This window comes from Lolium rigidum, chromosome 5, assembly GCF_022539505.1.
Source record: "Lolium rigidum isolate FL_2022 chromosome 5, APGP_CSIRO_Lrig_0.1, whole genome shotgun sequence".
In the NCBI taxonomy this organism is placed as follows: Eukaryota; Viridiplantae; Streptophyta; class Magnoliopsida; order Poales; family Poaceae; genus Lolium; species Lolium rigidum.
The window spans coordinates 41,143,244-41,215,332 of NC_061512.1; positions in this window are offsets into that span (position 1 = coordinate 41,143,244).

The window sequence follows — 72,089 nt, forward strand, 5'->3', positions numbered from 1 at the left end:
ACAAAAAGGTTAGATGGGTGAAATAGTTTCGCCGGAGGGTTAGTCTGTGCTTTTCTTTTACTTTTAGGTTATTTTTGTGCAAATCGCCACATTAACCACGTACGCGTACAGAAGAGAGAGCTTTCACCATGCTGGGAGAGCGCTGGGGAGGCTCGATGCGCACAAGCCCCACGCGCGCGGTGCAGAATCTCAAGTCTCAACCTGTTCCTCCCATACTAGGAACTAGCCTGTAGCCTACCTATCCCAGCACCATCTGCAGCCGCGTGCGTTGAAAAAAGCCATAGCGGAACAGCGTGCTATGAAAAGCCAAACTCTGTAGTACGCACGTCCCGCTCCGTCAGCTGCGCGATCTTCTCCGTCGCGTCGGCGCCAGAAAGATGTTCCTGGTCTGACCATGCGCTTTGATATATATCATGTTAATATAAAGTTTTGAGAGAAACATTAGTGACGGCTCGTACACACGCAAATGTTTTGGATCTTACGTACGGACGGTATATATACATGCAATACGCCGCAATACACAGGGGGCGCCGCAGAAGATCATCGAACGAACGAACCAGACGTCGCTAGCCATCGGATGCCGCCGAGACCCGCCACGGCGACTTGGACTTGACAGCAACAAGCCGAGGGCTCATCCGGCACGGCAACACTGCACGTACGTAGCGTCCCTGCCTGGCTTGCCTTCTCCAGCAGTCGTCAATCCATGGCGGGCCGGTGCGCGCGTACCCCGTACGTACATACAGTAGAGGACTGCGTCTGCGGCGCGCGTGTCCCTGACCTGACCGCAGTGCCTTGGGTTTGGGCGCGCACGCCACCCCTACCCGTAGGCCACGCATGGCATGGATGCGTCGACACACGAATGGCATGGCATGGCATGGACTTGCAGCTTTGCGCAGAGGCAGACTGGCAGAGCCTTGACCCCAAACTTGGTGAACCCAGTTGCCTCGATCGGCTCCCGCTGCCATGCCAGGCACCGTAGCAGCAGAGGAAACCCGTGATTCTCGCTCGCATCAGCGGCCAGTACATTGAGCTGTACCTGTTTCTACATCCACAAGCTGCGCCGCTCTGCGTGTTTGCTCATATAATTAATAATCTCTCTCATAAACCACATACCACGGTACATGATATACGCGCCCTGCCTGTTTTACAGCATCTTCAGTAGAAAAAAACAGGAAAGGTTTCCCCAAAGAAGAAACCTAAAAACATATATCCATACAAGGAGTGCAAGACGTCGTTGGACGTCCACCACCGCCATCGCTCGGTGCTAGCTTCTCCGCCGTAGCTTGGCATATCCTGAGAACTGCTTTACGCGTCGGTGTCGGATGAGTTCGAGCTTGTTCAAGCGAGGAAATAGCAGATCACACCATTCGTTGGTGCTACTTTTGCAAAGAACCATAACAATGGTTTGTTGTTTGTTGCAAGGAATACCATATTTTGCTTTAATTGTTTGCACAGAACACATAAAAGTAATTAAGCAGCTTGATGACCAATTCGTTAGCCAGGCTTACTATTACGCGGATACTTCCTCTCGGTCTACCGCATCGTCAGTTTGAACCAGCCCAACTGCCGTTTTTTTGTTTTGTTTTGTTTCCTATTTTCCTTTTTTATGTTTATTTTTTCTAATTTTCAAAATCAGAATATTTTTAAAAATTACATATTTTTAAAATCTAACCATTTTTAAACATAAATTTTGTAATAGTCAACTATTTTATAAAACACTATGAACTACACATGCATTTTATCAACACATACTACCTCCATCTCAAGTCTTATGCCACCCTTTCTCATTAGATGCATGGCGACAAAGTACCTCGGAGATTCCTCGGGGTCATCGGTGCCGACGATGAGGCCGTCATCCAAGGTACTCCAATACCTTCGCGGCCTCCTCAGCGTCCTCCTCCTCCTCCTTCACCTCCAGCTTCGGGACCATGAGGGTCCTGTCGCCGGAACCCGCGCGTCTCTGTTGCTGCCGCGCCAGTTCGCGGATTGTGATTGTGCCGTCGCCGCGTCTCCATTTTGGGGGCGGTGTCGTGTACTCCTTCACCTCGCGCTTCGGCACGGTTTAAACTTCCGTGTCAATGCAATGGGACTTACTAAGTGGCGGAATCATAATCCGCGAACCAGCGCGGCAGCAGTAGAGACGCGCGAGTTCCGGTGGCAGGACCCTCCTCGTCCCGAAGCCGGAGGTGGAGGAGGATGAGGACGACGAGGAGGAGGCCACGAAGGCCGTGAAGGTAGCGGAGTACCTTGGACAGCAGCGCCTTATTGACAGCAGCGACGATCCCGATGACTGCCCGAGGTACTTTGTCACCATCTAATGAGAAAGGGTGGCATAAGCCTTGGGATGGAGGTAGTATGTGTTGATAATATGCATGGGTAGTTCATAGTGTTTTATAAAATAGTTTACTATTAAAAAAATGTTTAAAATTTGGTTGGCTTTTAAAAATATGCAATTTTAAAAAATACTCTGACTTTGAAAATTATAAAAATATACATAAAAAAGGAAAATCGGAAACGAAATAAAACAAAACGGCAGTTGGGCCGGTCCAAACTGACGATACGGCAGACCGAGAGGAATTGCTCGCGTAACAGTAAGCCTGGCTAACGGATTAGCTATCAAGCTGCTTAATTACTTCTATGTGTTCTATGCAAACAATTAAAGCAAAATATGGTGTTCCTTGCAACAACAAACCATTGTTGTGGTTCTTTGCAAAAATTGCACCAACAAGTGGTGTGATCTGCTATTTCCTCTGTTCAAGCGCATTGCCGTTGCCGATGCTGTTTTTGAAGAGAATTAAAGAAAAAAACTTGCGTTGGAGACTTGGAGCCGCTCTTAATCACGAGCTAGCTATGCCATGGTTGCAGCAGCGCATGCACCGCAGCGCCCATATGGCGATCGATATGAATATGATGAGCCATCCCGAGGCTTTTCCCTAGCCTATGTATCCTCCTCATCGATCTGCCTCCTCGCATGGATAAAGAACGCGACTACGTACATGCACGTACGTGATGGATTTGTAGCACCAAGAAAGGAGATACTACTAGTCCGTAGAAACCATAGGCCTGTGATATCGTCATGTGTTGCTTACGTCCTGCACACAGAGAGCTTTCACCATGCTGGGAGCTGGGAGAACCGAGGCGCAGAAGCCTCATGCGGTGCAAAAGCCTCTGCTCCCGGCCTGCCCCTGCCCAAGCTAGCTAGTTCCAATAGCTTGCAGCCAATAGGAGCACAGCAGCAGCGCCATCTGCAGCTGCAACTGCGTGCGTTGAAGATCGAGGAAAAAAGGGAGAGAGGAACAGCGCCATCTAGAGCATAGAGGAGGCGAGGAAAAGGCAAAGTCTGTAGGCACGTCCCGCTCCGTGAGCTGCGCGACCTTCCTATCCTGCTCCATCATATTTAATCGGCTCCGTACGTCCTTCTCCGTCGCGTCGGCGCCAGAAAGCTGCCCCTGGTCTCTCCCTGCGTCTCTTGGCCGTATATTGATGTCCAAGGCAGGGCTAGTTGCAGGCTGTCAGCTACAAGCTAGCTACGGCCTACGGGTGGTCGTATGTTCTTGGCCGTGCTCCCAGCACATACTGCCCGACCGCAAATACTATAGTGCGCGTTTGGTGACCTGCATGGCATGGGGCCAGCAATTTTTGGCCCGTTTGGTTGTGTCAAGCCGGGTTCTTACACGAACCGCTTCTCAAAGCAGCATTAGGCCAGGTCCTGGAGGAACGTCGGTTTGACAGTTTTCAGCGGTGCATGCAAATCTCTACGGCGGCTGATGCAAAAGGGGATTTTCCACGCAGTGTTTTCAATGGTGAGCTATCATGATCTTGCCAGGGTTCGACATTTCCGGTTGCTACTTTGTCCCAAATGTGCTCCCCCACCATGATCTTGCAAGGGTTTGTGCTATTCATAGTTGCAATGAACTGTTTGTCTGATTTAGAATGATTGTTAGATGGTTTGTGCTATTCACATGTCTTTGCTTCCAAGTAGATTCACGTTATATGTACTACGATGTGCGTAGGACTCCTTCTGTGATGACTTTAGCCAGGCGCTTGTCTGCGTTGGGGACTCTCAGATCCCTTCGCAAGTTCTCGATTCACAACCCGCCTATGACTCGAAGGTGGCGGTCACCCCTCTGCCTATGTCTGATCTGGTGGCTCAGGTAGCGGCAGAGGTCGCGGCTAGGTTGGCCACCACAAAGAAGAGCAAGAACCGCAGGGAAGCGGAGAGGGCCTTGAAGACCAGGCAGAAAGGGTCTGGCACCATGAAATGGCTTCCATTCATGTCCACCTTCGTGTTGGAGAAGATGTGCGGCCTGATCCAGACCCGAGTGAGAACTGACAAAGGATTCAAGGAAGTACATGTGAATGTTGTGGTGAAGGGCCTATTTGACGACTGTCGTGTCTCCGTGTGCTCCACTCAGGTGTACAACCACCTGAGGAAGTGGAGGCAAAGGTGTCTCACCATTAGCAGGCTCCACGATCTAAGCGGGGCTCAGTGGTGTGAGGATACCAAATGCATCATCCTTGAGGGTGAGCACTACTGCGGGCACGTCGCGGTGAGCACCTCACTAACTTAGTCCACCTCACTAACTCTTTTGATCAGCCACTAGGAGAACTAACATCATTGTCTCTTCGTATTGTAGGATCACCCAAAGGACGCGGAGTTCCTGAATGTGTCCATTGTCAACTACGATGAAATGCATACCATCTTCTCTTCCGGCCTCGCCACCGGCAAGTACGCCATGGGATCAAGTGAGCCCCTAGGCTCGGCTGCAACAAATCCTGCTCCTGAGGATGCCGAAACCCAGGAGTCTGACATGCTCAACCTCGATGGGGCACCTGAGAAGGCTGCCGATGCGCCTGAGAAGGTGACCGTCGGCAAGAGGAAGAGAGGCGCCTTCGCCGACGACGAGCTGGTGGCCTTCACCAACATGATTGTTGCTGTGAAGGACGTCGCATAGGCCATCAGGGACAACAAGCCCACGGACATGCACCCTGACATGTACAATGCGGTCATGGACATGCTTGGCTTCGCCGAGGATAATCTCATGGCTGCCCTAAGCCACCTCGTCGACCACAAGGCACAGGGTTCCAGCTTCGTCGGCATGATCGAGCCATACCGTGTCCTCTGGCTAAGGAACTACCTTGGCAAGTACCACTCAAAGGTGTAGTGGTGCCCTTGAGGGGGTGGTTCAGGGATGCATGCATGGAGCTGGTGATGACGATGTAAATTCTGGCAGTAGCTGGTGTGGTGACCCTGCATACCACTGCATGTTGTAGTATGCCGGTCGTTGATATAACATTCGCGAAGTACCAATCCGCAAATATTACATCCCTCAGAGTAGTACAACAGAACATAGCAGGTCCATAACTCATTCATACATTATTACAAACCATAGGTACATATTATCCTGGAGCTCCTCTTGGGTCCTGAGAGGTTTACTCCTGGGTTCGAGGCGAACCCAACTTAGCTTACAATATAGATGTCTCATGAGACTAAACATTTATTCTCTCGAGCAGCTAAGTGATAAGAGTTCGTGCTGCTCGGCTACTACTAATACTCGATACTCCTAGGCTTGGTCTCCTCCTGAAGCCTCCCCGGTTCCGTAGACTATGAGGTAGTCTACGCCTTCAATACCTCCAGAGAGGTCTAGTTCTTCATAGCCGATGATGTCGGCTCCTTCAGGGTTGTCGTTGTCCTCCTCCAGATGGTTCAGACAGAGTCTAAGCAGGGGATTTAAGAGTGGTATGAGTACGAGCGTACTCAACAAGTTCATATTAGGAAAGAGGTGTTTAATGCACTAACTACGGTACCAGACCAGAAAGTCTGATACCATGCAGGTTTTGATAACCATTTCTTCAAAAGGTTGTTTTTATTCAGAAGAACTATGTCCGTCAGCCTTCACCGGTTGACTAGAACTTCATGGAGTTCCTTTCCGGCAGCGTTCGCAGTTCCAAATCCCGGAACAGGGAGTGACTGGTCACAGTTCGTTACACTCTGCAGAGGTGTGTTTCTTTACCCATAAGAGATCTTAACCTTGGTGCCAACCGGGCAGCTTTCCCGTCCACACTTCCTTTGGTGTGAGGCCCGGTATAAGGTCCTAGTCAATCATGTTCCTCCGCTACCTCGCACACCCACCCGTTGTTGCATACCCCGACCCTGGGTCCTCGTCGGTCCCATTATTCCCACTCACGGGTGGACCCCGACCACGACGACAGTTTGGGACTCGTTAACCAAACTCCTTCGCCGGTAGCTGCAACCCATCATAGACCGCAATACCGTGGGGAACTTAAGGCTTCCCCAGCCTACCGCTTGTTCTTCGGGCGACAAGTGTCTACGGACTATGCCGTGGGGACTTAAGGCTTCCCCAGCCTACCGCTTGCCCCCCGACGGATACAAGTGTCTACGGTAAAGCGCGTCCGTTGATGTACGAGAGGTGGAAACACTTTTGACTACTCCGTCCCACTCCAGATCTTATGGTGAACACGGGTTATACGGCACAAGAATCACTGGACGACATTTGTTGTTTAATCCTAGATGGATATAAACCCTTGCAATGGAACCTCCACCATATCAACACAATCCATGGTTCCATTGCCCACCACTTAGTCATATTCATAGTTATGAAAATAGTGGTTTTGCTTTTGATGCAATAGTGATAAATATAGTACTTTGCAAGTAATTTGGTAAAAATACTCAAATGACATGAGCAAGCGATGAACTTGCCTGAACACTGCAAAGTGTTGCAGTTGGATGGTGTGGACTGACCCTTGTCCTCTGCTACTGAAAAATAGCATCATTGTCCGATAAGGGCAATGGTTAAAGAAGCAATTATGCATGATTCAGCTTTTAGGGTTGTTCCCCCCTTTTTCCGGTGTTATTATTTTCTGTGGAAGGTTAATACTAAGAACAATTTAGGGATACTCTGTTTAGGATGAAATACAACCTTGAAATGTTGTCAAGGTGTTTTTATAGTCCAAAGGCATTAATGGACTTATTTTCATTATTGAAAATAATATGTGTGATTTAAATGATTATTTAAATCATCAAATTAAGACTTATTCTTTATTTTCTTCAAAAATCTCTTTTGTTATTTTATTTAGGTAGAGAATTTTATGCTGATCAATTTTCATATTTTTAATTATTTTTTTAGAGCTATTAAATATTTATTGTGCTTTTCCAAAGTTTATGCATTTTAATTGAATTGTGAAATGGCAAAAATGCCCCGGGCCCCACCGTCGGGGTGGCCCAACGGGTTAGGTCGCACCCGAGCCACCCTTTGGGCTCGGTCGGCCCATTCGTCCGCTCCTCTCTCCTCACGCGAAACCCTAACCCCTCGCGTCTCTCTGGCGATCCCCGCGTCGCCGCCCCCTTCGCCGGATTATCCCGGCCAACTCCGGCCATCTCCGGCGATAAGATGTGGCGGATCTGGTCCGCCCCACGACGGCGCACCAGATCCTCCGGCTCGATCTGCTCTTCGCCACCCTCTCCGTCTGCCCCATCCTGTTCGCCTGCCCGGTGATGCGTCGCTCACCGGCGCTTCTGGCGCCGTGACGCCGCCGTGGGCGTTGACGAGGTGGTGATGGAGCGCACGCGCTCGGCGAAGCCAGGCCAGGCGCGGCTTGGCGCTGCCGTGGTTGGCCCGTGCCGCCGTGCCGCCATGGCACGCCGGTGCTCTGCTCCAGGTACTCGCCTCCATTATCCCCTCCTTCTTCCTTCTCTACCATGCTCTGCCACTAGGGCTTGCTGTGCATGCATGTGGCTACTGCTGTGCCTTTGGCTAGCTGCCGCTGTTGCTCTATTGCCATGGTTATAACTGTGTTGCGGCTGTTCTTGCTACTGGCCCTACTGGCTTTAGCCAGTGTTACCCTGGAAATGCCAGTGCTTGCTGTTCTCACCATTTCCTGATCTGTGCCTCTATTCCAGTTGCTATATATGCTGGCTGGAATTCAAGTGTGATTATGTGTGATACTCTGGCATGATTACTGTGTGCAATTTCTTGCAAGTTTGCAAGTGCCAGAGCTATTGGGACTTATTCTGGTGCTCAGATTTATGGTTGTGCTCAATTGAGCATGACTCGTGGCTTTATAATGTTTATTAATAATAAATTGCTGTGTGCTTTGCTTGTGCATCTTAATCCAGTGGCTCATCTTGCCTTTGATGTGCTCTGGATACATTCATGGATTAATATTTGATTATCTGTGAAGCATCTATTTATTATTTGTGGCTGTTTAATTCATCAAGCTCATGTGTGATGCCAGTGATTAATTCTAGCATGCTTGGTATGCTTTAGCAGGCTCTGGTGATCAATTGATCACCACTGGCTTGTTGATTGTATGCTTGCTAGCTGCTCGTGCTTATCCGGTGCTCCTCCGAGGTCTCAGTGTGACACTTGTGCTTGTGCTCGATGTGTGTTGATGCTTGCTCAAGCATCACCTCGATGCTTGCAGAGTGATCCTCCGGATCATTTGCAAAGCTCTGGTGTATTGATTTCTTGTATATTCATTTATCTGTGTTATTTTGCTTGGCTAAGTGGATAAATGATGTGAACTGCTGAGCAGTAATGATCATATAATTTGATTAAATGAAGCTAGAGGGATGCCAACATTTGTTGGGTACCCTAGCTCTTACTGAACCCCCATTGGGTGATGATGTGCTGGCTGGAAGTGTTGGCTGTGGGTTGAGGTGGCCTTGACAGCCACTTAGTGCTGTCATGGTAGCTCCCCCTTTCTCTGTGACTTGCTGTGGTGGATTGTTGCTTACTGGCCTGACCATATTTGGTTGCCAGATGCTTTTGGTGTTGACAAACCTGGATAGACACATGATAGTCTATCAAGTCTGATGGTGTAGTGGCCATAGGTGCTAAATAAATCTGGTAGCTAGATAGGATCAACCCTTGTTGGATTTCTTTGTTTATGTCACTGGTTTGACATAGCCAATGTTCCCGAGTTGCTTTCCTATTGGTTATCCTCTTGCTCCCTTGCACCAACTTGGCTGGTAGCCAGATGATGACTCACACATAGGGTATCTACCCACTTTGCTTCTGTGACTTGTGCATATGATGGATTTGGTCTGAGCAAAACTTTGCTTGCTCATGATGTGTGGTATACCTCACTCCAGCTCCTAGAAAGGGTTGTTGGTGTAGAGGATGGCTTCTGGTTGTATGCTTGGCTTGCCCTGCTCCTCCTGGTGGCCTGTGATTCTTGGTATGGTTCAGTGGTGAGATTGGACAGGTTGAACAGCACTGACTGTTCTTCTTTTTATAGCTGTTCTTGGTGTTCTTGGTGACTTACCCTGTTGCTTGTCGATGGATGAAGCAAATGGCTAGGGTTTTGGCTGTGAAAAGCTTATGTATGGCTGGCCCTTGCTTCTCTGGTCGACAGCTCCACCTTTCCCTTTGGTGACTCACTGTGTGTGTGTGCTGCATGCACACAGCCTTGTGAGCTACTAGGCTGTGTGTACCAGTGACTTTGTATCCGGTCGGGTCCTTGGCTGTGAGTTGATCAGCTCGGCAGAGCTGATCCATATCTGCTCAATTTTCCTTATTCTACTAACCTGCCAAGTGGATTTACCACTTGGCATAATCTCTATTTGCTGTGTTTGTGTGCAGGGATCAAACAATGGATCAAGATGATCCTGAAGATCATCAAGTCCAAGATCAAGTGAAGATGATCTTGTAGTTTAGGATATATTTTATTTACTTGTAATTTTCTTTTTCTTTTTCTATTAAAGCAATTCTTGTAATGTGTTGTAATATTCATTTATTTTAATTCTGAATATTGTAATTGACAATGTATCATGTGTGGTTATTAATAAAGCTCAAGTTCTCCTTAATGAGATTTACATGATTGTTGTATTATTTATAATCTTGGTTAATGATCATTGTTTATTAAATTATCTCTAGTTTGAATTATGTGATATTCATTTGATGTTTATATTTGAAATTCAAGTCCAAATTTGGTTTGAATTCAATCATACATCTTAACTTAGAATTCAATCATGCAACTTAAGTTGGTGATGCAAACTCTCCCCTCTCTTCTCAAAACCTTAAACTATTTAGGTGAGATGCAAGTTTGTCGCACTCTCGAAACCCTAACCCTGTAAGGTGTCGAGAGAGAAACTTGTCCCCCTACGATGCAGTTTTTGTTTAAAAGCGCGAAATTTCCCAAGAATTTGCAATGCAATGCACATCCCTTTCTAAAATCTACCCCTCGATCATCTCTAAACCTGGGACATTACAGCCTTTCCCCCTTAAAGAAAACTTCGTCCCGAAGTTGTGGTTGTAATACCTGAACAGTTCGGGGTATGTTTTCCTCAGGTCTTCTTCCTTTTCCCAGGTGACTTCCCTCTCGGGGTGATGCTTCCATTGTATCTTGCAGTACTTTATAGCTTTATTTCTGAGTTGTTTCCAGCTCTCCTCGAGAATTTTGGCTGGCTTCTCGATGTAAGTCAAATCTGGTTGTAACTCGAGCTCAGCATGTGATACTGGCTCATCTGGGGTCTTTAAGCATTTTCTGAGTTGTGACACATGGAATACATTGTGAACTTGAGCTAGCCTTCCCGGTAGATCCAGTTCAAAAGCTAACCCTCGGTTCTGACTCAGTATCTTGAAAGGTCCGATGTATCTAGGGCTCAACTTTCCCTTTACTCCGAATCTCTGAAGACCTTTCATCGGGCTCACCTTAAGATATACCATATCTCCAACTTGTGGCTCCCAAGTCCTTCTCTTTTGGTCGGCATAGCTCTTTTGTCGACTTTGGGCTATCTGTTACCACCCGATTTTGGCCAATTCAGGAGATGGGCCGTAAGTGAAGATGGGCTTGAAGGACGCACACGTGGAGCATCTTTGAAGCGGCCTTGCGCTAAGAGTTCGGGCTTAATTGCCCATGTATCTCTAACATATTAGATCGCGTTGTAATTTAGAGTAAAGAGATAGAGTCTGGCCCGTGCACGGTTAGGTGCACGCCTCAATTAGAAAGTCCCTTGGACTATAAATATGTATCTAGGGTTATCGGAAAAAGAGGACAATCATCGTTCAACCAACACAAACCAATCTCGGCGCATCGCCACCCCTTTCATACGAGGGTTTCTCCCGGGTAAGCACCATGCTGCCTAGATCGCATCTTGCGATCTAGGTAGCGTAAGTTTATTCGTTATCCTTGTACTGCTTGTGCTGAAGCCTTGTTGATGGCGAGCAAGTATTATTTATCCTTAGGTGTTTAGGGGCTTGCATTGGTGCTTTCACGTGCATATCCGCGTGGCAATGCCGTCCCTAGATACCTTGCTGCCCTTACGTCGATCTAGACGTAAGGGCAGCATCTTGCTTGATCATGCTTAGTAGATCCGATCCGTTATAGTTGCTCCTTGCATCCGCAAGGATTAGTTTAATATCTCGCATAGTTAGGCCTTATGCTCGGGGTCGGACGATCCGGTGGTGCGTTAGGCGTTGTTTACCGTCCCTGCGAGGGATGTTCCGAGGATCAACACATGTTGGTTTTTAGGCCTCTCGTATGGGTAGTTTGCATCGTCTCTCGTAGCTGCTAGGCCCGATCGCACGTAGGACGTTCCGATTATGCGGTGAAAACCCTAAACTGTCGTGGGTCGTTTTAGCTTTGTCCTGATCAAGCAGGATCCCCATGCCATTGCTAATCCATCAAGGACCATGGGGCGATCGGCTCTTTGAGCCGATCCACGTGGAGACCCGAGAGCCGATAAGGCTCGTATTTAATGTGCACGTGTCTACCATGCAGGAACAATTGAAGCACTAACACCTTCCCCGACCAGGTATAGGTCAGGTGGCACGCCCTAGCAACCGCCAGGACGCGCGCCAGAAGATTTGCGGGACGACGCGAGGTGTCAGGGATCCACTAAGCGGCCCTGGGAGCTTCCCGGCTCTTCGTGTTGCTTAACCGAAACCCGCCGGGGGGTTTTGGAGGGTAACACATTCTGGCACGCCCGGTGGGACATCTTCTGAACCATCCACGTCAACACCGACATCCGAGATGGCAGAGGAGCAGATCACATACAAGGATCTCCCCGCGGAGCACAAGGAGAAATACGATGAGCTGAAGGCCATCTGTGAAGCCGAACTCATCGGCTCCTCTGAGACAACCCGTCCTCACAATATCAAGCTCAGAGGAAACACGTGTCTGTCGCATGGCGTCAATACGGTAGATCTCAGCCACCCCATAAGAGTACCAGAGTTCTCTTTCGATGTCAATATGGCAGGGTTTGTGATTCGCCATGGCGCGGACAAAGCAGAGAGCAGCCACTCTCGTGGCAAAGATAAAGAGGAGGCCGTTCCGCGCGACCGGCCCCAAGACGACGATAGACGGTACCTGACCGAGGAGGAGGTGAGAAGCATACGGTATCAGCGCCCATTATCCGTACATCTCCTCAACAAGTATGAGCAGCAGTACGACCGACGTCGACGCTACGACGAAGACGACGAGAAACATCGTCGGTCTGATGCAGAGAACAGGAGGTATCGTCGAACATGACGGCAACAACGACGGGTACGAACGTCGCGCCAGCGAGAGGTCAAAGGAGCAAGACAACGTGGACAAGCACTGGGACTGTCCCTTCTTCAAACATTGCTGGGACTCAGGAATGAGCCGATTGCCAACAATCGAGAACTGCCCAGAATGCACACAACAAAGGAGAAGGACGAACGAAGTTTCGGTGTTCGAGCGTCTAGGACCTCTCCCACATCAGAGTAAACGAGCTGAGTCATCTCAAGAAGAAGACTTCGAGGAGTCAGATGATGAAGAAAATAGGTATCACCGACCAAGGTGGTGCCCTGATGGACTCAGCCATTCTCAGAAGCGTCGGGTGCAGCGGCTGCGAAACTTGGAAGAAGCCGAGGCACGCACTCGTACACGTTGAGAAGAGCGCGGCCCGATCTGGCCGCGAAAATCCAGCAAATAGTGGAGACGAAGGCGCGCCCGCCAAAGAAAGTATGGCGCCCAAAACAGGCGAAAGCCGATGCACGAGCATCGGGCCGATGCCGACGCGAGACGTCGGCCGATACAAACATGGTATTCATACTCCCGTCGTAGTTTCGCGCTCCAAGCGACGAGGAAGTTTCAGTGGCTCAATTCAACTGCGGTCCACGACCAGTTATTTTTGAAAAGCCACAAGATAGAAGCTACAGGCACCTGAAAGCCCTATACTTGAGGGGTTACATCAATGGGCAGCCTATCAGCAAGATGTTGGTTGATACCGGAGCGGCAGTCAATATAATGCCGTATTCCATGCTACGTCGGTTGGGGCATTCCAGCGACGATCTGATCAAGACCAACATCACATTAAGCGACTTCAACGGCCAGGCGTCAGAAGCAAAAGGTGTTCTGAATGTAGAACTTACTGTAGGCCGGAAGACCATACCTATCGCGTTCTTCATCGTTGACAGCAAAAGCAACTACGCCGTCCTATTGGGAAGGGACTGGATTCATGCTAACTGTCGCATCCCGTCTACAATGCACCAATGCATCATACAGTGGGATGGAGATGAGGTGGAAGTCGTCCAGGCGGACGACTCAATTGAAATATCACTAGCTGCCATGAGCGTGTGGGAAGCAGACGACCAAGAGCCGCTCTCTGGAATCAGTTTAGAGGGTTGTGAGCGGATCGAAGCCTCGAAAAATGGGGTAAGGCTGGTTTTATCCACCGGCCTAACGGAGTAACAAGTCCAAGACATTGGACATACGTGGCAAGGCCGGTCCCTGAGATCGGCCCTCAAAAAATGAAGAGCAAAGGATCTTACCTCCAGCATGCCACGTAGCTACAATGGAAATCCGAGAAATTGCACATCATCGCCAAAGCCTTGCAACGAAAAAGGAGGCCGATTCCTGCAATCGGCCAAAATTATCCTCGACATACCTTGTCTGCGTCCAGCATTGATCCAACTGATGCCTGAAGAGCCGATGCCATCAATTACTTGACAGAATCGGCTCGGGGGGCACATAGATGGATGAGGCAGGAGGATACGAAGCTGAGGAGGCATACCAAGCGCCCAGCAGCTCAAGGCGTCAAAAATGGAAAATCCAAAAAAAAAATTTGCGCACAGCCGATGCGTAGACATCGACTTAAGGGATGCGACCGTCACACGCAGGAGCTTAATGGAGCAGTCATCAGGCAGCGCGGCTCCACTGAAGGGCAAACATGCCGGCGGTTCTCCTTAGTAGAATTGTTGATAGCTCCACTAGCAAACCCCCAAGCGGATCTCTGTGTTGGCAATATCGGGTCGCGGCCCTGATCAATAGCAGGAGCAGCACAAACACGCAGTTCAGGTTAGGGGAGAGCCCGGCAAAGCAGCGTGTCTCTTCTGGTGACCAGGAGGATAGTCGATGATGAGGCGATCGGCTACGGCATGTCACGACCAAAATGGGGGAGAGCATTAGGGAAACGTCCTCACCAGGAACTGCATCAGCCTGCCAAAGATGATGAGCCAATATGATCGGCGAGACGCAGGGCTGGAATGGAAGAAGCTCGGGGGGCAGTGGGCCCTGAAGGATCCTTCGCTATAGGAAGCCGATTTTTTTCGGAATCGGCTGGCCCTGCATCACAGCTTGTCCGAGGAACGGTGCTGATGTTACCAAGAATATCAGTTTCCACGTACAAGTCAATTGAGTAACACGCACAGGGCTCTGTTATAGGCACCTGCCCGGAACCAGATGGCCAGCCCGCTGGGTTGGCTGGTAAGAGTCATGATCTTGTTTGAGGTCTCATGGGGCAAAGCTGACGCTTGGCCGTTGACTCAAGGGATATGGTGGTTACAAGCAGAAGTCTTATGGAGCAGCCATCATCAAATCGGCAGTGTTTACGCAAGCCTGCGGATCAGGTTAGGGTCATGAGAACAACCGATGATCATCCGATGATCTCCTAGAGCCGAACCATTCGCACCAGAAGCTGCATCAGTTTGCCCAAGAGGATGAACCAATCAAAACAGCAAGGTGCCGGCCCCTTGAACGTAAGCGTTCTCGGCTTGTTTTTAAGCTGGAGTAGCTCGGGGGGCAGCTAGCTCTGAAACATCGATGATCTGGAGAGCCGATTTTGTGGAGTTCAGCTAATACAGCGCTGCAGTTGGGAAGCCGATGGTGGCCCAATCGGCTGGTCTGCTTTTATCCTCACCCGGACTAAAGGCTCGGGGGGCAGCTCACCCTTAAGGTTCCTTATTCTATGGAGCCGATTTGGTTGAAATCGGCTTGCCCTGCATCACAACTCGTCGAGAGAGGGTGAATTATTGCAGAAGGGAATAGCTGGAGGTGATGGGGGGAAGCAACGATCGCTGACGGGTTCTGGACCAGGTGTGACTGCAAAGAAATGAAGCATTACAAGGACAGTTGTGGGCGAATGATGCATGTTCCGCAAAAATATTAGCTTCAGCATCGGAGTTGTTCTAACGACGGTCCTAAGACCTCTAGAAGGCAAAGAGGATCCGGAAGATGGGGATGCTGCTAAAATCCAACATTCCGTTCAGTTGAATCTGCATTTCCAGGATCTAGGATTTGCACGATTGTGGCTCGTCCGGGGGGTGGAGGTCTGGATGGATCTACCTCGAATTTGCCATGAGAGTCCGATGCATTGCCATCGGCTCCTTAAGCGCCGACCAGATTGGCAGTCGGCAGGCTCAGTATGAAAGGCAATCGGCTAAATTATCATGAAGAAGGTCGACAGAATCGAGTTGGGGAAATTCTTCATTGATAAACTAGAGTTCTTACATAAAGAGCTGATTGCTCTCAAAAGGAGATCCTAGGGGCTACATTGCCCCGTCCACTACTGCTGGCCCTAAGCTAAGATCCTATCTAGGGGCCGTTACTGCCCTCGTCGTCCTCGCCATCATCGCCGTCGTCGGCGCTGCTCCCAGCCAGCTGATACGTCTCCAACGTATCGATAATTTCTTATGTTCCATGCTACTTTATTGATGATACCTACATGTTTTATGCACATTATATGTCATATTTATGCATTTTCTGGAACTAACCTATTAACAAGATGCCGAAGAGCCAGTTGCTGTGTTTCTGCTGTTTTTGGTTTCAGAAATCCTAGTAAGGAAATATTCTCGGAATTGGACGAAACTTTCGCCCAGGGTCCTATTTTTGCACGAAGCTTCCAGAAGACCGAAGAGTCAACGAAGTGGGGCCACGAGGCGGCCAGGAGATAGGGCGGCGCGGCCCAAGCCCTGGCCGCGCCGACCTGCCCCCTGGGCCCCTCGTGTGGCCCCCTGACCTACCCTTCCGCCTACTTAAAGCTCCCGTCGCGAAACCCCCAGCACCGAGAGCCACGATACGGAAAACCTTCCAGAGACGCCGCCGCCGCGAATCCCATCTCGGGGGATTCAGGAGATCGCCTCCGGCACCCTGCCGGAGAGGGATTCATCTCCCGGAGGACTCTTCATCGCCATGATCGCCTCCGGAGTGATGAGTGAGTAGTTCACCCTCGGACCATGGGTCCATAGCGAGTAGCTAGATGGTCGTCTTCTCCTTGTTGTGCTTCATTGTTGGATCTTGTGAGCTGCCTAACATGATCAAGATCATCTATCCGTAATACTATATGTTGTGTTTGTCGGGATCCGATGGATAGAGAGTACTATGATTATGGTGATTATCAATCTATTGTTTATGTGTTGTTTATGATCTTGCATGCTCTCCGTTATTAGTAGAGGTTCGGCCAAGTTTGTACTCTTAACTCCAAGAGGGAGTATTTATGCTCGATAGTGGGTTCATGCCTGCATTTACACCGGACGATGTGACAGAAAGTTCTAAGGTTGTGTTGTGCTGTTGCCACTAGGGATAAAACATTGATTCTATGTCTAAGGATGTAGTTGTTGATTACATTACGCACCATACTTAATGCAATTGTCTGTTGCTTAGCAACTTAATACTGAATGGGGTTCGGATGATAACCTCGAAGGTGGACTTTTTAGGCATAGATGCAGTTGGATGGCGGTCTATGTACTTTGTCGTAATGCCCAATTAAATCTCACTATATTTATCATATCATGTATATGCATTGTTATGCCTTTCTCTATTTGTCAATTGCCCGATCGTAATTTGTTCACCCAACATGCTTTATCTTATGGGAGAGACACCTCTAGTGAACTGTGGACCCCGGTCCTATTCTTTACATAGCATAAATTCTACTGCAATTGTGTTTTACTGTTTTCTTGCAAACATCTTCCACTCGATACGTTTAATCCTTTGTTACAGCAAGCCGGTGAGATTGACAACCTCACTGTTTCGTTGGGGCAAAGTACTTTGGTTTTGTTGTGCGGATTCCACGTTGGCACGAGAATCCCGGTGTTGCGCCGCATCATATTTCGCGACCATCAACCTTCAATGTGCTTCTTGGCTCCTACTGGTTCGATTAAACCTTGGTTTCATACTGAGGGAAACTTGCTTCTATACGCATCATACCTTCCACTTGGGGTTCCCAACGGACGTGTGCATCTACGCGTATCAAGCTAAATTTCGGGCGCCGTTGCCGGGGAGATCAAGACACGCTGCAAGGGGAGTCTCCACTTCTCAATCTCTTTACTTTGTTTTTGTCTTGCTTTATTTTATTTACTACTTTGTTTGCTGCACTAAATCAAAACACAAAAAAATTAGTTGCTAGTTTTACTTTATTTATTGTCTTGCTCTCTATATCAAAAACACAAAAAAAATTAGTTACTTGCATTTACTTTATCTAGTTTGTTTTATTTACTGTTGCTAAAATGAATACCCCTGAAAATACTAAGTTGTGTGACTTCACAAATGCAAATAATAATGATTTCCTATGCACACCTATTGCTCCACTCTGCTACTACAGCAGAATTCTTTGAAATTAAACCTCGCTTTATCGAACTTGGTTATGAGAGATCAATTTTCCGGTGTTAGTTCCGATGATGCTGCTTGCCCATCTCAATAATTTTGTTGAACTTTGTGAAATGCAAAAGTATAAAGATGTAGATGGTGATATTATTAAATTGAAAGTGTTTCCTTTCTCATTAAGAGGAAGAGCTAAAGATTGGTTGCTATCTTTGCCTAAGAATAGTATTGATTCATGGACTAAATGCAAGGATGCTTTTATTGGTAGATATTATCCTCCCGCTAAAATTATATCTTTGAGAAGTAGCATAATGAATTTTAAGCAATTAGATACTGAACATGTTGCTCAAGCATGGGAGAGAATGAAAACTTTGGTAAAAAATTGCCCAACCCATGGACTCGACTACTTGGATGATTATCCAAACCTTCTATGCAGGACTAAATTTTTCTTCGCGGAATTTATTGGATTCAGCTGCTGGAGGTACCTTTATGTCCATCACATTGGGGGCGGCTACAAAACTTCTTGATGATATGATGATAAATTACTCGAATGGCACACGGAAAGAGCTCCACAAGGTAAGAAGGTAAATTCGTTGAAGAAACCTCTTCCTTGAGTGATAAGATTGATGTGATTATGTCTATGCTCGTGAATGGTAGATCTAATGTTGATCCAAATAATGTTCCTTTAGCTTCATTGGTTGCTCAAGAAGAAAAGGTTGATGTGAATTTCATTAAAAATAATAATTTCAACAACAATGCTTATAGGAACAACTCTGGTAATAACTATAGGCCATATCCTTCGCTAATGATAATGGTTATGGTAATTCTTATGGGAATTCTTACAATAATAATAGGAGTGTACCCCTGGTCTTGAAGCTATGCTTAAAGAATTTATTAGTACACAAACTGCTTTTAACAAATCATGTTGAGGAAAAGCTTGATAAAATTGATACTATTGCTTCTAGAGTTGATAGACTTGCCTCCGATGTTAATCTTTTAAAATTGAAAGTTATGCCTAATAATGATATTGATAATAAGATTACTACTACAGCAAATGCCATCCAAGTTAGAATTAATGAGAATATAAGATTAATGGCTGAATTGCGTGCTAGGTGGGATAGAGAAGAAAATGAAAAACTAGCTAAAGAGAATAATGTAGCTAAAGTTTGGACTATTACCACCACTAGTAATGCTAATTCTTCACATGTTGCTGCACCTCCTACTATCAATGGTAAAATAATTGGTGTTGGCAATGTTTCTACTCCTAGTGCAAAGCGAACAAAACTGCCTGAAATTGCTAAAACTGCTGAAACTGCTTGTGATAAAACTCGCTGAAATTTTTTCCAACCTTGGGAACAATGATCCCATTGCTGTAGCTCATAATGATTTAGATTTTGATGATTGCCACATCTCTGAAGTTATAAAGTTCTTACAAAAACTTGCTAAAAGTCCCAATGCTAGTGCTATAAATTTAGCCTTTACAAAACATATTACAAATGCTCTCATAAAAGCTAGAGAAGAGAAACTAAAACTTGAAACTTCTATTCCTAGAAAGTTAGAAGATGGTTGGGAGCCCATCATTAAAATGAAATTCAATGACTTTGAATGTAATGCCTTATGTGATCTAGGTGCAAGTATTTCTGTTATGCCTAAAAAGATTTATGATATGCTTGACTTGCCACCATTGAAGAATTGTTATTTGGATGTTAATCTTGCCGATAATGTTAAAAAGAAACCTTTGGGGAGGATTGATAATGTGCACATTACGGTTAACAATAACCTTGTCCCCGTTGATTTTGTTGTCTTGGATATCGAATGCAATGCATCTTGTCCTATTGTATTGGGAAGACCTTTTCTTCGAACTGTTGGTGCTGTTATTGATATGAGGGAAGGCAATATTAAATATCAATTTCCTCTCAAGAAATGTATGGAACACTTCCCTAGAAAGAGAATGAAGTTGCCTTTTGATTCTATTATTAGAACAAGCTATAATGTTGATGCTTCTTCATTTGATAATACTTGATTTGCACTTTCTGCGCCTAGCTGAAAGGCGTTAAAGAAAAGCGCTTATGGGAGACAACCCATGTTTTTACCTACAGCAATTTTTTGTTTTGTTGAGTCTTGGAAGTTGTTTACTACTGTAGCAACCTCTCCTTATCATGTTTTTGTGCCAAGTAAAGTTTCTATGTCAAAGTTGATGTTATATTTGGGATCGCTGCGCAGAAACAGCATTGCTGTCTGTCACGAATCTGGGCACAGTTCTCTGTAGAAAATTCGAAAAAATCTGCCAATTTACGAGCGTGATCCTCAGATATGTACGCAACTTTCATTAGTTTTGAGTTTTTCCATTTGAGCAAGTCTAGTGCCAGCTTTAAATTCGTCTTTACGGACTGTTCTGTTTTTGACAGATTCTGCCTTTTATTTCGCATTGCCTCTTTTGCTATGTTGGATTTATTTCTTTGATCCATTAATGTCCAGTAGCATTATGCAATGTCCAGAAGTGAAAATAATGATTGTGTCACCTCTGAATGAATGAATTATTAATTGTGCACTAACCCTCTAATGAGTTTGCTTGAAGTTTGGTGTGAAGGAAGTTTTCAAGGGTCAAGAGAGGAGAATGATATACTATGATCAAGAGGAGTGAAAGCTCTAAGCTTGGGGATGCCCCCGTGGTTCACCCCTGCATACTCTAAGAAGACTCAAGCGTCTAAGCTTGGGGATGCCCAAGGCATCCCCTTCTTCATCGACAACATCATCAGGTTCCTCCCCTGAAACTATATTTTTATTCAATCACATCTTATGTTCTTTACTTGGAGCGTCGGTTTGTTTTTGTTTTTGTTTTGTTTGAATAAAATGGATCCTAGCATTCACTTTGTGGGAGAGAGACACGCTCCGCTGTTGCATATGGACACATGTGTCCTTAGGCTTTACTCATAATGTTCAAGGCGAAGTTTCTTCTTCGTTAAATTGTTATATGGTTGGAATTGGAAAATGCTACATGTAGTAATTCTAAAATGTCTTGGATAATGTGATACTTGGCAATTTTTGTGCTCATGTTTAAGCTCTTACATCATATGCTTTGCACCCATTAATGAAGAAATACATAGAGCTTGATAAAATTTGATTTGCATATTTGGTCTCTCTAAGGTCTAGATAATATCTAGTATTGAGTTTTGAACAACAAGGAAGACGGTGTAGAGTCTTATAATGTTTACAATATGTCTTTTATGTGAGTCTTGCTGCACCGTTTCATCCTTGAGTTTGCTTCAAATAACCTTGCTAGCCTAAACCTTGTATCGAGAGGGAATACTTCTCATGCATCCAAAATCCTTGAGCCAACTACTATGCCATTTGTGTCCACCATACCTACCTACTACATGGTATTTCTCCGCCATTCCAAAGTAAATCGCTTGAGTGCTACCTTTAAAATTCCATCATTCACCTTTGCAATATATAGCTCATGGGACAAAATAGCCTTAAAAACTATCGTAGTATTGAATATGTACTTATGCACTTTATATTTTATTAAGTTGCTTGTTGTGCGATAACCATGCTTCGGGGAACGCCATCAACTATTGTTGAATATCATGTGAGTTGCTATGCATGTCCGTCTTGTCTCGAAGGTCTATCATTTTAGTGGTTGGAGCATGCAAAATTGTTAGAGAAGAACATTGGGCCGCTAACTAAAGCCATGAATCATGGTGGAAGTTTCAGTTTTGGACATATATCCTCAATCTCATATGAGAATAATAATCATTGCTACATGCTTGTGCATTTAAGAGGAGTCCATTATCTGTTGTCCATGTTGTCCCGGTATGGATGTCTAAGTTGAGAATAATCAAAAGCGAGAAATCCAAAATGCGAGCATTCTCCTTAGACCTTTGTACAGGCGGCATGGAGGTACCCCTTTGTGACACTTGGTTGAAACATGGCATGCAAAGATCCGGTAGTCCAAGCTAAGTAGGACGAGGTGCGGACACTATTAGTATACTATGCATGAGGCTTGCAACTTGTAAGATATAATTTACATAACTCATATGCTTTATTACTACCATTGACAAAATTGTTTCATGTTTTCAAAATAAAAGCTCTAGCACAAATACAAGCAATCGATGCTTTCCTCTTTGAAGGACCTTTCTTTTACTTTTATTGTTGAGTCGTTTACCTATCTCCCTCCACCTTAAGAAGCAAACACTTGTGTGAACTGTGCATTGATTCCTACATACTTGCATATTGCACTTGTTATATTACTTTATGTTGACAATATCCATGAGATATACATGTTATAAGTTGAAAGCAACCGCTGAAACTTCATCTTCCTTTGTGTTGCTTCAACACCTTTACTTTGATTTATTGCTTTATGAGTTAACTCTTATGCAAGACTTATTGATGCTTGTCTTGAAGTACTATTCATGAAAAGTCTTTGCTTTATGATTCAGTTGTTTACTCATGTCATTACCTTTGTTTTGATCGCTGCATTCATTACATATGTTTACAAATAGTATGATCAAGATTATGATGGCATGTCGGAGGAGCTGTCGTCTTCTTCCTCCTCCTCTTGCTCCTCCTCTTCAGAGGAGGGGGCCCCGTCCCAGGGAAGGCGGTCGGCGTCGCTTTCCTCCACCGCTTCCGCATTGGCGAGGAAGCAGAGGTCGCTCTCCCCTTCGGTCAGGGACTGGTCGTCCTCTGACCAGGTAGAGAAGTCATGGCTTGGCTCGTCCCCGGCCTCGATGGCGCGGCGGATGTTGGCCGCATGGGCTTCCTCCGGGTTCCACTCCGGCGTCGGCTCGCGGAAGGGGGAGGACTGTGCAGAAAGATCCGACGAAGAGGAAGACATGGTGGCGCAGAAGGGTTTTTTCTTTGGAGGTGCTAGCGCCAGGAGGATGAGGGAGAGAACTACAGGAAGTGGCCGAATAAGAGGGGGAATATACGGTTTAATGCTTAAGCAGTTCCCAAGGACGTGGTGCCAGAACCGTCAAGTCGTGCAGAGAAGGCGAGGAGGCAAAACGTCATCATGAAGAAAACTGCGACGGTTCTGCCACGACATGACCCTTCGAGGAAAGCAGATGGTTTTGCAACTATCATTATCAAAACCAGGGGGGCATGTGTTACCACCCGATTTTGGCCAATTCAGGAGATGGGCCGTAAGTGAAGATGGGCTTGAAGGACGCACACGTGGAGCATCTTTGAAGCGGCCTTGCGCTAAGAGTTCGGGCTTAATTGCCCATGTATCTGTAACATATTAGATCGCGTTGTAATTTAGAGTAAAGAGATAGAGTCTGGCCCGTGCACCGGTTAGGTGCACGCCTCAATTAGAAAGTCCCTTGGACTATAAATATGTATCTAGGGTTATCGGAAAAAGAGGACAATCATCGTTCAACCAACACAAACCAATCTCGGCGCATCGCCACCCCTTTCATACGAGGGTTTCTCCCGGGTAAGCACCATGCTGCCTAGATCGCATCTTGCGATCTAGGCAGCGTAAGTTTATTCGTTATCCTTGTACTCGCTCGTGCTGAAGCCTTGTTGATGGCGAGCAGTACTATTTATCCTTAGGTGTTTAGGGGCTTGCATTGGTGCTTTCACGTGCATATCCGTGTGGCAATGCCGTCCCTAGACACCTTGCTGCCCTTACGTCGATCTAGACGTAAGGGCAGCATCTTGCTTGATCATGCTTAGTAGATCCGATCCGTTATAGTTGCTCCTTGCATCCGCAAGGATTAGTTTAATATCCGCATAGTTAGGCCTTATCGCTGGGGTCGGACGATCCGGTGGTGCGTTAGGCGTTGTTTACCGTCCCTGCGAGGGATGTTCCGAGGATCAACACATGTTGGTTTTTAGGCCTCTCGTAGGGGTAGTTTGCATCGTCTCTCGTAGCTGCTAGGCCCGATCGCACGTAGGACGTTCCGATTATGCGGTGAAAACCCTAAACTGTCGTGGGTCGTTTTAGCTTTGTCCTGATCAAGCAGGATCCCCATGCCATTGCTAATCCATCAAGGACCATGGGGCGATCGGCTCTTTGAGCCGATCCACAGGGAGACCTGAGAGCCGATAAGGCTCGTATTTAATGTGCACGTGTCTACCATGCAGGAACAATTGAAGCACTAACACCTTCCTGACCAGGTATAGGTCAGGTGGCACGCCCTAGCAACCGCCAGGACGCGCGCCAGAAGATTTGCGGGACGACGCGAGGTGCCAGGGATCCACTAAGCGGCCCTGGGAGCTTCCCGGCTCTTCGTGTTGCTTAACCGAAACCCGCCGAGGGGTTTTGGAGGGTAACACTATCTTCAGTCTATCTCTTATAATGTCAATGATGTGTTGCTTTTCCTTGACATAATCAGGGTTGAACTCTTTGCTTGATCCAGCTTCATACCAACATATCGGTGATCTACACTTTCTTCCATAAAGAGCTTCGAATGGTGCCATCTTGATACTGCTTTGATAACTATTGTTGTATGAAAATTCTGCTAATGGTAAGTGTTCTTCCCATGATCCTCCGAAGTCTAGGGCACAAGCCCTAAGCATGTCCTCTAGGATCTGGTTAGTTCTCTCGGTTTGTCCACCTGTCTGAGGATGATAGGCGGTACTATAGTCCAACTTGGATCCTAAAGCTTCATGTAGTTGCTTCCAAAATGCTGACGTGAACACGGATCCTCGATCCGACACGGTCTTCTTGGGCACTCCATGTTTACTCACGATCTCTTTGATGTAAAGATCGATGAGTTTCTCTCCTTTGTCTTGCTGGTTTACTGCTAAGAAGTGTGCACTTTTCGTCAGCCGGTCCACGATTACCCATATCATATCCTTCTTTTTATTGGTCATGGGTAGTCCGGTGATGAAATCCATTCCTATCTCCTCCCATTTCCATTCTGGAATGGGTAAAGGTTGTAACTTTCCTGCCGGACTCTGGTGTTCGGTCTTCACTCTTTGCCAGGTATGGCATTCCGCCACATATTGTGCTATTTCTCTGTGGTGACCCAGCATACCACTGCATGGTGTAGTATGCAAGTCTGATATAACACCAATGAAACACCGTTCCACTAGTATTATATCGCTCAGAGTGGTACAACAGAAACATATGCGGGTCCAAGGCATGTCTATAGAATTACATACAGAGTCTGTTACAGAAGATCAGCACAACCTCCTACTTTACAATGAGGTAAATCTGCAAATAAACTCCAGAAGAATGACTCGTAGTCTAAGCCCATCACGAACTCTATTTGTAGAGTATTTAACTAGCTATAGAGGCTAAGAATAGATTCTAGCTAAATAGGAGCTAGGTTTAGGAAGCTAGTTCCTTTCTATTGCTAATCTAGGTTTTCTCCTTGTTGAATGTGATATCTGACTCTCCTGACATGGTCCTGTCCCTTGAAGTAGTTGTTGACTCCTCGGCCTTCGAGTTGCACTGTAGATCCTCCTTCGATGCCTCCATATCTAAGCAAGGGATTTAAGAGTGGGATGAGTACGAGCGTACTCAACAAGTTCATTATAGGAAAGAGGTGTTTAATGCACTAGCTACGGTATTAGACCAGAAAGTCAATACCAATGCAGATTTTCATAATCATTTGTTCAAAAGGTTGCTTTTATTCAGAAGAGCTATGTCCGTCAGCCTTCACCGGTTGACTAGAACTTCATGGAGTTCCTTTCCGGCCGCGTTCGCAGTTCCATATCCCGGAACGAGGAGTGATCGGTCACAATTCGTTACACTCGCAGAGGTGTGTTGCTTTACCCATAAGAGATCTTAACCTTGGTGCCAACCGGGCATATGTTCCCGTCCACACTTCCTTTGGTGTGAGGCCCGGTATAAGGTCCTAGCCGTTCATATTCCTCCGCTACCTCGCACACCCACCCTTTGTTGCATCCCCGACCCTGGGTCCTCGCCGGTCCCATTATTCCCATATTTCAGGGTGGACCCCGACCACGACGACAGTTTGGGATCGAACCAAACTCCTTCGCCGGTAGATGCAACCCCTCATAGACCGCAATACCGTGGGGACTTGAGGCTTCCCTAGCCACCAAATGATCTTCGGGCTACAAGTGTTCTACGGACAAAGCCGTGGGGACTTGAGGCTTCCCCAGCCACCAAATGCACCCTAGGATTCAAGTGTTCTCCGGTAAAGCGTGTCCGTTGATGTACGAGAGGTGGAAATACAATTGGCTACTCCGTCCCATTCCAGATCCTATGGTGAACACGGTTTATACGGCACAAGAATCACTGGACGACATTTGTTGCTTAATCCTAGATGGATATAAACCCTTGCAATGGAACCTCCACCATATCAACACAATCCATGGTTCCATTGCCCACCACATAGTCATATTCATAGTTATGAAAATAGTGGTTTTGCTTTTTATGCAATAGTGATAAACATAGTACTTTGCAAGTAATTTGGTAAAAATACTCAAATGACATGAGCAAGCGATGAACTTGCCTTTCTTGTCTGCAAGATTATGCAGACAAGGGTCTTCGATACGTAATAACTCCAAATTCTGAAATAGCATCATCGTCCGGTAAGGACGATGTTTAAAAGATTGGCAAGTATGCAATAATGCATAAGTATGAGATGCAATCGCTCTAAGCGTGACCTAACTCTGATGATTTAGGATTAGTGAGTTGTAGTGATTTGTTTAGGGTGTGTTGCACTTTTAGAGTGATTCCACAAACAAGGTTCTTATTAGGGTTTTGTTGTCTTAGAAGCATAAACAAGTGGTATAATGCATAATAATAATCATACACACTCAAGGAATAGTAGTTGTATAATAAGTTAAGAGCAGTTGTCAATTTTAAGTCCAATAATGCATGCTTGATGATTACTTATTATATAATTCAAAAGAATAACTTTTGAAGAACATGTTCTTTAATGAAGAACAAGTATGATGATTAGGTTTGTGGGGTTCTATGGTTATCTATGGTTCTAATTGGTTTCTGGAGTAAGTAGTAGATGGATCACAACCTAGTTGAATTCATTAACACCAAGGGCTTGTAAGGTTAAGTTAAGCCTAGGCATCCTAAGCAGTTATCATACAAGTTTGCTATCAAGATTGGTTCATCTTATTGGTGATAGTTAGCTAGGTTTTATAGGTCCTTATAAGCGGGGTTGATGATAATTCTTTATCTACTTCAAAAGAATAACTTTTGAAGAACATACTTCTTAAATAATAAGAAGTATGTCAATTAGGGTTGAGGTGGTCTAGGTTTTACTGTTGAGTCTATTAAGTAAGGAATAATTGGCTCCTTAATAGGATGGTTGATAAGTACTAGTAGGGTTTAGTGGAATATGATTAGGTAATGCTCAAGATTTGGCATAGTTGCTTCCGAGGTTCATCACATTGGTGTGATGCTAAATAGGAATGAATAAGAATGATGGATTTGGTAATAGGATCTAGGGTTTACACTTGGTTGGCCCTACTTGATCAACAAGTTTTATTAAGATAAGAACATAGCATAGCAATTAACTAGTGATAGGATTCTTACATTTTATGTGGTCATGGCAAGTATCTAGTTGCTATTATGTTTCTATGTTTGAAAGGAAAGTATCATAATCACATGTTCTAACCTAGGGTTTAGGTTAGAAGCAATCTAGGTTTCACATGGAATGATAGGGTTGTAATATCATTCAATAAGGAATTAGGGTTTCCTAAGTACCATTTAGTTCTATGTTTAATAACTTCAATTTGAAGTTGAAGTTATTAGTAACTTAGAGGTAAAAATAGTATTGAATTTGTCATTTCATTATTTTTAAACAATTAATGATTAGGGTAATTATTAATCAGGGTTTAAATCTCTCTAATAATGATTTAACAAAATAACAAATAAGGAAAATTAGCTTTATTGTTTTCTTTATTTATTTACTGGTTTTTATTTAATTTGGAAACCTTTCTTAATTATTGAATTTTTAATTCAATTACTGATAAAAGAAAAGGCTTAATTAATAATGGTTAAACAATTAAATTTTTATTAAAAATAAAAATTTCCTATTATATTTTTATTGGATAGAGTTTTCTTTTCTAAGAATTTTAATATCTTATTTGTATTTTTCTGAATTAAATTGGATTTTATAAATTAATTTGAAATCTCTGGAGTTTATGGATTTGAATTAAAATGAAATCAAATACTAGGGCTACCCGGACAGGGCTACCCACAGCCACAGATAGGTGGGCCAGTGGTCCACGTCGGTTTTGACCAAGTCAAAATCGAGGACGTGGCCAAGAGCACGGTGACCGGCGGGCAGACATCGCCGGCGACGTTGATTCCGGCCAAGTGCGGATGTGCGACTGGTCCCATTCGAACCAGCGCACCACGAGGAGTCTAAAGGTGGCGGCGCCGCCCCGGTTAGGTCACCGGAGCTTGACCGACGACGGGGTACTGCGGCGGTGCTCGCCGGGGATCAAACGCGACGACTATCCAGACGCCTAACGAGCATGCCGAGCACATAAGGAGGAAGAAGAGCTCACCCTGAGCACGCAGGGCTTGATGGCGACTTCAATGGTGGTCGGCATCGCCGGAATTGCTCGCTCCCGGCGTGGGGGAAGACGAGCTCGTCGGAGACGATTCCGAGCACGGTAGCTCGATTCCTCTTGCAGGTAGAGCAAGTCGAGGACGGCGGTTATAGTGGTGTGCTCAGCTCAGCTCGGGGAAGCTTCAATCGCCGGCGGTAATGGTGACCGGTGAGGTCCAGGGTTTCGGTGTGGAGGAAATTGGGACAGCGAGGAAGAAGAGGGCGACTAGGGTTCGTCCGTGGTTCTTATAGGGCGCCAGAAATGATCCTCGTCACACCGTCGAGCAAGGGGAGGCTGCCAGCGCGAGGGAGAAAGGGAGCACGGCGTCGCGGTGGCCTCCAGCACACGGGGAGGATGAGGACGACTTCGTCCCGAGATATTTAGACGAAGGGGTATGTGGGCTGCTCCTGGGTGGTGGTTTGGGCCGCACCGGTGGGCTCCTCGTTGGGCTGCTACTTGGGCTGCAACGACCGGGTGAGTCCAGGTAAGCTTCTCTCCATTTATTTCTGTTTTCTTTTTCTTCCTTATTTTCTGGTTTTAATTCAATTTTGAATGCTTTTCTATTTTGCAGGTGTTTCAATTGTGTTAATTTACCGAATATCTAGTGCAATAAGTATTACACCACTCTCCCAATTTAAGAAAGTATTTTATGTTTCATTAAATTTCATATATGTGGGATTATTCAAAATAGCAATTAAACATGAGTTTGTATTCTTATCTTAATTTCTTTTTCTATATGAATCAGATCTATTTGGAATTGATAGAGTTGATAATTTCAACTCATAGTATTTCAGAGGTTGTTATTAAGATTTGATTTCTATTTGGGAATTGGATGACTTACATATGATTTTATGTGAGCACCAATTTATTAGGGTTTTATAATTTCCATTATAACCCCCTTGTAAGGTTAACACTATCATTATCTTAGAAATTATCTAAGGTAGGTATTGTTTCCATCATGGTTTGATTTTAATTGTGACCTAGGGTTTTAATTGTGATCCCCCAAGTGATACACAAACTAGAATTGGGGTATGGTATAGGGTTTTACTTGTGGTCATCAATTTAATTCACAAGTTTGTTGGAGATATGGGTATAGATTCTATATGTGTTTTCACACCATATAACATTGGCTAGGGTTGCTCTTCCTTACCACTCATAGGGTTATTCAATCAAAAATCCTTTTGATTGATATAGGGTTGAACTATGCAAGGTTTGGTATCCCCCACTATTGAGAGGATAAGCATCTCTAACTTTATTAAGGTTCTCACAAATCTTGGCTTGGCAAGGTCATGATATCCTTCATGTGTTTCACTACTTAAGATGTGGAGAATAATCTAGGGTTGCTCACTTAGTAGTCTCTCTATGATTTCATGTGATTGATGATATCTTCTTATTATACTAGGTTTAAATTATGGCTTATTCTCCTATTTTTCCAAAGCATGATCATGGCATTATCATGATCCACTTATTCTTATTAGCTTCTTACTTAAAGTTCTTAGGTTTTATGATCATAACCCAATGGTGATGATCATGCATGGTATGGGCTTCCCAAAGTATTACTAGATGTATTTGGCTAGGGTTATACCAATTACCTCTCTCACTTCACAAGGACTTGGACTATAATCTAAGGTTCTACTCAAGGAATGATGATATGATTATCTGAATATGTGGTTTGCCTAAGAATTCTACCTTGCTATCTTCTGAAGCTTGTTCTTCAGGAATTCTAATAAACCTGCTTCTTGTGGTATGCCTCCACCTCCTAGCTTCTTCATCTTGGTCCTATCTAAATTATGGAGTGGCCCAACTCTTTGGTTTGCTTGTATCATGGTACAAGATGATGGAATGGATGAGGTAGAGGGTTCCTTTTATAGTCTTGGGCATGCTCTAGTATCATGACACATAGGTAGGTGACTCTTGTTTTCATTTGATGAGTAAGGTGCTTGGTTGTCATGCTCTCATCCATAGCAATCCTTTAAGCATGAGGTGGCATAGCTTAGGATTCAAGCTATGTAGATATTTTCATCCTATGTGGCATGGGTATTATCCTCTCATGTGATTTGTTTTTGGATAGCCAAGTGGCTTTTGTTACTAAATATCTTGTGAATGATTTTATGCTTGTGTGTGAGTCACTATATCATATGTGATTGTATTTATATTGTAATTGGGATCAAAATGTCAAAGGCATGGATCATACCTCAATTTTGAATGGTGATGTTTGATTTCACCAAGGCATGATCATATGAGTTTCAAAATACTCATAGTTAATTTTATTCAAATAGTTTGAACTATAATTCGTAATGTAAATGAATTTAGTTTTGTGATATTCCACATATTTAATAAGTTATGATTAAAATAACAGTGTATGGCTTTTATGCACTTAGGTCCTTGTGTTTTACCATATTTAGTAATTAGTTTTAGAGTGAATTAAATTATACCCCCAATGTAGTTGCTCAACTTTTAAGTATTAATATTTTAGAGTTTGTTTCTTATCTCTTTGATGAGTATAAACCTCTCCCATCTCTAGGGTTTATGGTGTACACAATATCTCAATAGGTATTAAGTCTAGAACTCCACTTGACTATCTTGATTGAGTTAATCTCTTCCTTACTTCATCAATTCTTGGATATGGTATTATTCCATGTGATATTAGGTTATCTCACCACTCCAAGGGAAATGGCTTACAACCTAATACTTTAGTTCAAAGGTTTTCCTTTGTTCAATAATAGGTAAAGCTAGGTTTAGAATAAATGGTCTCTCTCATTTGGGTAGGCTTGAATAATACTCTAGGGTTCCTCTTGAAGATAATGTTGTGATCATATGGATATTTAGATTCAAGATTTGCCTCAAGGTTTGCCATAGCTTCCCTAAATAAAATAGGACTCTCACCTCTTTAGGTTTGATGTAAAACTATTTGGACTAGAGAAGAATATATACTTCTAAGGTTAATCTCCTTGTCTTGTTTCCAAGATTGAAATAGAATGAATACCATGAGGTTCATGGTAGGATCAAGGATTAGTTTAAGACATGGAGAAGATAAGTGAAGAATGGTTTCTCCATTTATTGTGACTTGATTTCCAATTAAATGAATGTTCATTTGTTATGGCAAGGAGTATCATGTTGTGATCTTAATAAGATCAAGTAGTTGATCCTTGATTAATAAGTTCTTGTGTTGATTTTAATTCCATTTGATATAACCCTTGAGATCAAATCATCTCTACCCAAAACAAGGTTTTAACAGAGTCACATTGAGGTTTATAGCGCTTGACTTGATGAGCTAATTCAATTCCACCAAGGTCAAGTGAAACTTCGATTCATCGTGGATCTGTTTTACTTTAAAGCGCGAAAATTCCCCGGATTTTCTATGCATGAATGCAATGCACACATCTGTTTCCTCTATTTTGTAACCCCAATACCTGGGATATTACAGCCTCTACCCCTTAAACTAAACTTCGTCCTCGAAGTTTGAACTCTCTCACATTTCCGGAGTGTGGATCTGACTTGTGCAGAGTACGACTTTTCTCAAACTCCATATTGAGCTTACTGGATATAATTGAATATATCCCTTGTCCAGATTCTTCCTGGAATCCATTATGGTTTATCTCTGAACATTGACTTCTTCCTTCAATTCCATGATTTCTTTTAATATTATAATCTTGTTTCCTTTCTCATTGAGGATTCAATGATTGAGGCTTCTTCTTGTGGTGATGGTCTTAACTGAAAACTGATTGGATAACATACTAGTGGTTAAAGCTAGGTCTTAGTTTTCCCTTACTACCAAAACTTCAATAATGGTACTTAGTAAGGTACTTACCATGGAAATGGTCTTGATGGTTTATTTCACTATGAATGGATTAGACTCATTTAGTCTATCCAATCATGGATTATAGTTGATACTTATAACTATTTTGTTTCTTTTAGGTTCCATGAAAGGAATCTTTCAATTAATCTTAAGTTTTGGTATGGGCTAACTCCTTCGGTCTTTGGCCTATTTGAGCTTTATTAGGTCTCTGATAATACCTTCATTCAACTTCTTTATCCATGACTTACTTGAGCTTCCGTACTTCTGAGTAAATATTACTCACTTGCTCAAGTGATAGTCCACTTCTTACTTCCTCGAGGTATAAACCTCGGCTTCTGGTCTGACATCCTTCTGAAAGTAGTGTTCAACAATCTTATGAAAATAAGATCGAGCTTCCTCTCAGTTCAGACCTTCATCAACTATCTTGCTCAAAATATTGAGTTATTAAACAGCCCACTCAATCTTTACTCTACCCCTTAGAGTTTTCTTATGGTCTTCAACTTCTTTTCTTCCAACCATTGGATTGATTGTTGGAATATTGGTCTAAGTATAGCTTATGGTTTGTACTCTTCTAGGTCTTGTGAAGAATATATGTGGTGCATCCACTCAATTGTGGACATCCAATGTTAATTCTTCGGCTAAATGATTATAGGTTATTGCTATTTGGCTGACAAAATTTTATTTTTTCACAACTTCTTGGTACGAATAATCCAATGGTGGACTACTGGGTACCGATTGTGGCTATTTGTTATCTAAAAATGGATTCTATTGTAGGTTCTGATCAAGTGGACGAGACATCTTCTACTTTATCTCGCAGTATTGATCCTATATTAACTATGGTCTTCTGATATCAACTATGGCCTTCTTATATCTGCTAGGATTTCATATATCATCTTCCTTTCTTCAGTGTTTATTTTGCAAGAAAACCACTATGAATATAGTATCCAAAGTGATTTCCCATGCATTCCCTCTTCTATATTAATTATGGATCTGCTTCAACTTCACCGTAATCACCAGATTTCTCACCTTCATGCTTCTTATGTACTAAAGTACACCTTTATTAAGGCTAAGCATGAGTTTTCTTTGGTACTTCCTTCAGAGTATTGTGGTTACTTCCCACAACTTCGCTTCCTTCTTCTGATGAACCTTCATCTTGTCTTCAAAATCTTCAGAATTCGTCACTTCCTCACACGAATACCATTACCGTCTAGATCTATAACATCAAGTAAGAACTTGATATTGCAACATGCATTTGCATATCAAAGTCGAACCTCATGTATGGATCTAGTCAATCAATAAAAATCCAATAAAATCCAAGAAGATTCAGCTTTGTGCTTATAATACACACCATCATAAGCCTGAATATAATAGTTGAGTAAGACATCTCTAAACATCAGGCTGAGATGTGTAGTATATAACACCACATAAGATAGGTTTATATCGTGATACTTAGCACGAATATAGGGCATTCTACTATTTGTCTTGACATTTACCTGAATTGCACAATTGCAATGAGATAAACTTGAAACAAAGTGGTCTAGGATAGTTAAGGTTAACTTAATTTCCTTTGGAAGTACTAACTGAACTTCCATTTAGTTGAGGACTACTACACATACTATCTCTAGATTCTAATATAGCTACTCTAAATTCATAACTATTAGAGATACAGCTCCTATACTTCCCGGTGTTTCTTTCATAAGACTATGGTCATGATGTGCTTGGCACACTTCCCATGACTTTGGCATATAGATCTTGCACTATCGTGGAACACCTAACTTAATTTCCTATTGTATTACTCCTAAATTTTCTATGATGTTCTAGTCCATCACCTAATGATTCTCAGTTGAATCTTATATGATTACTATCTCTACCATGTAAACCAGACATATTTTATTCCTATCGCTCTTCCATACCTCCCATGATTGACTCATCATGGTCTATACTACCTTATATAACTTATATTTGTCACCTACTATCAATTATTTCACAAGTCTGGATAAATTTTTAGTTACCTATTACTTGTCTTGTATTCATCATCTAACAGGATATCTTCCTTATTATACTTATCTTGCTTGATATCGTTCCTATTACAGGTCTGAATAATTCTTACTTAACCATAACAAGTGTTGGTACACATCTTCCAATAGGATATCTTCCTTATGGTTGTATCCTCTCTTTGGACTACCATGTATTGTATACCAACTGTGATCTACTCATATATTATTTTAGGGACTTAATGGTGTGCTACATACTTGGGATTGGCTAACTAACTTCACTTAGGAAAGATAGGTAAGAAGGGTTGACTCAAGTGTGTCAGGATTATTCTCAAGTGAATATCCATCTCAAGTCATAAGAAGATTTGGTTTGGCTAAGAAAACTTCCTACAGACACTACCAATCCTATAGGTCTCCTTTAAAGGGTTTTAATCCTAGGTCAAAGCATTTGCTCTGATACCAACTGTGGTGACTGATGTCTACGGGTGCTTCTATTCTTGTAGACAGTGTTGGGCCTCCAAGAGCAGAGGTTTGTAGAACAGCAGCAAGTTTCCCTTAAGTGGATTACCCAAGGTTTGTCGAACTCAGGGAGGAAGAGGTCAAAGATATCCCTCTCATGCAACCCTGCAACCACAAAGCAAGAAGTCTCTTGTGTCCCCAACACACCAAATACACTTGTCGGTGTATAGGTGCACTAGTTCGGCGAAGAGATAGTGAAATACAAGTAATATGGATGTATATGAGTGGTAATAGCAATCTGAATAAAATATGGCAGCGAGTAAACATGCAACGAACGAGTAAATAAACGGTGTTTGCGGTATTGGAAACAAGGCCTAGGGATCATACTTTCACTAGTGGACACTCTCAACATTGATCGCATAATAAATACTTCTTCTCATATGTGCTACATACACTCTTTTGTTGGATGATGAACACATTGCGTAGGATTACACGAACCCTCAATGCCGGAGTTAACAAGCTCCACAATAATGTTCATATTTAAATAACCTTAGAGCATAATAGATCATTGCAAAATAAACCAAGAACTAACATAGTGCACGCACTGTCCACATTACACTATGAAGGAGGAATAGATCACATCAATACTATCATAATGATAATTAACTCCACAATCTACAAGAGATCGTGATCATAGCCTACGACAAGAACCACAAGGCGCACACACTAATCACCTTTACACCAAGTAGGAGGAATAGACTACTTTAATAACATCACATGAGTAGCACACAACTAGTAGCGATACAAAGCTCATCATATGGATCTCAATCATGTAAAGCAGCTCATGAGATCATTGTATTGGAGTTCGAGAGAGAGAGATTAACCACATAGCTACGGTAGAGCCCTCAGCCCCGAGGGAGAACTACTCCCTCCTCATCATGGGAACAGCGATGGCGGTGAAGATGGCGGTGGAGACGGCTTCCGGGGGCAATTCCCCGTCCCGGCGGGGTGCCGGAACGGAGACCTCGTCCCCGAATCTTGATTTCGCGATGGCGGCGGCTCTGGAAGGTTTTCCGTATCGTGGCTCTCGGTACTGGGGGTTTCGCGACGGAAGCTTTAAGTAGGCGGAAGGGTAGGTCAGGGGGCCACACGAGGGGCCCAGGGGGCAGGCCGGCGCGGCCAAGGCCTGGGCCGCGCCGCCCTATCCCCTGGCCACCTCGTGGCCCCACTTCGTTGACTCTTCGGTCTTCTGGAAGCTTCGTGCAAAAATAGGACCCTGGGCGAAAGTTTCGTCCAATTCGAGAATATTTCCTTACTAGGATTTCTGAAACCAAAAACAGCGAGAAAACGACAGCGGCTCTTCGGCATCTTGTTAATAGGTTAGTTCCAGAAAATGCATAAATATGACATATAATGTGCATAAAACATGTAGGTATCATCAATAAAGTAGCATGGAACATAAGAAATTATCGATACGTTGGAGACGTATCAAGCATCCCCAAGCTTAGTTCCTACTCGCCCTCGAGTAGGTAAACGATAACAATGATAATTTCTTAAGTGACATGCCATCATAACCTTGATCATAATATTGTAAAGCACATGAGATGAATGCAGAGATTCGAAGCAATGATGAAGATAATGAGTAAACAGATGAATCATATAACAAAGACTTTTCATGAATAATACTTTCAAGACAAGCATCAATAAGTCTTGCATAAGAGTTAACTCATAAGCAATAAATTCTTAGTAGAAAGCTTTGAAACAACACAAAGGAAGATATAAGTTTCAGCGGTTGCTTTCAACTTTAACATGTATATCTCATGGATAATTGTCAACACAAAGTAATATAACAAGTGCAATAGGTAAACATGTAAGAATCAATGCACACAATTTACACAAGTGTTTGCTTCTAAGATAGAAAGGATAGGTAAACTGACTCAACAATAAAGTAAAAGAATGGTCCTTCAAAGAGGAAAGCATCGATTGCTATATTTGTGCTAGAGCTTTGATTTTGAAAACATATAGAGAGCATAAAAGTAAAGTTTTGAGAGGTGTTTGTTGTTGTCAATGAATGGTAGTGGGCACTCTAACCCCCTTGCCAGGCAAACCTTCAAAGAGCGCCTCCCATTTTATTTTGTTTTTGGGTGGCACTCCTTCCAACCTTTCTTTCACAAACCATGGCTAACCGAATCCTCGGGTGCCTGCCAACAATCTCATACCATGAAGGAGTGCCTTTTTATTTTAGTTTTATTTAGATGACACTCCTCCCCACCTTTGCTTTCTCAAGCCATGGCTAACCGAATCCTTCGGGTGCCGTCCAACAATCACATACCATGGAGGAGTGTCTATTTTTGTTAATTAATTTGGGACTGGGAATCCCATTGCCAGCTCTTTTTGCAAAGTTATTGGATAAGCGGATGAAGCCACTAGTCCATTAGTGAAAGTTGCCCAACAAGATTGAAAGATAAACACCACATACTTCCTCATGAGCTATAAAACATTGACACAAATAAGAGGTAATAACTTTTGAACTTGTTTAAAGGTAGCACTCAAGCAATTTACTTTGGAATGGCGGAGAAATACCATGCAGTAGGTAGGTATGGTGGACACAAAATGGCATGAATATTGACTCAAGTATTTGGATGCATGAGAAGTATTCCCTCTCGATACAAGGCTTAGGCTAGCAAGGTTATTTGAAGCAAACTCAAGTATAAAATGGTGCAGCAAGACTCACATATAAACATATTGTAAGCATTATAAGACTTTACATCGTCTCCTTGTTGTTCAAACACCTCAACCGAGAAAATATCTAGACTTAGAGAGACCAATCATGCAAACCAAATTTTAACAAGCTCTATGTAATTATTCATTAATGGGTACAAGGTACATGATGCAAGAGCTTAAACAAGATCTATTTGAGCACAACAATTGCCAAGTATCACATTATTCAAGACATTATACCAATTACTACATGTAGCATTTCCCGTTTCCAACCATATAACAATTAACGAAGCGGTTTCAACCTTCGCCATGAAAATTAAAAGCTAAGAACACATGTGTTCATACGAAACAGCGGAGCGTGTCTCTCTCCCAAACAATCATTTATTCAAACAAAAACAAAAACAAAAACATACAGACGCTCCAAGTAAAGTACATAAGATGTGACAGAATAAAAATATAGTTTCAAGAGAAGGAACCTGATACTTTGTTGATGAAGAAGGGGATGCCTTGGGCATCCCCAAGCTTAGATGCTTGAGTCTTCTTGAAATATGCAGGGATGAACCACCGGGGCATCCCCAAGCTTAGACTTTTCATTCTTCTTGATCGTAGTATATCATCCTCCTCTCTTGACCCTTGAAAACTTCCTTCACACCAAACTTCAAGCAAACTCATTAGAGGGTTAGTGCATAATCAAAAATTCACATGTTCAGAGGTGACACAAACATTCTTTTCACTTCTGGACATTGCATAAAGCTACTGGACATTAATGGATCAAAGAAATGAATCCAACATAGCAAAAGAGGCAATGCGAAATAAAAGGCAGAATCTGTCAAAAACAGAACAGTCCGTAAAGACGAATTTAAAGCTGGCACCAGACTTGCTCAAATGGAAAAACTCAAAACTAATGAAAGTTGCGTACATATCTGAGGATCACGCTCGTAAATTGGCAGATTTTTTCGAATTTTCTACAGAGAACTGTGCCCAGATTCGTGACAGACAGCAATGCTGTTTCTGCGCAGCGATCCCAAATATAACATCAACTTTGACATAGAAACTTTACTTGGCACAAAAACATGATAAGGAGAGGTTGCTACAGTAGTAAACAACTTCCAAGACACAAATATAAAACAAAGTATTGTAGCAAAATAACACATGGGTTATCTCCCAAGAAGTTCTTTCTTTATAGCCATTAAGATGGGCTCAGCAATTTTGGTGATGCACCCGCAAGAAATAGTATTTGAAGCAAAAGAGAGCTTCAAGAGGCAATTCAAAACACATTTGAGCCTAACATGCTTCCTATGCAAAAGAATCTTATAGACAAATGAATTCATGAAGAGCAAAGTGGCAAGCATAAGAGGATAAAACACGAGTAACTTAAAGATTCTCAACATAAAGAGGGGAAACTTAATATTATTAAGATGCATATAACCATATTTCCCTCTCTCATAATAACTTTCAGTAGCATCATTGATGAAATCCACAATATACCCGTCACTTAAAACATTCTTATCATGGTTCATATGCATAGAAGTATCATTAATTTTGGCATAAGAAGAGTTATTCCCATTAATAGTAATTGGAGCAAGATTATTATCAAGAATTTGAACATGGTAAACAAGTTGCATATTAAAAGAATTGTTTTTGGCAAGCCCATCATAACTATGACAAGTTTCATAAGGATAATTGTAACATGTGTCATATACATCTCTATAGCAATTATCTAAACCAGAATATGTAATATCATTATTTTCACTAAAAGTACAAGTCTCAAATATAGGATCTTCAAGCACAACATCCCCAAGCTTAGGGCTTTCAATATCATCGTTTAAGGGGACATGAATAATGCTATCATCATTACTTTCATAATCAGTACCAAAGAGATTTTCAATATCAAAGGCAGCATGCTCATCCAAATCATGATCACTAATATGGGTAAAGGGTATAGGAAGATCATCGTACTCAGATTCATTATCATAATAATCATTAGGAGCAACATACTTACGGTTACCTAGCGTTATCTCATTCACGCGGGGATACGCCGTTACCTCTTTCTTTTTATTCTCCTTCTTCTTCTTCTTCTTCTTCGTTCCCTTCTTCTTCTTCTTCTCCTTCTCCTCGTTCCCTTCTTTAGGAGGAAGAGGCTTGAAGGGTGGCTTGTCCGCATAACCTGATTTTCTTTTAGAAACAATAGAAGAAACTTGGGAGGATCCCTCCTTTTCATTAATTAATTGAAAACACACAGCGGTCCTATCATATTTTGGCAAGGTGTCATCTTCTAAAATATTCTGTATGTAAGTATTTGTATGACAATTATTAATGCAGTAAGAAAGACAACCATGCAGGACATCGTCAATATCAAGATCGTTAATATTTAACAAAGAAATTTTTCTTGATAACTCTTCACACTTCAAAAATAAGGTAAGTTCATCATGCTGATTAGGAATAATTTCATCATCACAATACAAATTTGCAGCACTCATGGGGTTTGACTGATCATTGGAGGAACATTGAAAATTAAAATGACCAACTCTATGGCAAAGTTCACAAATAAAAGGATAGAGGGCACACACTTTTTCTCCAAGATCATCTAGAGCTCTAGACCACTTTCTAGTTTTTTCATTTCTGTGATGGATACAATATTCATCTTCTATTTGATTAATTCCACAAGGTCTATGTATTCCACAAAAATTAACATGCTTATAGGAAATAGCATTCTTAGGAGTTTGAGCATGCTTATTGCAATTATTAACAACAATGTCATTCTTCATGCAAGCCTCTTTAAAAGGTTCATGATACTTATCAAAATTCTTTTTAGGCAATTCTAAATGAGAAGCAAAGGCTTTATAAAGATTTGCAGCAACTTGAGAGTCAAGACCATAAGTAGCACTCATATTTCGAAATTTATCGAGTATGCATAAAAGTTTCAATGCATTCATAACCATAGTTTATACCGACTCTTTACCTTTGTCGTTCTCCCAATCTTCGGCGTTCTCCTTAATCCGATCAAGAAGTTCCCTTTTAAACTCTTCTTTATTGCTCGTGAATGATCCAGAACAAGTAGTATCCGGCAAGGTCTTATCTTGAAAAGAAAGTCTTGCATAGAAATTATCAATGATGATATTACCCGGAAGCTCATGATTGGGGCATTTGAGCATTAAAGTCTTCAATCTCTCCCATGCTTGGGCAATACTCTCTCCATCATGAGGCCAAAAATTATATATATGGTTTCGATCTTTGTGAATTTCACTTGGAGGATAGAACTTGGAATAAAATAGAGGCACAATATCCTTCCAATCAAGAGAGCGCCCGTCCTTCAATAGTTTATACCAATGCGCCGCTTCACCAGATAGCGATATAACAAATAATTTCTTTCTAACTTCATCCATTGAAATACCTGCACACTTGAATAACCCGCATAATTCATGCAAAAACAATAAATGATTCCTAGGATGGACAGTTCCATCCCCTTCATAGCGGTTATCCATAACACGTTCAATAATTTCCATAGGTATTTTATACGGAATACTTTCAGCAGGTGGATTTAAAGTATCAGAAGCATCATTAGAGTTATCGCATATGGGAGATAAAGCATTATCAGAACAAAATATTTCTTCCAAAGCGGAGGAGCTAAAAAGATTATTTTTATGTAAACTAGCTTCCCCAAGCTTAGACTTCTTCATAGCATTAGCAGTAATTGCATTCATACTAATAACATTGCTACTATCATGTAAATAAGGTTCCATAGGTTTTTTAATTTTTGTATCAAACCATCCATGTCTTAAATCAGGAAATAGAATAAGAAGATCTTTGTTGTCCATTATGCCTAACTAGTGTAAACAAGAAACAAAAAGATGTAATTGCAGAGTCTAAAGGAAATAGCTTCGAGCACACACACAATGGCGCCAGAAAAGTACAGTTACCTGGAACCGGAGTGTGAGTACCTTTTACCTTTCCTCCCCGGCAACGGCGCCAGAAAAGTGCTTGATGTCTACGGGTGCTTCTATTCTTGTAGACAGTGTTGGGCCTCCAAGAGCGAGAGGTTTGTAGAACAGCAGCAAGTTTCCCTTAAGTGGATTACCCAAGGTTTATCGAACTCAGGGAGGAAGAGGTCAAAGATATCCCTCTCATGCAACCCTGCAACCACAAAGCAAGAAGTCTCTTGTGTCCCCAACACACCAAATACACTTGTCAGGTGTATAGGTGCACTAGTTCGGCGAAGAGATAGTGAAATACAAGTAATATGGATGTATATGAGTGGTAATAGCAATCTGAATAAAATATGGCAGCGAGTAAACATGCAACGAACGAGTAAATAAACGGTGTTTGCGGTATTGGAAACAAGGCCTAGGGATCATACTTTCACTAGTGGACACTCTCAACATTGATCGCATAATAAATACTTCTTCTCATATGTGCTACATACACTCTTTTGTTGGATGATGAACACATTGCGTAGGATTACACGAACCCTCAATGCCGGAGTTAACAAGCTCCACAATAATGTTCATATTTAAATAACCTTAGAGCATAATAGATCATTGCAAAATAAACCAAGAACTAACATAGTGCACGCACTTGTCCACATTACACTATGAAGGAGGAATAGATCACATCAATACTATCATAATGATAATTAACTCCACAATCTACAAGAGATCGTGATCATAGCCTACGACAAGAACCACAAGGCGCACACACTAATCACCTTTACACCAAGTAGGAGGAATAGACTACTTTAATAACATCACATGAGTAGCACACAACTAGTAGCGATACAAAGCTCATCATATGGATCTCAATCATGTAAAGCAGCTCATGAGATCATTGTATTGGAGTTCGAGAGAGAGATTAACCACATAGCTACGGTAGAGCCCTCAGCCCCAGGGGAGAACTACTCCCTCCTCATCATGGGAACAGCGATGGCGGTGAAGATGGCGGTGGAGACGGCTTCCGGGGGCAATTCTCCGTCCCGGCGGGGTGCCGGAACAGAGACTTCTGTCCCCCGAATCTTGATTTCGCGATGGCGGCGGCTCTGGAAGGTTTTCCGTATCGTGGCTCTCGGTCCTAGGGGTTTCGCGACGGAAGCTTTAAGTAGGCGGAAGGGTAGGTCAGGGGGCCATACGAGGGGCCCAGGGGGCAGGCCGGCGCGGCCAAGGCCTGGGCCGCGCCGCCCTATCCCCTGGCCACCTCGTGGCCCCACTTTGTTGACTCTTCGGTCTTCTGGAAGCTTCGCGCAAAAATAGGACCCTGGGCGAAAGTTTCGTCCAATTCGAGAATATTTCCTTACTAGGATTTCGAAACCAAAAACAGCAGAAAACGACAAGCGGCTCTTCGGCATCTTGTTAATAGGTTAGTTCCAGAAAATGCATAAATATGACATATAATGTGCATAAAATATGTAGGTATCATCAATAAAGTAGCATGGAACATAAGAAATTATCGATACGTTGGAGACGTATCAGTGACCCAGCATACCACTGCATGGTGTAGTATGCAAGTCTGATATAACACCAATGAAACACCGTTCCACTAGTATTATATCGCTCAGAGTGGTACAACAGAAACATATGCGGGTCCAAGGCATGTCTATAGAATTACATACGAGTACTATTACGGAAGATCAGCACAACCTCCTACTTTACAATGAGGTAAATCTGCAAATAAACTCCAGAAGAACGACTCGTAGTCTAAGCCCATCACGAACTCTATTTGTAGAGTATTTAACTAGCTATAGAGGCTAAGAATAGATTCTAGCTAAATAGGAGCTAGGTTTAGGAAGCTAGTTCCTTTCTATTGCTAATCTAGGTTTTCTCCTTGTTGAATGTGATATCTGAAGTAGTTGTTGACTCCTCGGCCTTCGAGTTGCACTGTAGATCCTCCTACGGTGCCTCCATATCTAAGCAGGGGATTTAAGAGTGGGATGAGTACGAGCGTACTCAACAAGTTCATTATAGGAAAGAGGTGTTTAATGCACTAGCTACGGTATTAGACCAGAAAGTCAATACCAATGCAGATTTTCATAATCATTTGTTCAAAAGGTTGCTTTTATTCAGAAGAGCTATGTCCAGTCGGCCTTCACCGGTTGACTAGAACTTCATGGAGTTCCTTTCCGGCCGCGTTCGCGATTCCATATCCCGGAACAGGGAGTGACTGGTCACAGTTCGTTACACTCTGCAGAGGTGTGTTGCTTTACCCATAAGAGATCTTAACCTTGGTGCCAACCGGGCATATGTTCCCGTCCACACTTCCTTTGGTGTGAGGCCCGGTATAAGGTCCTAGCCGTTCATATTCCTCCGCTACCTCGCACACCCACCCTTTGTTGCATCCCCGACCACTGGGTCCTCGCCGGTCCCATTATTCCCATATTTCGGGGTGGACCCCGACCACGACGACGGTTTGGGATCGAACCAAACTCCTTCGCCGGTAGATGCAACCCCTCATAGACCGCAATACCGTGGGGACTTGAGGCTTCCCCAGCCACCAAATGATCTTCGGGCTACAAGTGTTCTACGAACAAAGCCGTGGGGACTTGAGGCTTCCCCAGCCACCAAATGCACCCTAGGATTCAAGTGTTCTCCGGTAAAGCGCGTCTGTTGATGTACGAGAGGTGGAAATACAATTGGCTACTCCGTCCCATTCCAGATCCTATGGTGAACACGGTTTATACGGCACAAGAATCATTGGACGACATTTGTTGCTTAATCCTAGATGGATATAAACCCTTGCAATGGAACCTCCACCATATCAACACAATCCATGGTTCCATTGCCCACCACATAGTCATATTCATAGTTATGAAAATAGTGGTTTTGCTTTTTATGCAATAGTGATAAACATAGTACTTTGCAAGTAATTTGGTAAAAATACTCAAATGACATGAGCAAGCGATGAACTTGCCTTTCTTGTCTGCAAGATTATGCAGACAAGGGTCTTTGATACGTAATAACTCCAAATTCTGAAATAGCATCATCGTCCGGTAAGGACGATGTTTAAAAGATTGGCAAGTATGCAATAATGCATAAGTATGAGATGCAATCGCTCTAAGCGTGACCTAACTCTGATGATTTAGGATTAGTGAGTTGTAGTGATTTGTTTAGGGTGTGTTGCACTTTTAGAGTGATTCCACAAACAAGGTTCTTATTAGGGTTTTGTTGTCTTAGAAGCATAAACAAGTGGTATAATGCATAATAATAATCATACACACTCAAGGAATAGTAGTTGTATAATAAGTTAAGAGCAGTTGTCAATTTTAAGTCCTATAATGCATGCTTGATGATTACTTATTATATAATTCAAAAGAATAACTTTTGAAGAACATGTTCTTTAATGAAGAACAAGTATGATGATTAGGTTTGTGGGGTTCTATGGTTATCTATGGTTCTAATTGGTTTCTGGAGTAAGTAGTAGATGGATCACAACCTAGTTGAATTCGTTAACACCAAGGGCTTGTAAGGTTAAGTTAAGCCTAGGCATCCTAAGCAGTTATCATACAAGTTTGCTATCAAGATTGGTTCATCTTATTGGTGATAGTTAGCTAGGTTTTATAGGTCCTTATAAGCGGGGTTGATGATAATTCTTTATCTACTTCAAAAGAATAACTTTTGAAGAACATACTTCTTAAATAATAAGAAGTATGTCAATTAGGGTTGAGGTGGTCTAGGTTTTACTGTTGAGTCTATTAAGTAAGGAATAATTGGCTCCTGAATAGGATGGTTGATAAGTACTAGTAGGGTTTAGTGGAATATGATTAGGTAATGCTCAAGATTTGGCATAGTTGCTCCTGAGGTTCATCACATTGGTGTGATGCTAAATAGGAATGAATAAGAATGATGGATTTGGTAATAGGATCTAGGGTTTACACTTGGTTGGCCCTACTTGATCAACAAGTTTTATTAAGATAAGAACATAGCATAGCAATTAACTAGTGATAGGATTCTTACATTTTATGTGGTCATGGCAAGTATCTAGTTGCTATTATGTTTCTATGTTTGAAAGGAAAGTATCATAATCACATGTTCTAACCTAGGGTTTAGGTTAGAAGCAATCTAGGTTTCACATGGAATGATAGGGTTGTAATATCATTCAATAAGGAATTAGGGTTTCCTAAGTACCATTTAGTTCTATGTTTAATAACTTCAATTTGAAGTTGAAGTTATTAGTAACTTAGAGGTAAAAATAGTATTGAATTTGTCATTTTATTATTTTTAAACAATTAATGATTAGGGTAATTATTAATCAGGGTTTAAATCTCTCTAATAATGATTTAACAAAATAACAAATAAGGAAAATTAGCTTTATTGTTTTCTTTATTTATTTACTGGTTTTTATTTAATTTGGAAACCTTTCTTAATTATTGAATTTTTAATTCAATTACTGATAAAAGAAAAGGCTTAATTAATAATGGTTAAACAATTAATTTTTTATTAAAAATAAAAATTTCCTATTATATTTTTATTGGATAGAGTTTTCTTTTCTAAGAATTTTAATATCTTATTTGTATTTTTCTGAATTAAATTGGATTTTATAAATTAATTTGAAATCTCTGGAGTTTATGGATTTGAATTAAAATGAAATCAAATACTAGGGCTACCCGGACAGGGCTACCCACAGCCACAGACATGTGGGCCAGTGGTCCACGTCGGTTTTGACCAAGTCAAAATCGAGGACGTGGCCAAGAGCACGGTGACCGGCGGGCAGACATCGCCAGCGACGTTGATTCCGGCCAAGTGCGGATGTGCGACTGGTCCCATTCGAACCAGCGCACCACGAGGAGTCTAAAGGTGGCGGCGCCGCCCCGGTTAGGTCACCGGAGCTTGACCGACGGCGGGGTACTGCGGCGGTGCTCGCCAGGGATCAAACGCGACGACTATCCAGACGCCTAACGAGCATGCCGAGCACATGAGGAGGAAGAAGAGCTCACCCTGAACACGCAGGGCTTGATGGCGACTTCAATGGTGGTCGGCATCGCCGGAATTGCTCGCTCCCGGCGTCGAGGAAGACGAGCTCGTCGGAGATGATTCCGAGCACGGTAGCTCGATTCCTCTTGCAGGTAGAGCAAGTCGAGGACGGCGGTTATAGTGGTGTGCTCAGCTCAGCTCGGGGAAGCTTCAATCGCCGGCGGTAATGGTGACCGGTGAGGTCCAGGGTTTCGGTGTGGAGGAAATTGGGACAGCGAGGAAGAAGAGGGCGACTAGGGTTCGTCCAGGGTTCTTATAGGGCGCCAGAAATGATCCTCGTCACACCGTCGAGCAAGGGGAGGCTGCCAGCGCGAGGGAGAAAGGGAGCACGGCGTCGCGGTGGCCTCCAGCACACGGGGAGGATGAGGACGACTTCGTCCCGAGATATTTAGACGAAGGGGTATGTGGGCTGCTCCTGGGTGGTGGTTTGGGCCGCACTAGTGGGCTCCTGTTGGGCTGCTACTTGGGCTGCAAGGACCAGGTGAGTCCAGGTGAGCTTCTCTCCATTTATTTCTGTTTTCTTTTTCTTTCTTATTTTCTGTTTTTGGAATTCTGTTTTTAATTCAATTTTGAATGCTTTTCTATTTTGCAGGTGTTTCAATTGTGTTAATTTACCGAATATCTAGTGCAATAAGTATTACACCACTCTCCCAATTTAAGAAAGTATTTTATGTTTGATTAAATTTCATATATGTGGGATTATTCAAAATAGCAATTAAACATGAGTTTGTATTCTTATCTTAATTTCTTTTTCTATATGAATCAGATCTATTTGGAATTGATAGAGTTGATAATTTCAAATCATAGTATTTCAGAGGTTGTTATTAAAATTTGATTTCTATTTGGGAATTGGATGACTTACATATGATTTTATGTGAGCACCAATTTATTAGGGTTTTATAATTTCCATTATAACCCCCTTGTAAGGTTAACACTATCATTATCTTAGAAATTATCTAAGGTAGGTATTGTTTCCATCATGGTTTGATTTTAATTGTGACCTAGGGTTTTAATTGTGATCCCCCAAGTGATACACAAACTAGAATTGGGGTATGGTATAGGGTTTTACTTGTGGTCATCAATTTAATTCACAAGTTTGTTGGAGATATGGGTATAGATTCTATATGTGTTTTCACACCATATAACATTGGCTAGGGTTGCTCTTCCTTACCACTCATAGGGTTATTCAATCAAAAATCCTTTTGATTGATATAGGGTTGAACTATGCAAGGTTTGGTATCCCCCACTATTGAGAGGATAAGCATCTCTAACTTTATTAAGGTTCTCACAAATCTTGGCTAGGCAAGGTCATGATATCCTTCATGTGTTTCACTACTTAAGATGTGGAGAATAATCTAGGGTTGCTCACTTAGTAGTCTCTCTATGATTTCATGTGATTGATGATATCTTCTTATTATACTAGGTTTAAATTATGGCTTATTCTCCTATTTTTCCAAAGCATGATCATGGCATTATCATGATCCACTTATTCTTATTAGCTTCTTACTTAAAGTTCTTAGGTTTTATGATCATAACCCAATGGTGATGATCATGCATGGTATGGGCTTCCCAAAGTATTACTAGATGTATTTGGCTAGGGTTATACCAATTACCTCTCTCACTTCACAAGGACTTGGACTATAATCTAAGGTTCTACTCAAGGAATGATGATATGATTATCTGAATATGTGGTTTGCCTAAGAATTCTACCTTGCTATCTTCTGAAGCTTGTTCTTCAGGAATTCTAATAAACCTGCTTCTTGTGGTATGCCTCCACCTCCTAGCTTATTCATCTTGGTCCTATCTAAATTATGGAGTGGCCCAACTCTTTGGTTTGCTTGTATCATGGTACAAGATGATGAAATGGATGAGGTAGAGGGTTCCTTTTATAGTCTTGGGCATGCTCTAGTATCATGACACATAGGTAGGTGACTCTTGTTTTCATTTGATGAGTAAGGTGCTTGGTTGTCATGCTCTCATCCATAGCAATCCTTTAAGCATGAGGTGGCATAGCTTAGGATTCAAGCTATGTAGATATTTTCATCCTATGCGGCATGGGTATTATCCTCTCATGTGATTTGTTTTTGGATAGCTAAGTGGCTTTTGTTACTAAATATCTTGTGAATGATTTTATGCTTGTGTGTGAGTCACTATATCATATGTGATTGTATTTATATTGTAATTGGGATCAAGATGTCAAAGGCATGGATCATACCTCAATTTTGAATGGTGATGTTTGATTTCACCAAGGCATGATCATATGAGTTTCAAAATACTCATAGTTAATTTTATTCAAATAGTTTGTACTATAATTCGTAATGTAAATGAATTTAGTTTTGTGATATTCCACATATTTAATAAGTTATGATTAAAATAACAGTGTATGGCTTTTATGCACTTAGGTCCTTGTGTTTTACCATATTTAGTAATTAGTTTTAGAGTGAATTAAATTATACCCCCAATGTAGTTGCTCAACTTTTAAGTATTAATATTTTAGAGTTTGTTTCTTATCTCTTTGATGAGTATAAACCTCTCCCATCTCTAGGGTTTATGGTGTACACAATATCTCAATAGGTATTAAGTCTAGAACTCCACTTGACTATCTTGATGGAGTTAATCTCTTCCTTACTTCATCAATTCTTGGATATGGTATTATTCCATGTGATATTAGGTTATCTCACCACTCCAAGGGAAATGGCTTACAACCTAATACTTTAGTTCAAAGGTTTTCCTTTGTTCAATAATAGGTAAAGCTAGGTTTAGAATAAATGGTCTCTCTCATTTGGGTAGGCTTGAATAATACTCTAGGGTTCCTCTTGAAGATAATGTTGTGATCATATGGATAATTAGATTCAAGATTTGCCTCAAGGTTTGCCATAGCTTCCCTAAATAAAATAGGACTCTCACCTCTTTAGGTTTGATGTAAAACTATTTGGACTAGAGAAGAATATATACTTCTAAGGTTAATCTCCTTGTCTTGTTTCCAAGATTGAAATAGAATGAATACCATGAGGTTCATGGTAGGATCAAGGATTAGTTTAAGACATGGAGAAGATAAGTGAAGAATGGTTTCTCCATTTATTGTGACTTGATTTCCAATTAAATGAATGTTCATTTGTTATGGCAAGGAGTATCATGTTGTGATCTTAATAAGATCAAGTAGTTGATCCTTGATTAATAAGTTCTTGTGTTGATTTTAATTCCATTTGATCTAACCCTTGAGATCAAATCATCTCTACCAAAACAAGGTTTTAACAGAGTCACATTGAGGTTTATAGCGCTTGACTTGATGAGCTAATTCAATTCCACCAAGGTCAAGTGAAACTTCGATTCATTGTGACTGTTTTACTTTAAAGCGCGAAAATTCCCCGGATTTTCTATGCATGAATGCAATGCACACATCTGTTTCCTCTATTTTGTAACCCCAATACCTGGGATATTACATTCTCTCTTCATGTTGTTCCACCAGAATAGCTCCTTTAGATCCATGTACATCTTTGTACTTCCCGGATGAATGGAGTATGGTGTTTGATGGGCTTCCCGGAGTATTACTTCCTTGATCTCAGCAATATCCGGAACACAAATCCTCTTCTGGAACCATAATGATCCCATCTCTCCTCGGTGAAATTCTGATGGTCTTCCTTCATCAATTCTCTTCATCTCCTCCACGATGAATGGATCATTTAATTGACCCATGATTATCTCATTCTTTAGATTAACATTCATTTCATCGGCTACTTGTAAAGTTGATAGTCCTTCATGAGCCTCCTTCTCCCAAAGTTGTATTTGGGCTTGGCTTATTTCCTTCTTCAACTCCGGTGAAATTTCTGGTTCTGTTCCTCCAGTACTCTTTCTACTCAAGGCATCTGCTACGACGTTAGCCTTTCCTGGAGTATAATTGATGGTCAAATCATAGTCCTTGATCAATTCAAGTCATCTTTTCTGCCTCATATTGAGTTCCTTTTGAGTGAAGAAGTACTTGAGAATCTTATGATCAGTATAGAGCTCACACTTGGCTCCATAGAGAAAATGTCTCCAAGTTTTGAGTGCAAAAACAACTGCTGCTAACTCTAAATCATGAGTTGGATAGTTTACTTCATGGGGTCTGAGTTGCCTCGATCCATATGATATTACTTTCCGATCTTGCATGAGTACACATCCCAATCCATGTTTGGATGCGTCGCAGTACACGGTGTAATCCTTGCCATCTTCCGGAACTGCTAACACCGGTGCTGTGGTGAGTTTCTCTTTCAGAGTCTGAAAACTCTTCTCACACTCATCAGACCACACAAATGGTGTGTTCTTCCTTAGCAGCTTGGTCATTGGCCCTGCTATCTTCGAGAATCCTTCTATGAATCTCCGGTAGTATCCTGCCATTCCCAAGAATCCTCGGATTTCCTTGACATTCTTGGGTGCTTCCCAGTCCAAAACTGATGCTACTTTACTTGGGTTGACTGCTATCCCATCCTTGCTAATGACATGACCAAGAAATTCTACTTGATCTAGCCAAAACTCACACTTACTGAACTTGGCGTACAGTTGGTGTTCCCTTAGTGTTTGCAACACTACCCTAAGATGTTCAGCATGTTCAGCTTTGTCCTTGGAATAGATCAAGATATCATCGATGAATACGATCACAAACTTGTCAAGACATGGCATGAAGATCTTATTCATGAGATTCATGAATATTGCTGGGGCATTGGTTAGTCCAAAAGGTACTACGAGATACTCATGATGTCCGTACCTCGAGACAAAGGCTGTTTTCGGAACGTCTTCCTTCTTGATCTTTATCTGGTGATAACCGGATCTTAGATCAATCTTGGAGAATACTCCCGCGCCTCTAACTTGATCAAAAAGATCTTGAATTCTTGGAAGTGAGTACTTGTTCTTGATTGTAACATTGTTCAGGTTCCTGTAGTCTCAGCACATGCGTCGACCTCCATCTCTTTTATCCACGAAAATCACGGGTGATTCCCATGGTGAGATACTCTCCAGTATGAATCCTTTCTGTTCCAGATCATCCAACTGTTCCTTGAGTTCTTTCAACTCCTTAGGCCCCATCTTGTATGGTGCTTTAGCAATCGAAGCTGTTCCTGGAATTAGGTCGATAGTAAATTCTATCTCCCTATCTGGTGGCATTCCAGGTAATTCCTTAGGAAATACATCTTGGAATTCGTTGACAACTGGAATGTCCTCGAGTTTCACCTCCTTCATACTATTCAAATTCAACTCAACTTCAATCTGAGTATGCTTATCTCCTTGGTATATGATTCTATCTCCACCTGGGCTTCTCAAAGACACTGTCTTATGGGTACAATCTATAAGTGCGCCATTTTCCTCTAACCAGTTCATACCAAAAATGACATCAATGTCCTTCATCGGTACAATGAACAGGTCTGCGTCAAACGCACACTTATTGATCATAATGACTTGTCCAGGTTTAGAGTGGGTTACTAATATCGTTCCCCCCGCAGAAAGTATGGTTATAGGTTTATCTAACTTAGTGCATCTAATCCCATGTTTGATGATGAATTGCTGGGAAATGAATGATGTAGTTGCACCAGTGTCAAAAAGTACTTTGCCAGGATGAGTGAGTATCTGAAGCGTACTTATCACTGCTTGATCGGAGTTCACCACCTCCTCCAAGCTGGTGCAGTTTACTTGCCGAAGGGTTTCTTGTTCTTCCAGTTCCCTCCGGTGTTTCCTCCTCGGCTTCCTCCTCCTCCTGACTGACCTCCTCCATTCTTTCTCTTGGGGCAATCCTTCAACATGTGCCCCTCCTGGCGACAACCAAAGCATATTATCCTTGGCTTCTTGCAATCCTTAGAAAAGTGTCCTGGAAGTCCACAGCTTCGACAAACTATCTGGTTGGCAGTCTGGAATGCTTGATTCCTCCTGCTATTATAGTAGTTGCTGTTGTTGTTGTTGTTGTTGTTGTTGTTGTTGTTGTTGTTGTTGTTGTTGTTGTTGTTGTTGTTGTTGTTGTTTTTGTTGTTGTTGCTGTTGTATCTAGGCTTGAAACTCAAGATGGTATTGGGCTTGTTGCTAACAAACCTCTTAGGCTCATATTTAGCCTTCTTCCTTTTCTCATCCTGCAGTTGCTTGAAGTCATCTTCAAGAGTGATGGCTGCATCCACCAACTCTTGGAATTCTGTCGCTCTCATCATCCGGAGATGTACCTTAAACTGGTACTTAACCCCCTCAAAAACCTCTTCTTCTTTTTGTCCTCAGTGTTGACTTCTTCAACAGCGTACCGGGACAGTTTTGAGAATTCCCTGACATAAGTCAGGATAGCATTGTCTTTCTGCTCGAGACTCTCAAATTCTCGACGCTTCAGTTCCACTATGCTTTCAGGGACATTGGATTCCCTGAACTTCCTCTTAAACTCTTCCCAGGTGAATACCTTACCAGCCGGATAAACGGCTACTATATTATCCCACCAAGATGCGGCGGGTCCACACAACAAATGTGTAGCATAACGGACCTTCTCCAGGTCATTGCAACCAACAGTATTAAGCTTTCGTTCGGTATCCATGAGCCAGTCTTCCGCGTCCATTGGCTCGGGCGCGTATGCAAAAGATATAGGTTTGGTGTTCTGGAAGTCCGACAAAGTGACTCCCTGATTCTCAGGTCTCTCAACTCTGTTCTGTTGCAGCAGCTCCTGGAAGAATTTATTCTGCTGCTCCAACGTTACACGTTGTCTCTCTTCCATCATCTGCATATACTGGACAAAGTTCTGCTGCGTCATGGGTGGTGGTGGTGGAAACTGATTCCTGGCTGCTTCATCAGCCTCAACCTTCTGTCTGGCCTCACGCTCGAGGCGCTGCTCTTCACTCTCCTCACTCGGCGCTACCGACATATCCCCCTAGTTCTGCAACACAAAGTGGTACTCATAATTACTCCATGCGCAAGTTTTCCGAGCTCAACTTTGTGCACAGAACTAGTCACGCAACGGAAATCAAGAAGCAAATGCAAATCATACAAAACATATACCCTGTATATACATACATAAGTGGTCTTATTACAATACTCAGTAGCGATGTGAGTATGCAAACTCACTTATTAAAGTATATGTACAAATTTATACAAATATTACATACTACAATACATGTGGTACAACTGTATTGTAGTCTCGCCTCCCATGGTGGTCTCTAGTCGTGCTTCACTCCCGGTACATCCCAGGCTTCCATCCGGTCGAACGTGAAGTCCTCCGACAGAATCTGGAACATAGGGTCTTCCCGTAGGCTTGTAGTCGGAATCGGATGATGTTCCGAGGGCAAAATCTGTGTTCATAAACTGGTCATTCAGTGCATCGTAGTCCACCCATCGGGTGTACTCCCCGGTGGCTCCGCCAAAGGTATCTCCACCTTCAGTATCAGACCCAATCAGCATCGGATACCCCTCAATATCTCCTCTATTATACTGATCGTTCTGAAACTGGGTCGTGGCATCATCATTCATCTCAGGATTATACCTAACCGAATCACTAGGGTTTCCAGTATCTGATCCCCAACGCCAACCTGTTGAGTTTTCTATAGGAGTCACGGAATGCTGATGGTTTCCGGATTCCTCACCACCTTCATATCCTCCATAGGAGTTACTAGGAAAATACCTAGGAGTAATGGGTGTGGTTTGCTGTTCTGGATGGTCAATGCTAATATAATCACCAGCTGAGTAAACTGGTGTATGAACCACTCCCTCCATGGGTTCCTTTCCTTTTGTCTCCTCCTTGGGCTCGGTGAACTCTTCTAGCATTATATCAATTGCTTCCGTCAAATGACGGTTCAACTGAAATAACAATGATAGTAAGTTACGGCTATTGTCCATGTATTTTGTCGCTTTAGCTAGTTTGCGTTTGGCGTATTTAAAATGGTTCATCATGGGATCATCCTCTTCCTCCATGTGAGGAATGTGGTTGAATTCGGAACCCCTAAGCTCTTTCGTCTTATGCTCCCGGATATCGGTTATGGCTCTCATAACGGCTATATGATAGGCTGTGTTGATAGTTCTGGCTTCTCCGGCGGGCATAACTACGCCCATTCCCAAAGATTCGGGAAATCGTAGCCCTACTCTACATTTTGCCAATACAGTACCATCATAGTACATGTATTTCTTTACTTGAATCTGGGGATCACACCCTGTTGGAGATATGCCCAAGAGGCAATAATAAAATGGTTATTATAATATATCTTTGTGTTTATGATAATGTTTGCATACCATGCTATAATTGTATTAACCGAAACATTGATACATGTGTGTTATGTAAACAACAAGGAGTCCCTAGTAAGCCTCTTGTATAACTAGCTTGTTGATTAATGGATGATCATGGTTTCGTGATCATGAACATTGGATGTTATTAATAACAAGGTTATGTCATTAGGTGAATGATATAATGGACACACACCCAAAAGAGCGTAGCATAAGATCAAGTCATTAAGTTCAATTTGCTATAAGCTTTCGATACATAGTTGCCTTAGTCCTTCGACCATGAGATCATGTAAATCACTTACACCGGAAGGGTACTTTGATTACATCAAACGCCATTGCGTAAATGGGTGGCAATAAAGGTGGGATTAAGTATTTGGAAAGTGTGAGTTGAGGCATATGGATCAATAGTGGGATTTGTCCATCCTGATGACGGATAGATATACTCTGGGCCCTCTCGGTGGAATGTCATCTGATTAGCTTGCAAGCATATGAATAGTTCATAAGAGATCACATACCACGGTACGAGTAAATAGTACTTGTCGGTAACGAGGTTGAACAAGATATGGAGATACCGATGATCAAACCTCGGACAAGTAAAATATCGCGTGACAAAGGGAATTGGCATCGTATGTAAATGGTTCAATCGATCACTAAGTCATCGTTGAATATGTGGGAGCCATTATGGATCTCCAGATCCCGCTATTGGTTATTGCTCGGAGAGGAGTCTCGACCATGTCTGCATAGTTCGCGAACCGTAGGGTGACGCGCTTAAGGTTCGATGTCGCATAAGTAGATATGGAATATGGTATGGAGACGAAGTTTGTTCGGAGTCTCGGATGGGATCCAGGACATCACGAGGAGGTCCGGAACGGTCCGGAGAATAAGATTCATATATGGGAAGTCATTTTCGTGGTTACCGAGAAAAGTTCGGGATTTTTCGGTATTGTACCGGAGGTTCTAGAAGGTTCCGGAGGGTACCATAGTGGGGCCCACCTATCCCGGACGACCAACATGGACTGGAGGGGTCGCATAGGCCCACATGGGCCATGCACACCATCCCCCCAAGGCCCATGTGGCTGTACCAAGTGGATAAGATCAAATCCCTTGAAAATAGGGGCTTAACTTGGGGGGGAAGTTCCCCCCCTTGTTTTGGCCGACCCAAAGGCTTGGAGGGGGGGCCAAGGCAGCCCCCCACGCCTATATAAGAGGGAGGGGGGGCTGGGGCGCAGCACACCATCCCCCCAAGCCCTAGCCGCCCCTCTCTCCCTCCTCCTTCTTCATGCGCAGGCTTGGCGAAGCCCTCGCAGAATTTCTCCTCCACCTCCACCACCACGCCGTCGTGCTGCTGGGATTCCGAGGGGATCTACCACACCTCCGCTGCCCGCTGGAACGGGGAGAGGAAGGGCTTCATCGACACCGTACGCGCGACCGAGTACGGAAGTGATGCCGGATTGCAGCACTGGGGATGATCGTCTACACCAACAACGAGATCTGATCTCGTAGGCTTTGGAAATCTTCAAGGGTTAGTATCTTATCAATCTCGTTGCTTCGATCTTGTAGATTAGATCTTGGGTGTTCCATAGATTAGATCTTGGATTTATTCGTCTTGCGGTAGGAAAATTTTTGTTTTCTATGCTACGAACCCCATCAGGTGGTATCAGAGCCATGTCTATGTATAGATCTCGTTGCACGAGTAGAACACAATGGTTTTGTGGGCGGTGATGCTTTTGTTGCTTTAGTTTGTGCACTTTGCTTCTTGCGGGATGGTGGGATGAAGCGGCCCGGGCTAACTTTACATGACCGCGTCTCATGAGACTTGCTCCACGCTTGACATGCAACTTGTATTGCATAAGTGGCTTTGCGGGTGTCTGTCTCTCCCACCATAGTGAAGATTGTAATTTGCACTTCTATTGTTAACACTAGTATCACCGTTGTGGTTCATGTTCGTAGGTAGATTGGATCTTACTCGAAAACCCTAAACCACGTAAAATATGCAAACCAAATTAGAGGCGTCTAACTTGTTTTTGCAGTGGTTTGGTGATGTGATATGGCCATGATGTGATGATGATTATATTTGATGTATGAGATGTTCATTATTGTATTTTGGCAACCGGCAGAGCCTAATGGTTGTCTTTAATTTTTGTTAAAGACCTGCGTGTCTATTCATCATGTAATAGCTTTATTTCAAGTAGTTGTCATAGTAGCTATAAGTGATGGACAACCATGAAGCGGCGCCACGGACCTTGGTGCAATGCTGGTGATGATGGAGATCATGATCATGTGCTTGGATATGGAGATCAAAAGCACAAGAAGAAAGGCCATATCATATCACATATTATGAATTGCATGTGATGTTAATCCTTTATGCATCTTATCTTGCTTAGATCGCGACGGTAGCATTATAAGATGATCCCTCACATTAATATCAAGATAATAAAGTGTTCTCCCCTCGTATGCACCGTTGCTACAGTTCGTCGTTTTGAAGCATCTCGTGATGATCGGATGTGATAGACTCTACGTTCACATACAACGGGTGTAAGCCATGTTTGCACACGCGGAATACTTGGGTTTGCTTGACGAGCCTAGCATGTACAAACATGGCCTCGGGACAACGGAAACCGAAAGGTTGAACACGAGTCATATGGATGATATGATCAACATGTTGATGTTCACCATTGAAGCTACATCATCTCACGTGATGATCGGTTTTGGTGTAGTGGATGTGGATCGTGTGCCACTTAACAACTATGAGGGATGTTGTATTAAGTGGGAGTTCATTAGTAATTAGATTAAAACATGAACTAATTATCATGAACATAGTCTCGAATAGTATTTTGAATTAAATTTGTAGAATTGGCATCCGTTATCTACCATGCGCTAGTCTTGTAATTGAGATAGAAATACTGTTAAGTCTGACAAGTAACTCTACGGACTGGTACCGTATTGTTAAAGAATCAAGAAATGATTATGTCCTATTGCAAACTTCTAGTAAACCTCTCATTAATGATTCAAAGAACAATGGTTTCAATTAGTACCTAGAATCATCTTGCCTCCGTGAAACTTGAAGTTCAAATCTGTTTGAAAAGTAAGGAGCTGGAAATTTTGTTTTCAGAAATAAGCAAGGTATGAGATATATATCTAAGACCTTATTGCAAGATGATAGAATATAATCTAGTGAGACTACATAAACTCATAAGTTTTATGGGAATGTACGAAGGTTGAAGACGCCAGGCGTCCCAATCCTCCAACTAGTTGGGCACTAACGATATTCGCATATCCATGAAGTAATCGTCCTTAGTATGCACCGTTGCTAAGACTCGTCGTTTCGAAGCATCACGTGATGATCGGGTGTGATAGATTCTACGTGTGCATACAACGGGTACAAGCCGATTTGCACATGCGAATACGAGGTTAAACTTTACGAGCCTAGCATGTACAGACATGGTCTCGGAAAGTTGTCATGATATGATGGATAAAATTATGAGTGAAATTGTTCATCATATTACATAGTTACTAATAGTGAAATCTGGAACACTTGTCATATGATGATCAACTTCAAAGTAAGAACCTCAAGGTTATTGGTATTTGACCAATGGACTTAGAAGTCATTAAAAGTGAAGTGTTTTCTGAGAATGAGGAAAACTAAAAGAGAAACTACAAAGATATTTTGGCGTAAAGAAAGAAAAGACTAGAAAGTCTAGCTCACGTGTATATAGATGATATACATGTTATGAATGTATTCCTTGTTTGGTCACAAAATGGAATTCTTGGGTATTAGTACCATATTGGTTGGTATGAGATGTCATACAAAACAACGCAATACAAGAATACATTGGCCTAAGTGACCGAAAAGGAATGTGATAGGAATGCACGTCTGGAACAAAAATAAAGTGTTATTATGTTCGTCATTGGCATTCTGTCTAGCCATTCAGATTTATAATAAAGAACTTTATAATTGTTATTCTTGTTCTGGTTAAATGAAAACAATGAGTTGTTCAAATTGTAACAGCATTCCATGTACGATGGATAAGTTATTATAAATCTTTATGGTGAAGCACACATACATAACACTGACGTTAAAATGCCATAAGGCAAATGATATGAATTCCACTCATTAGTGGAACCGCCATTTAGGTCATGTTAGAAAGGAACGCATGAAGGAACTCCATTTGAATGGATTTTTGGAGTCATATGATTTTTGAATCATTTGGCGCTTGCAAATCTCTTCTAAAGAGAATGACTTAAATACCGTTCATAGGCCAAGAGTTGAACGGGCAACTAACTTAGTGGAAACATACATAGTGATGTATATGGTTCACTGGGCATAGTTGTGTGCGGGAGATTCTTCTACTTCATGAAAACTTCTAACAATGAATTGAGTATATATATGTGGATATATTCGATAAGGAAGAAGTTTGAAACATTTGAATGTATTCAAATAAATTTCAGCATGAAGTGGAAATCATCGTAATAGAAAAGTCAAATATCTGTGATTGGATCATGGTGGAAATATTTGAATTACGAATTTTAGCGAACATCTAAGAGAGTTATGAAATTGTTCAACAACCTCACGTTTCTTGGAGTATCATAATGATGACGGAGTATCCAAGAGACGTATCGAAACCTTGTTGGATTAATGATGAGATAATATAAAATGATGCCATTATATTTTTTGTGGATTATGCTTTAGAGACTATCGCTTTTACACTGAATAGAGCATCATCATGATCCATTGAAATGACACCATACGAGTTATGGCATGGGTATAAACCCTAAATAGTCTTTTCATAAATTTTGGTATGCATAGCATATGTAAATGAGTTTACAACCAAAATCAGATAAATGTCTTTGTTGATTATCCCATGAAATTGATTGGGAATTCTTTCCACTATAAAGTCAAAGACAAAAATGTTTGTCGATGTTTCTTACTTATTTCAAAGAAATTGTTTCTAGCGAAGTATTTGAGTGGGAGGACAATGGAACTTGATAAGGTTTATGAACCTGAGCATGATGATCAGAGTAGCGCAACATTGGAAATGGTTCCGAAGCAGCTACGAAGATCATGGCTCCCATGTCTACAAAGTGTTATAGTCATGGAGATCAATGTACTTATTGAATCTTGTAGATGTGGTTTATTTTGTGATCAAATAAATGATTTGTGGACAAAGGATTGTTTTTGAACAATGATAAACCAACTACATACAAAGAAGTTATGATGGGCCCTGACTCCGTTAAAATGGCTATTCGCCATGATATCCAAGATAGGTGAATACTTTTTGAAAGTAAATGGATCTATAAAATAGATGAACTTGAATGGAATATCCTTAAATAAGCTTGACTTATCGAAAAGTTGTTTACGACAAAGTTCAAAGAGTTGACTACGATAAGATTAGATCTTCCGTGGCAATGCTTATAGTCTATGTGGATTATTCTAGTAATCGCTACATATTTCTTTTATGAGATATGATAGTAGGATGGCAGAAATACATTCCTTACCGTAAGTGTGTATGAAGGATGTATACTAGATACAACCAAGAGTTTTGCTGGTCCGTGGAATACTAGATAAGTATACAAACTTCAATTGGATGAAGTGAGTATCGCGGAGTTGGAATCTTCACCGGATGAAATAATCAAAGAGTTTTGATTTCATCAGAAACGATGAAGATGCTTGCATTTGCAAGAAATTAAGTGGGAGCGCTGAGACATATTTATAATACTTTATGTAGATGACATATCGTTGATTAAAAAATAATGTAATCATGTACTTGATGTGATTAAAAGGTTTCATTGAGAATTAATTTCAAGTGAAAGGATATGGATCGAAACATATTTAGTGTCAAGATCTATGAAGATAGATTGAAACACATAATAAGTTTAAGTCAAAGTACATAGAGTGAATATTGAAGTAGTTCAATATAAAAATATTAAGAAGGTGTTCTTTTCATGTGAAGGTTTAACAAGACTTGAATGTATTTGACATTCAATGAGTAAAAACACATGAGTGACTTTAGATCACGAATAATATGTACAAAATCAGATGTCCTGTGCTCTAAAGTGTTACGAGCATATACCAGGATGATTCATGTAATGGTCATTGGACAACAAGTAAGAATATCCCTGAGTACTTTAGAAGAACCAAGGATATATATAGTTTTATATGGGTAATGACAAAAACAAATCGATGTAAAGTGTTGCACCGATATTAGTTTGGTCACATATAAAAGTAAAATTTCAATCTCAATTAGGCTAAGTGTCATTTAAAAGGTAGCACAATGAGCTAGAATATGTCTATGCTAGATTTAGATGAGTTCTAAATATTGTGACGGATTCTACAAACGAAGGCAGAGTATGTCATTGTTTTGACAATGACTGAGGATGTTAAGTCGAAGAGTTCTTGGAGAACTTGGTGTAGTTTCGACAGTGTCAGAATTTTGAAGCTATATTGTGTGTGACAATATTAGTGACTTATTTCAAACCGCGGAATTAAGGTTCCACCAGAGGACTAAGCATATACAATTAATGCCGACTCATTTGGAAAATGAGTGACGCGTTGAGACGCAAATGAATTGCAAAATACATACGTTTCCGAGCATGTCGATCCGTTGACTAAAACCTCTCCCGTGAGCAAAACATGATAAGCACCGGAAGGCCAAGGTGTTATATCTTTACATATGTAAACTAGATTATTGACTCTAGTGCAAGTGGGAGACTCGTTGGAGATATGCCCAAGAGGCAATAATAAAATGGTTATTATAATATATCTTTGTGTTTATGATAATGTTTGCATACCATGCTATAATTGTATTAACCGAAACATTGATACATGTGTGTTATGTAAACAACAAGGAGTCCCTAGTAAGCCCCTTGTATAACTAGCTTGTTGATTAATGGATGATCATGGTTTCGTGATCATGAACATTGGATGTTATTAATAACAAGGTTATGTCATTAGGTGAATGATATAATGGACACACACCCAAAAGAGCGTAGCATAAGATCAAGTCATTAAGTTCAATTTGCTATAAGCTTTCGATACATAGTTGCCTTAGTCCTTCGACCATGAGATCATGTAAATCACTTACACCGGAAGGGTACTTTGATTACATCAAACGCCATTGCGTAAATGGGTGGCAATAAAGGTGGGATTAAGTATTTGGAAAGTGTGAGTTGAGGCATATGGATCAATAGTGGGATTTGTCCATCCTGATGACGGATAGATAGACTCTGGGCCCTCTCGGTGGAATGTCATCTCGATTAGCTTGCAAGCATATGAATAGTTCATAAGAGATCACATACCACGGTACAAGTAAATAGTACTTGTCGGTAACGAGGTTGAACAAGATATGGAGATACCGATGATCAAACCTCTGGACAAGTAAAATATCGCGTGACAAAGGGAATTGGCATCGTATGTAAATGGTTCAATCGATCACTAAGTCATCGTTGAATATGTGGGAGCCATTATGGATCTCCGGATCCCGCTATTGGTTATTGCTCGGAGAGGAGTCTCGACCATGTCTGCATAGTTCGCGAACCGTAGGGTGACGCGCTTAAGGTTCGATGTCGCATAAGTAGATATGGAATATGGTATGGAGACGAAGTTTGTTCGGAGTCTCGGATGGGATCCAGGACATCACGAGGAGGTCCGGAATGGTCCGGAGAATAAGATTCATATATGGGAAGTCATTTTCAGGGTTACCGGAAAAGTTCAGGATTTTTCGGTATTGTACCGGAGGTTCTAGAAGGTTCCGGAGGGTACCATAGTGGAGCCCACCTATCCCGGACGACCAACATGGACTAGAGGGGTCGCATAGGCCCACATGGGCCATGCACACCAGCCCCCCAAGGCCCATGTGGCTGTACCAAGTGGATAAGATCAAATCCCTTGAAAATAGGGGCTTAACTTGGGGGGGAAGTTCCCCCCCTTGTTTTGGCCGACCCAAAGGCTTGGAGGGGGGCCAAGGAAGCCCCCCCCACGCCTATATAAGAGGGAGGGGAGGTCTGGGGCGCAGTACACCATCCCCCCAAGCCCTAGCCGCCCCTCTCTCCCTCCTCCTTCTTCATGCGCAGTGCTTGGCGAAGCCTCCGCAGAATTTCTCCTCCACCTCCACCACCACGCCGTCGTGCTGCTGGGATTCCGAGGGGATCTACCACACCTCCGCTGCCCGCTGGAACGGGGAGAGGAAGGGCTTCATCGACACCGTACGCGCGACCGAGTACGGAAGTGATGCCGGATTGCAGCACTGGGGATGATCGTCTACACCAACAACGAGATCTGATCTCGTAGGCTTTGGAAATCTTCAAGGGTTAGTATCTTATCAATCTCGTTGCTTCGATCTTGTAGATTAGATCTTGGGTGTTCCATAGATTAGATCTTGGATTTATTCGTCTTGCGGTAGGAAATTTTTTGTTTTCTATGCTACGAACCCCATCACACCCAAATTCAAGTAACATGGCACGAAGGATGTCTGCGAGTCCTCCTTGATATTCACTCAGTGTGGAATCCATCACTTTCACGTTTCGTCCCGTACGTGAACTTGCCATTGTTGGCTGTAGAAATAGAAAGAATATAAGATTAGTAATAATGCATCATAATAGAGGTAATAAAGAATTATCGCACTAAAAGATATGATTGTTGTATTCTCAATTGAATATACACCATATTTTTAGAGAATTCTTTACTAGTCCTATTTGACTCCTAACGTTTTCGTCCCATTTACTAGGTTCCAACCTAAGGTCAAAGCTTTTGCTCGATACCAACTCGTGGTGACCCCGCATACCACTCGCATGTTGTAGTATGCCGGTCGTTGATATAACATTCGCGAAGTACCAATCCGCAAATATTACATCCCTCAGAGTAGTACAACAGAACATAGCAGGTCCATAACTCATTCATACATTATTACAAACCATAGGTACATATTATCCTGGAGCTCCTCTTGGGTCCTGAGAGGTTTACTCCTGGGTTCGAGGCGAACCCAACTTAGCTTACAATATAGATGTCTCATGAGACTAAACATTTATTCTCTCGAGCAGCTAAGTGATAAGAGTTCGTGCTGCTCGGCTACTACTACTACTCGATACTCCTAGGATTGGTCTCCTCCTGAAGCCTCCCCGGTTTCGTAGACTATGAGGTAGTATACGCCTTCAATACCTCCAGAGAGGTCTGGTTCTTCATAGCCGATGATGTCGGCTCCTTCAGGGTTGTCGTTGTCCTCCTCTAGATGGTTCAGACAGTCTAAGCAGGGGATTTAAGAGTGGTATGAGTACGAGCGTACTCAACAAGTTCACATTAGGAAAGAGGTGTTTAATGCACTAACTACGGTACCAGACCAGAAAGTCTGATACCATGCAGGTTTTGATAACCATTTCTTCAAAAGGTTGTTTTTATTCAGAAGAACTATGTCCGTCGACCTTCACCGGTTGACTAGAACTTCATGGAGTTCCTTTCCGCAGCGTTCGTCAGCTCCAAATCCCGGAACAGGAGTGACTGGTCACAGTTTGTTACACTCTGCAGAGGTGTGTTTCTTTACCCATAAGAGATCTTAACCTTGGTGCCAACCGGGCAGCTTTCCCGTCCACACTTCCTTTGGTGTGAGGCCCGGTATAAGGTCCTAGTCAATCATGTTCCTCCGCTACCTCGCACACCCACCCGTTGTTGCATACCCCGACCCTGGGTCCTCGTCGGTCCCATTAATCCCACTCAGGGGTGGACCCTGACCACGACGACAGCTTGGGACTCGTTAACCAAACTCCTTCGCCGGTAGCTGCAACCCATCATAGACCGCAATACCGTGGGGAACTTAAGGCTTCCCCAGCCTACCGCTTGTTCTTCGGGCGACAAGTGTCTACGGACTATGCCGTGGTCTTAAGGCTTCCCCAGCCTACCGCTTGCCCCTGACAGATACAAGTGTCTACGGTAAAGCGCGTCCGTTGATGTACGAGAGGTGGAAACACTTTTGACTACTCCGTCCCACTCCAGATCTTATGGTGACACGGGTTATACGGCACAAGAATCACTGGACGACATTTGTTGTTTAATCCTAGATGGATATAAACCCTTGCAATGGAACCTCCACCATATCAACACAATCCATGGTTCCATTGCCCACCACTTAGTCATATTCATAGTTATGAAAATAGTGGTTTTGCTTTTGATGCAATAGTGATAAATATAGTACTTTGCAAGTAATTTGGTAAAAATACTCAAATGACATGAGCAAGCAATGAACTTGCCTGAACACTGCAAAGTGTTGCAGTTGGATGGTGTGGACTGACCCTTGTCCTCTGCTGCTGAAAAATAGCATCATTATCAGATAAGGGCAATGGTTAAAGAAGCAATTATGCATGATTCAGCTTTTAGGGTTGTTCCCCCCTTTTTCCGGTGTTATTATTTTCTGTGGAAGGTTAATACTAAGAACAATTTAGGGATACTCTGTTTAGGATGAAATACAACCTTGAAATGTTGTCAAGGTGTTTTTATAGTCCAAAGGCATTAATGGACTTATTTTCGTTATTGAAAATAATATGTGTGATTTAAATGATTATTTAAATCATCAAATTAAGACTTATTCTTAATTGTCTTCAAAAATCTCTTTTGTTATTTTATTTAGGTAGAGAATTTTATGCTGATCAATTTTCATATTTTTAATTATTTTTTTAGAGCTATTAAATATTTATTGTGCTTTTCCAAAGTTTATGCATTTTAATTGAATTGTGAAATGGCAGAAATGCCCCTGGGCCCCACCGTCAGGGTGGCCCAACGGGTTAGGTCGCACCCGAGCCACCCTTTGGGCTCGGTCGGCCCATTCGTCCGCTCCTCTCTCCTCACGCGGAAACCCTAACCCCTCGCGTCTCTCTGGCGATCCCCGCGTCGCCGCCCCCTTCGCCGGATTATCCCGGCCAACTCCGGCCATCTCCGGCGATAAGATGTGGCGGATCTGGTCCGCCCCACGACGGCGCACCAGATCCTCCGGCTCGATCTGCTCTTCGCCACCCTCTCCGTCTGCCCCCATCCTGTTCGCCTGCCCGGTGATGCGTCGCTCACCGGCGCTTCTGGCGCCGTGACGCCGCCGTGGGCGTTGACGAGGTGGTGATGGAGCGCACGCGCTCGGCGACGCCAGGCCAGGCGCGGCTTGGCGCTACCGTGGTTGGCCCGTGCCGCCGTGCCGCCATGGCACGCCGGTGCTCTGCTCCAGGTACTCGCCTCCATTATCCCCTCCTTCTTCCTTCTCTACCATGCTCTGCCACTAGGGCTTGCTGTGCATGCGTGTGGCTACTGTTGTGCCTTTGGCTAGCTGCTGCTGTTGCTCTACTGCCATGGTTATAACTGTGCTGCGGCTGTTCTTGCTACTGGCCCTACTGGCTTTAGCCAGTGTTACCCTGGCAATGCCAGTGCTTGCTGTTCTCACCATTTCCTGATCTGTGCCTCTATTCTAGTTGCTATGCTGGCTGGAATTCAAGTGTGATTATGTGTGATACTCTGGCATGATTACTGTGTGCAATTTCTTGCAAGTTTGCAAGTGCCAGAGCTATTGGGACTTATTCTGGTGCTCAGATTTATGGTTGTGCTCAATTGAGCATGACTGTGGCTTTATAATGTTTATTAATAATAAATTGCTGTGTGCTTTGCTTGTGCATCTTAATCCAGTGGCTCATCTTGCCTTTGATGTGCTCTGGATACATTCATGGATTAATATTTAATTATCTGTGAAGCATCTATTTATTATTTGTGGCTGTTTAATTCATCAAGCTCCTGTGTGATGCCAGTGATTAATTCTAGCATGCTTGGTATGCTTTAGCAGGCTCTGGTGATCAATTGATCACCACTGGCTTGTTGATTGTATGCTTGCTAGCTGCCTGTGCTTATCTGGTGCTCCCTCTGAGGTCTGTGTGACACTTGTGCTTGTGCTGATGTGTGTTGATGCTTGCTCAAGCATCACCTGATGCTTGCAGTGATCCTCTGGATCATTTGCAAAGCTCTGGTGTATTGATTTCTTGTATATTCATTTATCTGTGTTATTTTTCTTGGCTAAGTGGATAAATGATGTGAACTGCTGAGCAGTAATGATCATATAATTTGATTAAATGAAGCTAGAGGGATGCCAACACCTGTTGGGTACCCTAGCTCTTACTGAACCCCCATTGGGTGATGATGTGCTGGCTGGAAGTGTTGGCTGTGGGTTGAGGTGGCCTTGACAGCCACTTAGTGCTGTCATGGTAGCTCCCCCTTTCTCTGTGACTTGCTGTGGTGGATTGTTGCTTACTGGCCTGACCATATTTGGTTGCCAGATGCTTTTGGTGTTGACAAACCTGGATAGACACATGATAGTCTATCAAGTCTGATGGTGTAGTGGCCATAGGTGCTAAATAAATATGGTAGCTAGATAGGATCAACCTTTGTTGGATTTCTTTGTTTATGTCACTGGTTTGACATAGCCAATGTTCCCAGGTTGCTTTCCTATTGGTTATCCTCTTGCTCCCTTGCACCAACTTGGCTGGTAGCCAGATGATGACTCACACATAGGGTATCTACCCACTTTGCTTCTGTGACTTGTGCATATGATGGATTTGGTCTGAGCAAAACTTTGCTTGCTCATGATGTGTGGTATACCTCACTCCAGCTCCTAGAAAGGGTTGTTGGTGTAGAGGATGGCTTCTGGTTGTATGCTTGGCTTGCCCTGCTCCTCCTGGTGGCCTGTGATTCTTGGTATGGTTCAGTGGTGAGATTGGACAGGTTGAACAGCACTGGCTGTTCTTCTTGTTATAGCTGTTCTTGGTGTTCTTGGTGACTTACCCTGTTGCTTGTCGATGGATGAAGCAAATGGCTAGGGTTTTGGCTGTGAAAAGCTTATGTATGGCTGGCCCTTGCTTCTCTGGTCGACAGCTCCACCTTTCCCTTTGGTGACTCACTGTGTGTGTGTGTGCTGCATGCACACAGCCTTGTGAGCTACTAGGCTGTGTGTGTGTACCAGTACTTTGTATCTGGCTGGGTCCTTGGCTGTGAGTTGATCAGCTCGGCAGAGCTGATCCACATCTGCTCCATTTTCCTTATTCTACTAACCTGCCAAGTTGATTAACCACTTGGCATAATCTCTGTTTGCTGTGTTTGTGTGCAGAGACAATGTGATGATCAAGATGATCATGAAGATCATCCAATCCAAGATCAAGTGAAGATGATCTTGTAGTTTAGAATATATTTTATTTACTTGTAATTTTATTTTTCTTTTCTTTTTCTATTAAAGCAATTCTTGTAATGTGTTGTAATATTCATTTATTTTAATTCTGAATATTGTAATTGACAATGTATCATGTGTGGTTATTAATAAAGCTCAAGTTTTCCTTAATGAGCTTTACATGATTGTTGTATTATTTATAATCTTGGTTAATGATCATTGTTTATTAAATTATCTCTAGTTTGAATTATGTGATATTCATTTGATGTTTATATTTGAAATTCAAGTCCAAATTTGGTTTGAATTCAATCATACATCTTAACTTAGAATTCAATCATGCAACTTAAGTTGGTGATGCAAACTCTCCCCTCTCTTCTCAAAACCTTAAACTATTTAGGTGAGATGCAAGTTTGTCGCACTCTCGAAACCCTAACCCTGTAAGGTGTCGAGAGAGAAACTTGTCCCCCTACGATGCAATTTTTGTTTAAAAGCGCGAAATTTCCCAAGAATTTGCAATGCAATGCACATCCCTTTCTAAAATCTACCCCTCGATCGTCTCTAAACCTGGGACATTACACTAGGGATGAAAAACATTTGATGGCCCCCTTTTGTAACTATCATGAGGTGGTATATACTAACTCCTTAGGTGATGGTGAACTTGCGGTGTTAGGATGACACCCACTTTTTTTGTGGTGGTAGGATGACACCATGGTAGTGTTGGATGAACTTGTGATCCACTTTTGGAATGATCATGCATGCCCCTGTTAGTTTATCATTTGTTGTCAACACTTGTGTTGTTCTATTGCTCTTTCTGAATTGCTTCATGGTTGTGATCGATTACTTATTCTTCTTATGCCGTGCTAGTGGTATCTGGTGTTCCGCGGACGGGTTCGAGGAATCTACAGATCATGGAGGGTGTGTCAAGACCAGGTTAGTGGCTACTCCAACAACAGCTACCGAGGGTATGAAACATTGGAGGAGGCACATCAAGAGTACCTCACCTTCCTGGAAGAGGGGCTCCTGGAAGATCAGGCCATCGATTAGGCGGTGCCATTAGCACAGCTGCCGCCGGAGGAAGTACATGCTCTACAAGGAGCACCGATGGAGGTACATCCAAGTCAGGTCAAAGATTACATCATAGCGTTCCTCATTGTGGTGATCGTGAGGATCTTGTTCTTCTGAGTGGTATCTGATCGTATGTAACATGCTATGGCATGGTAATCTCACCATATTTGAACTGTGGTAAGGATATGGCACTGTGATTTGAGCAACCAAACAACCGATTCATGTTTTCCTGCGTGCAAGTTGGGCTGAAAACGGACAACCAAATAATGGGGCCTGGCTTCCTTCTCCGGCGCGCAGAAGGCTGCATAGGCTACCAAACGACCCGCGTTCCATGGCCCATGGCCCGTTCGCACGCGCGGGGAGGCCCATCTCGCTGCTCTAGTGGTGCAAGAATCGCATGCAGGCTACCAAACGCGCCCATACACGCCCCTTGCGGTTGTGGTTGCAGGTGTATACGATCGGCGCCGCGAACCTTTTTCCCCGTTGCTCGTGCGGTTGCAGCTCCTCCACACGTCGTCGCTCGTGCAGCTCATCCCGATGCCACCGTTGCTCCAGCTCCTCCACCCTCTGCACCTAGAGACGCCCAATGTTTGTCGCTCGAGCGCGACAAAACATCGCCGACAAACGCCTCTATGGCGGCCGCTTGCGCCACCGCCTCCCACTCCTTGTTGTCCGCCAGCTCCGGGTCAATGTCGAACTCCACCAGTGGTGGTGGTGGAGATGGAGGTGGAGGTAGAGACGATGGTGGAGGCAACTGTTCGCCGCCGGTGCGGCTCAACAATGCGTAGGTGGTATGCAGTCGACGAGGAATGTTTTGTGGTGGAGAAAGGGATGCCGGCGCTTGTGGTGACGTCCATTGAGCGGAGGCGGCCTTTTATAGGAGAGGCGACACAAGAAGAGGTGGGAAGAAAGCACGGGAAGAGGTGCAAACGATGGCGACGCGTCGGGGAGGTGCAACAGTGACAAGACGTCTCGCCCGCCCCTCCGTCTTCATTAATGCGAAGCTGCATCGCTTCGTTCGTGTCTTAATGACGCATCGGGACCGCCACTCCTCGCCTCGCTTTTCACTATGTCCGGCGCGCCCGTAACGTCCCATGTGGAGCGGGGATGGCCTCGGGGCACGGACACCGTATTGGGCCGCATCGGGTGAAAAGGCCCTTGGGGACGCGGGACTAGGGCCGGTTATATGTCCGACACGTCTTAAAAATCTTTGGGGACCGCTTTGAGGACGCGACTGGAGATGGTCTTAGGGGTCCAGAGCTGCGGCGAAAGAGTCAACAAGGCTGGAGCGAGGAGGCAACCAAAGCTCTGGTAATTAGGGTTGGGGTGTGGGGTTGGGGGCATCGGTGACTTACGGTTAGGGTTTGTCTTGTCGGTGGCAAAGAAGAAGGTGGGTTGTAGCCCATGACGCCCTTTTGCGTGCAGGGCCGGCCCTAAGCCTGTGCATCCGGTGCGGCCGCACAGCCCCCCCCCCCCCCCCGGCTGCTAGAGGCCCCATCCAGATCCAGTTACGTAGATACATTGCCATTAGTTGGGACTTACCCTAGTACTCTGTATATTCTTTTAACCGAATCAGCCCAATCTCAGGCAGGCAACGCACGCAGCTATCGCTACCGGAATAAAAAAGAGAGAAGTCCACTTTACCCCCTCAAACTTGTCTCAAGGTTCAGTTTGCAACCCTGAAGTTTACTTTGGTTCAAGTTTCAACCCCGAACTTTAGAAACCGGTCAGAATACACCCCTTTCTCTGTTTTTGCAACCTTTGCGTTTTTTTTCAAAATATAACCGTATATGTATATATGTACCTCCTCGTACATGCATGCTAGGGCTGGTATACCAAAATCAACGAATGCATATTTGTATGTTCTCAGTCTACAAGAGTATAATCTTTTCTCGTACCGCACATGTAAGATCTCAATACATGTACGAGTATGTCTAGTTAAAATACCGGAGAAACCTGGCTGATGTGTCTATAAACTTGGCTTAAACCAATTAAACGGTGAAAAGGGGTGTATTCCTAACTGTTCTTAAAGTTTAGGGGTGAAACTTGAACCAAGTAAGAGTTGAAGGTTGTAAACTGAACTTTAGAACAAATTTAGGGGGGTAAATTAGACTTCTCTCAATAAAAAAGACAGAGAGTTGCGTCTCGATTCTAGTCAATCGTCGCACTAAGAGCATCTCCAGTCGCGTCCCCCAAACCGCGCCGGATCGAGCGTTCGGGGGACGTGTTTTGTTCGTGCCGCGATTGGGGGACGTCGCTCCCCAGGCGCGTCCCCCAAACGCCGCCCCCAATCAGTAATTCAAATAGATGCACTCAAAAGAGATCATTCCCGCCGATTCATCGCGATCAGAGTAGCGGCGATCCAAGTACTGGGCGCGCGATCATATTACAGACCGGTGGTTCATGCACATTAGAAGAAGGGGTTGGGCGACGGCGTCGTATCCTGAGTCGACGCAGGCCCGTCGAGCACGATGATCTCGTCGCGATCTGCCTGTTGCTGTGCATGGTGCGTCTGCTCCGTCGCCGACGCAGAGGGTTGCAAAAGTACCGTTGACTTCTTCTTCTTCTTCTTCTTCGTCCTCACGCCGTCCGCGTCTACCTCCACGAGATCATCGTCACCGGCACCCTCGTCATCCTCTTCCTCGCCGCCCTCTTCGTCCTCCTCGTCTTCCTTGTCGTCGTCCTCCACCCCGTCCTCTTCCTCGTCCTCCTCCTCCTCAACCCCGTCGTCCTCCTCAGCACCGGCGCCGTCGTATTTGAGCGGACCCCTGCGGCCGGTGAAAGGGTCGCCGTCCGGACCGGGTCCTGGCTCACGCTGCTCGTACGCCGGGGAGTAGAGGTTGTTGGGGTTGAAGCCGCCGTGCGGCAGCGCATCCTGCTAGTGCGGCGACAAGTTAGGCGTCACGCACCCGGGAGTGGCGGAGGGGCCGTCGTTGTAGAAGGCGGCTTGCGACGGACAGATCACTCCCGGAACGTACACCGGCACGGACGTACTCCATGGGCTCGCGTTGGTGGCGGCGATACACCCGGCCATTACATGCTGGTGTTGGCGCGCCGCCTGAGCCTTCTTCTCCAGCTCCGCCGCCCTCCGTCCTTTCCGCTCCGCCGTCGATAGCTTCCGGCGCGAGCAATCTTGCCGCCATTGATCGTCGGTCCATCCTTCGAGCTTTTTTCGCAGCCGGCGCCTTCCGCGGCTTCGCGAACGGCGCTTTCGCCCTTTCGTCCCATTGCCCGGCGGCTTCTTCGCCGCTTTCTTCGCCATCTTTTTGGGGGCTGTCGGCGGCGCCATGTGGAGAGGGTAGCGGCGGCGGGTGGACGGCGGGAGGGAGAAAGAAATCGGCGGGATAGGAGAAATGAATCGGCGGCGGGATATGTTTTGGGAGGCCTAAAATGCGCGGCGGGATAG